Below are 64,677 nucleotides of genomic sequence, written 5' to 3'. Positions count from 1 at the left end.
AAAAAAAAAAAAAAAAAAAAATTCTGCATAGTATATTATGTTATCATTTTTGCTTTATAAAACATTAAGAGAAAAAATATAGTTTTTAATTTTATCCACATATTTGCCATTTCTGCCACTGTTCTTTAGATCTGAGTTTCCATTTGTATTATTTTTCTTTGGTTTGAAGAGAAAATTGTTTAGTTTGAAGTCTCCTTAATTTGGCTTTAGCATTTCCTGTAGTGTAGATGAATTGGGAACAAATTCTTTCAGGTTTTGTTTATCTGAAAATGTACTTATTAACCCTCTTTTTAGAAGGCTACTTTTCCAGGTTTAAGACTCTTACTTAACATTTTTTAATAATTTAAAGAAGTCATTCTGTTTTATTTTTCCCTCCATTGTATCTGATGAAAGGTAACTTATCATCGTTGTTCCTCCATACATAATGCGCTAGTGTTTGGAGTGCTTTGAAGATTTTCTTTTTATTTTTGGGTTCCAACAACTTGGCTATGATGTATCCAGGTAGGGTTTTTTTTTTTTTTCATATTTATTTTACTTGATTTTTTGCCAAACTTTTTGGATCTGTAGATTGATTTATATTACCAGATTTGTGACATTTTCAACCATAATTTGTTCAAATAACTTCTACATCATTTTTTTCTCCTCTCCTTCATAGATTCCAATTACCTGTATGTTAGACCACTTCATATTTTTCCAAATGTAACTGAAGCTCTTGCAATTAGAAAAAAGTATTTGTTTCCTGTTTGTTCTATTCTCTGAATAGAATCAATTTCTATTGATTTACTTTCGAATTTATTTACTCTTTATTCTCCATAGTCTAATATGCTTTAAGCTCATATGGTAAAATCTTCATTTCAAATATTAAAATTTTTGATTTGAGTATTTTTATTTGGTTATTTAAAAAATACTTTGTTTCTTTGTTTAGATTACCTGTTAGCTCATTATACCTATCTTTTTCTTTAAATACTTGTACACATTTCTAATAGCTGTTTTAAATAACTTCTCTGCTAATTCTAATATCTTGATTATCTTTGGTTCCTTTTTTTTGACCTCTAGTCTCTTAATTATGGATCATTTTACATGTCTAGTATTTTGATTATATGCTGTGCATTATGGATAATATATTGAAAGGAGTTTGAATTAAAGGATGTTAAATTTTGTTCTGGTGGGCACTTGCTGGAGGAACTTCTTGATTCTGTTAGGCTTGGCTTTAGGCTTTTTAAGGGTGAGTTTATTTTTGTTTTGTCCTTAGTCTTACAGCATAACCCTTATTCTAGGATGTGGTCTTTAATCCTAAGGAATGGTCCTTCTGGGCTCCCAAATGAATATTCTAGATACTCAGTGAGGTCTCTCTATTCTGGCTCAGCCAATGTATCTAAGCATTTTTCAACCTTTTGTATCTCCATTCAGAACTCACTTTCTCAAAAGCGGTTCTCTGCTGAACATTATGAAATTCATTCTGAACATGCACAGTCTAGCTTTTAGCCAAGAACCTGAGAGAAACCTCCACACAGTGTTTTGAGGCCCCTGTCTTACAGAGCTTTAAAATTCCAATATCTTGTCCCACAAAATCTGGTCACCTCAGCAGGAATGAACTCTGAGGTCGCTTCTGCGAATCAGTAAGACAGCTACTCTCCACTTGGTGTCTGTCTCACAATCTCACAATGTTTTTTTTTGTTCTGGCAAGTGCTTCCAGGCAGAAATTCAAGAACTCTGGGTTTAACCAGAGTTTCACTTCTCTCAAGGACTTGATACTGCGCTTCCCATTGTCTAATGAGTGAGGACAGTTGTCTTCTGTATTTTGTCCGGTTTTTCAGCTGTTTCCAGCAGGAGCATAAGTCTAATACTAGTCTTCCTTTCTTCCAGTTATTCTTTCTTTCCTTCCCTGAAGCAACTCTTACTACATTATGTAAAAAAGTAATAATTTCTCTGCCAGGTATGGTGGCTCACTCCTATAATCCTAGCACTTTGGGGGCCAAGGCAGGCGGATCATGAGTTCAGGAGTTTGAGACTAGCTTGGCCAATATGGTGAAACCCCGTCTCTACTAAAAATACAAAAAGACACCATGCGTGGTGGCACATTCCTGTAGTCCCAGCTACTTGGAAGACTGAGGCAGGAGAATTGCTTGAACTTGGGAGGAGGAGCTTGCAGTGAGCTGAGACTGCACCACTGCACTCCGGCCTGGGCGACAGAGTGAGACTCTGTCTAAAACAAAATATCAATAATAATTTCTCTGTTTTGAATGATTTGTCAACATTGTTATCTTGTCACTATACCCATATACTTTATTTTATTTTATTTTATTTTTTGTCCTTTAGGTTCTGGGGTACATGTGTAGATCATGCAGGATTGTTGCATAGGTACACACATGGCAATGTGGTTTGCTGCCTCCATTCCCCTGTCATCTACATCTGGCATTTCTCCCCATGTTATCCCTCCCTGATCTCCCCCACCCCCACACTGTCCCTCCGTTGGCCCCTGCAATAGGCCCCAGTGTGTTATGCCCCCCGCTGTGTCCATGTGTTCTCATTGTTCAATACCCTCCTGTGAGTAAGAACATGTGATGTTTGATTTTCTGTTCTTGTGTCAGTTTGCTGAGGATGATGTTTTCCAGATACATCCATGTCCCTAGAGAGGACAGGAACTCAGCATTTTTTATGGGTAATATTCCATGGTGTATATGTGCCACATTTTCCTTGTCTAGTCTATCTTCAATGGGCATTTGGGTTTGTTCCAGGTCTTTGCTATTGTAAACAGTGCCACAATGAACATGAACATGTGTCTTTATAATAGAATGAATTATAATCCTTTGGTTATGTACCCAGTAGTGGGATTGCTGGGTCAAATGGAATTTCTGTTTCTAGGTCCTTGAGGAATCACCACACTGTCTTCCACAATGGTTGAATTAATTTACGCTCCCACCAAGAGTGTAAAAGTGTTCCTATTTCTCCACATCCTCTCCAGCATCTGTTGTCTCCAGATTTTTTAATGATCACCATTCTAACTGGTGTGAGGTGGTATCTCAATGTGGTTTTGATATGCATTTCTCTAATGACCAGTGATGATGAACATTTTTTCATATGTTTGTTGGCCTTGTAAATGTCTTCTTTTGAAAAGTGCCTGTTCATATATTTTTCCCACTTTTGAATGGGTTTGTTTGTTTTTTTTCCTGTAAATCTGTTTTAGTTCTTTGTAGATTCTGGATATTAGCCCTTTGTCAGATGGGTAGATTGCAAAAATTGTTTCCCATTCTGTTGGTTGCCAGCTCACTCTAATGATTGTTTCTTTTGCCATGCAGAAGCTCTGGAGTTTAATTAAATTCCATTTGTCTATTTTGGCTTTTGTTGCCAATGCTTTTGGTGTTTTAGTCCTTGCCTATGCCTATGTCCTGAATGATTTTGTCTAGGTTTTCTTCTAGGGTTTTTATGGTGTTAGGTCTTATGTTTAAGTCTTTAATCCATCTGGAGTTAATTTTAGTGTAAGGTGTCAGAAAGGGTCCAGTTCCTGCTTTCTGCACATGGCTCACCAGTTTTCCCAACACCATTTATTAAACAGGGAATCCTTTCCCCATTGCTTGTTTTTGTCAGGCTTGTCATAGATCAGATGGTTGTAGATGTGTGGCATTGCCTCGGAGGCCTCTGTTCTGTTCCATTGGTCTATATCTCTGTTTTGGTACCAGTACCATGCTGTTTTGATTACTGTAGCCTTGTAGTATAGTTCGAAATCAGGTAGCGTGATGTCTCCAGCTTTGTTCTTTTCACTTAGAAATGACTTGGCTATGTGGGCTCCATATGAAGTTTAAGGTATTGTTTTTCCAGTTCTGTGAAAAGGGTCTTAGGTAGCTTGATGGGGATAGCATTGAATTTATAAGTTACTTTGGGCAGTATGGCCATTTTCACAATATTGATTCTTCCTACCCATGAGCATGGACTGTTTTTCCATCTGTTTGTGTCCTCTTTTATTTCCTTGAGCAGTGGTTTGTAGTTCTCTTTGAAGCGGTCCTTTACATCCTTTGTTAGTTGTATTCCTAAGTACAGCTAGTGCTCGACTTACGACCACGGTCGGGACCGCGGACCAGTTGTAACACGATTTGGTCGTAAGTTGAGTAGGCTATATGTACAGTTGAAATGGTACACGTGGAGATGGTAGTGCTTCCAGAAGCTGGTCCACACTGTTGTATGCCCAGCTGGGCAATGTTTGCGGTGCCAGATGTGGAGCAGTCGTGGCTAGTGACTGTGGTCTTAAAGTCGAATGGTCATAAGTTGCATAGGTGGTAAGTCGATAAATATCTGTATTTTATTCTTTTTGTAGCAATTGCGAATGGCAGTTTGTTATTGATTTGGTTCCCTGATTCTTAAGTAATTCCCTCTTTCCTTAAAAAATGTCTCGAAATGCTATTGATGTGCTTAAACAATACAGAATTATCTACCTTTCTCTATCTGTCCACATGACAGCTCTGGTCTAAGTCCTCCTCTTCTAAAATGTTTTGGGTTATAGAAGAGGGCGGATACCTTTCATTAACAATTCCTCTGTTGACTTTCTGCTTTGCCAGGACTTAAGCACATTTTCATAACGAGGATGCACAGGCAGATCAAAGATAGATTTCTGTCAGTTTTCTTGCTTTTCCTCTCTCCAGCTTCATTCATTTACTAGAGAGAACTTCTTAGAGCTTAGGAGCACCAAGAACAGACTAAGCGAACACTTAGCACTGAATCACTCATTTTGCCAGGATAAATTCTAAAAGTTATATTGTTTTGCTCTTATAAACAGGACAATTAATGTACTCACCAAAATACCAGGAATTCCATTTGGAGATTAGATTAGGGCAAATTTACAGATTATAATACTTAATTCATCTTTTATGCAATAGACATTAAACAGAGGTGCAAAATTTTATTTTCTTTCCATTGCAATAATCGTTTTCCCATCTCTTCCAAAAGTTCCCTGTCCTAGGGTGGGAAGGAGAGGTTTGAACAGTAAATGGTTGTTAAGAAACAGAAAGACTTCTTTCAAGCATTGCATTAGGCAGCAGAACTAAAAAGATGAATAAGATATTGTGTCTACCCCCAGAAAGCTCATAATACAATGAAAGAAGATAACAGTAAGAGTTACAGTATAATGTTGTAGTACTAGGATGGAAGTGTATATAAAGGGTTGGAAGCAGAGAGAAGGGAGTGACATCTCTGGGGATGGAAGATGGTTGATACAAAGTCCAGTGAGTTCACAGTAATTAATAACTCAGAGATTGAACTATGTGTAGCCTGGTGGAGTTAGAAGTTCTAGTAGGAGTATCTCCTGGTGTAAGTAGACTAGAATATAATTTTCTGGATGGGGAATAATTTTTAAATAAACAATTACAAAGGCTAAACAGATACAATGAAAGCAAGAAGGAATCATAAAGAAGATCAGAAAGTTCTAGGGCAATTAGGATGTTGTGGAGGTAAAGTAATTTTTTCATATTGGTTATTGATAGTAATAATTGTACATATATATAAGGTACAGTGTGATGTTTCTGGTTACCAGAGATTGAAGAAATGGGGAGAAGATTGAGTAATAGATAGAATGAGTTCTGTAATAAGAGGAATAAGTTTGAGTATTCTGTTTCATGGTAGAGTGAGTACAGCTAACAATAATGCATTTATAATTCCGATAACTGGAAGGAAGGACTTTGAATGCCTTCAAAACAAAGAATAATAAATGTTTATGGTGGTGGATATGGTAATTACCATGATTTGGTTACTCTAAAATGTATACATGTATGGAGATAAAGTCATTTTTGTACATTGAGAAGTCACGGGTAATGCATGAACTTAGCCAGTGCTGGCTTGATTGCCTTTATTACCTATTTCCTTTGAGACAATCTGTGTAATATATCTTTAAATGTGAAATTTCAGAGAATAGAGACACATCTTAACCTGAGCTTGCTTCAAAAGGGAGCTCATGAGTGTGTTTTAATGTTAAGATCAAGAAACAGTATGAAAAATAATCTGCTAAGTACAGCTGGTGGCAAATTATTGTTAATAAACTAGCTGCCTTTTTTGAGTGCTGGCTCACTGTCATATGTCTTTTCTACACTCACCATGATGCTCATGTAGGTTGTATTACATTAAATTAAATTCATCAAACATTTATTGGAGGCCTATTGTTCACAGGCACATAGTCTGTGGGATACAAAATTGATCTGGAAAACTGACTGCAAGAAGAAAGTATCTTGGTTTCATTCAGACTTTCAGTATTCACAAAGTCAATTCATGGTGTAACAATTCATATACCCAGAACAACAGAGAAAAATACAGATTTCTGACTATTATATGTAGCTACTTGAAATAAATTACTATCTTAACAGCTGGCACCAGACTCCCTCTTAAGGAGGAAATTGTCTGTTTAGGGAAATACCTTGGTAAGATGTTTGAACAAAAAGTGAGACTTTGAAGTGAAGATGGTTTAGTGAGGGATAAAACAACAAAGGACATGAAAAGCTTTTCATTAGATGTGAAGAGAATGTTATTGGAATGAGGAGGCCAAAAAGAGGCAGAATGTGAGGTTGTCCTGGGATGGTTCACAACAAAGATGTCTAATTTACTTTTTTTTTTTTTTTAATAGTACTTTAGGTTCTAGGGTACATGTGCAGATCATGCAGGATTGTTGTATAGGTACATACATGGTAAGATGGTTTGCTGCCTCCATCCCCCCATCACCTATATCTGGCATTAAACCCCATGTTATCCCTCCCCACCCCCTGCTGTTCATCTCTTAGCCCCCCACAATGGACCCCAATATGTTATGCTCCCCTCTCTGTGCACATGTGTTCTCATTGTTCAAAACTTACCTGCAAGTGAGAACATGGGGTATTTGGTTTTCTGTTCTTGTGTCAGTTTGCTGAGAATGATGGTTTCCAGATTGATCCATGTCCCTACAAAGAACATAAACTCATCATTTTTTATGGCTGCAGAGTATTCCATGGTGTATATGTGCCACATTTTCTTTGTTCAGTATATCACTGATGGGCATTTGGGTTGGTTCCAGGTCTTTGCTATTGTAAACAGTGCCGCAGTGAATATACTTGTGCATGTGTCTTTATAATAGAATGAATTATAATCCTTTGGGTATATAACCAGTAATGGGATTGCTGGGTCAAATGGAATTTCTATTTCTAGATCCTTGAGGAATCACCACACTGTCTTCTACAATGGTTGAACTAATTTACACTCCCACCAGTAGTGTAAAAGTGTTCCTTTTATTCCACATCCTCTCCAGCATCTGTTGTCTCTGGATTTTTTTAATGATAGCCATTCTAATTGGCATGAGATGGTATCTCAATGTGGTTTTGATTTGCATTTCTCTAATGACCAGTGATGATGAACATTTTTTCATATGTTTGTTGGCCTCGTAAATGTCTTCTTTTGAAAAGTGTCTGTTCATGTCTTTTGCCCACTTTCGAATGGGTTTGTTTGCTTTTTTTCCTTGTAAATCTGCTTTAGTTCTTTGTAGATTCTGCATATTAGGCCTTTGTTAGATGGGTAGATTGCAAAAATTGTTTCCCATTCTGTTGGTTGCCAGTTCACTCTAATGATTGTTTCTTTTTCTGTGCAGAAACTTTTTAGTTAGATCCCATTTGTCTATTTTGGCTTTTGTTGCCAATGCTTTTGGTATTTTAGTCATGAAGTCCTTGCCTATGCCTATGTCCTGAATGGTTTTGACTAGGTTTTCCTCTAGGATTTTTATGGTGTTAGGTCTTATGTTTAAATCTTATGTAAGGAAGGGGTCCAGTTTCAGCTTTCTACAGATGGCTTGCCAGTTTTCCCAACACCATTTATTAAACAGGGAATTCTTTCCCCATTGCTTGTTTTTGTCATGTTTGTCTAAGATCAGATAGTTATAGTTGTGTGATGTTTCTTCCGAGGAGACCTCTGTTCTGTTCCGTTGGTCTATATTTCTGTTTTGGTACCAATACCATGTTGCTTTGCTTACAGTAGCCTTGTAGTATAATTTGAAGTCAGGTAGCATGATGCCTCCAGCTTTGTTCTTTTTGCTTAGGATTGCCTTGGCTATGCAGGCTATCTTTTGGTTCCATATGAAGTTTAAAGAGATTTTTTTTTCCAGTTCTGTGAAGAACATCAATGGTAGCTTGATGGGGATAGTGTTGAATCTATAAATTACTTTAGGCACTATGGCCATTTTCACGATAGTGATTCTTCCTAACTATGAGCATGGAATGTTTTTCCATCTGTTTGTGTCCTCTCTTATTTCCTTGAGCAGTGGTTTGTAGTTCTCCTAGAAGAGGTTCTTTGTGTCCTTTATTAGTTGTATTCCTAGGTATTTAATTCTTCGTAGCAATTGCGAATGGGAGTTCACTCATGAATTTGCTCTCTTTGTCTGTTACTAGTGTATAGGAATGCTTGTGACTTCTGCACATTGATTTGTATCCAGAGACTTTGCTAAAGTTGCTTATCAGCCTAAGGAGATTTTGGGCTGAGACAATGGGGTCTTCTAAATATACAATCATGTTGTCTGCAAATAGAGACAGTTCGACTTCCTCCTTTCCTAATTGAGTACCCTTTATTTCTTTTTCTTGACTGATTGCTCCAGATAGAACTTCCAATACTATTTTGAATAGAAATGGCAAGGGAAGGCATGTTTTCTGGTGCCAGTTTTCAAAGGGAATGTTTCCACTTTTTGCCTGTTCAGTGTGATATTGGCTGTGGGTTTGTCATAAATAGCTTTTATTATTTTGAGATACATTCCATCAATACCTAGTTTGAGAGTTTTTAGCCTAAAGGGCTGTTGAATTTTGTTGAAGGCCTTCTCTGCATCTATTGAGATCATCATGTGACTTTTGTCTTTGGTTCTGTTTATGTGATAGATTACATTTATTGATTTGAGTATATTGAATCAGCCTTGCATCCCCAGGATGGTGCCTACTTGATTGTGGTGGATAAGCTTTTTGATGTCCTGTTGCATTCAGTTTGCCAGTATTTTATTGAGGATTTTTGCATCTATGTTTGTCATGGATATTGGCCTAAAGTTTTCTTTTTTAGTTGAGTTGCTGCCTGGTTTTGGTATCAAGATGATGTTGGTCTCATAAAATGAGTTAGGGAGGATTCCCTCTTTTTGTATTGTTTGCAATAGTTTCAGAAGGAATGGTACCAGCTCCTCTTTGTATGTCTGGTAGAATTTGGCTGTGAACCCATCTGAACCTGGACTTTCTTTGGTTGGTAGGCTATTAACTGCTGCCTCAACTTCAGACGTTGTTGGTCTATTCAGGGATTCAGTTTCTTCCTGGTTTAGTCTTGGGAGGGTGTAAGTGTTCAGGAATTTCTCCATTTCTTCCAGGTTTGATGGTATGTGCATAAAGTTGTTTGTAGTAATCTCTGATGATGGTTTGTATTTCTGGGGCTTTGGTGGTAATATCTCCTTTATCATTTTTTTATTGCATCTATTTGATTATTCTCTTTTTTCGTTTTTATTAGTCTGGCTAGTGGCCTATTTTGTTGATTTTTTTCCAAAAACCAGCTCTTGGTTTTATTGATTTTTTTTGAAGGGTTTTTTGTGTCTCTATCTCCTTCAGTTCTGCTCTGATCTTAGTCATTTATTGTCTTCTGCTAGCTTTTGAGTGTTTTTGATCTTGCTTCTCTATCTCTCTCAATTTTGATGATAGGGTGCCAATTTTAGTCTTTCCCTGCTTCTTGTGGTTATTTGTTCTTACACATTTTCCTCTAGACACTGCTTTAAATGTTTCTCAGAGATTCTGGTATGTTGTGTCTTTGTTCTCATTGGTTTTGAAGAACATTTTTATTTCTCCCTTCATTTCATCATCTATCCAGTTGACGTTTAGGAGCAGGTTGTTCAGTTTCCATGTCATTGTGCGGTTTTGAGTGAGTTTCTTAATCCTGAGTTCTAATTTGATTGCACTGTGGTCTGAGAGACTGTTTGTTATGATTTCCATTCTTTTGCATTTGCTGACTAGTGATTTACTTCCAACTATGTCATCAATTTTAGAGTAGTTGAGGTGTGGTGCTGAGAAGAATGTATATTACATATACATTTGGGGTGGAGAGTTCTGTAGATATCTATTAGGTCTGCTTGGTCCAGATCTGCATTCAAGTCCTGGATATCCTAGTTAATTTTTTGTCTCATTGATCTATCTAATATTGATGGTAGATTGTTAAAGTATCCCACTATTATTGTGTGGGAGTCTAAGTCTCTTTGTAGGTCATTGAGAACTTGCTTTATGTATCTGGGTGCTCCTGTATTGGGTGCATATATATTTATCATTATGTAAAGCCCTTCTTTGTCTCTTTTAATCTTTGTTGGTTTAAAGTCCATTTTATCATAGACTAAGATTGCAACCCCTGCTTTTTTTTGCTCTCCATTTGCTTGGTAAATCTCCTTTCATTCTTTGAGTCTATGTGTTTCTTTGCATGTGATATGGGTCTCCTGAATACAGCACACCAATGGATCTTGACATTTTAATGCAGTTTGCCAGTCTGTGTCTTTTGATTGGGGTATTTAGACCATGTATATTTAATGTTAATATTGTTATGTGTGAATTTGATCCTGCCATTTTGTTACTGGATATTTTTTTTGCCCATTAATTGACATAGTTTCTTCATTGTGTTATTGGTCTTTGCCATTTGGTACATTTTTGTTGTGGCTGGTACTGGTTGTTCCTTTTCATGTTTAGTGCTTCCTTTAGAAGCTCTTGTAAGGCAGGTCTGGTGGTGATGAAGTTTCTCATAGTTGCTTGTCCATAAAGGATTTTATTTCTCTTCCACTTATGAAGCTTAGTATGGCTGGATATGAAATTCTGGGTTGATAGTTCTTTTCTTTAAGGATGTTGAATGTTGGCCCCCACTCTCTTCTGACTCGTAGGGTTTCTGCTGAGAGATCCACTGTGAGCCTGATGGGCTTCCCTTTGTGGGTGACCCAGTCTTTCTCTCTGGCTGCCCTTAGCATTTTTTCCTTCATTTCAACTCTGGTGAATCTGATGATTATGTGCCTTGGGGTTGCTCTTCTTGAAGAATATCTTTGTGCTGGTCTCTGTATTTCCTGGATTTGAATGTTGGCCTGCCTTGCTTGGTTGTTCTCCTGTATAATGTCCTGGAGAGTGTTTCCCAGCTGCGATTCGTTCTCTCTGTCACATTCATGTACACAGATCAAGGGTAGATTAGGTATTTTCACATAATCCCATATTTCTTGAAGGCCTTGTTCATTTATTTTTAGTTTTTTTTCTCTAGTCTTGCCTTCTTGTTTTATTTCATTGAGTTGATTTTCAATCTCTGACATCCTTTCTACTGCTTGATCAATTTGACTATTGAAACTTGGGTATACTTCACGAAGTTCTAGTGCCGTGTTTTTCAGCTCCATCAGGTTGTTTATGTTCTTCTTGAAGCTGGTTATTCTGTTGGCATTTTGTCTAACCTTTTTTCATGGCTCTTAGTTTCTTTGCATTGGGTTAGAATATGCTCCTTTAGCTCAGAGAAATTTGTTATTGTACACCTTCTGAAGCCTGCTTCTGTCACTCTGTCAAACTCATTCTCAATCCTGTTTTGTTTCCTTTCTGGTGAGGAGTTGTAATCCCTTGGAGGAGGAGAGGTGTTCTGGTCTTTGATGGTTTCATTCTTTTTGCACTGGTTTATTCCCATCTTTGTGGATTTATCTAGTTTTGATCTCAGGGAGCCACTTGATGATGCAGTCTGTCCCTTGTCTGCTTGTAGAGGCACTGCTGTGCTGCCACGGACTCAGTCTGGCTGCTGTATAGGCTTCTTGTGTCTTGTTTACACAGGGAGATTAGGCCCACCTCTGTAATTGTGGATGCCCTTCTCCCTACCAAGGTCGATTCTTCCAGGTTGAGCTTGAACTGATGGCTGGCTGTGAAACCCTCAAGCAAGAGGGCTTTAGCCTGCTGGGGTTTGGGTGAGGAGGGACCTGTCTAGCCTACTGCCTGTTTCCCTGCTTTTAGAAAGCCCTCTCTCCGGGGGATTGGCAGCTTCCTTGTGCAGGCTTTCCTGGCCAGCCAGTGCATCTGCCTAGATCTGTGCCAACAATCCATGGCACCAGCTGGGGCTGCTAATAAACTCTGCACAGGTAACTCATGCACTTTTCAGCCTGGTGAAGATTTCCTAGTCTATGGGTTGCAGAGGCTTTGGGAGAAGTGCAGTATCTGGACCAGTGTGCTGGAGTAGGGAAGCCCCTGATCCTCTGGTCAGATGCACTTCCAGGGTGGAGCAGCGCCCCACCCATCTTGATTTGCCCTCTTTGGGCTATGCCTACTGTCCAACCAGTCCCATTGAAATGAACCTGGTACCTTGTTTGGAGATGGAGAGATCACTCACTTTCTGCATCTCTCTCACTGGGAGCTATGCACTGGAGCTGTTTCTATTTGGCCATCTTGGTGGAGGTTAAAATGCCTTATAATCATCAAGTTGACCCAGGTCAAGAATTTGCTTCTTAGTTTAAAAGAAAGAACTCCATGACTGTACCACGCTCCAACCTGAGCAACAAATTGGGACCCTTGGAATGATGTTGAAAGATTATGTACTCTTGGAGTGCACAGGGTGTGTGCCTGTGCCTTCAGCGTCTGCTGGGGTGGTGCAGTGGGAGGTGGCTGGGCCTCACTAGATGTCTAATTTCAATGTTAGGTGTTTGGGCTGTGGTGAAATGAACTCTTTATATCCCTCCCAGAAACCTTCAGTTAACTCTGCCATATACACAAAGGCTATGTTCGTGTGTGTGTGTGCGTGTGTGTGTGTGTGTGTGTGTGTGTGTGTAAGCTGGCAGGTGGGGGAGACAGGGTGGGTGGAATTGGGGTACAGGAGAGAGAACAAAAGAAATGGAAAGAGAGAGATGGTAAGGGACTGTATTCCACATCTGCATTGATACAACACTCAGGATGGGAAGAAAGGATCATTAAGTGAGTCATTCTCTAAGCTAAATAAATTCTGCAAAACTATGGTAGAGGTGACCAAGAGAATGTGGGATACCCACATCTTGAAATTTGGATGTAGAGCTGTTGCTGAAAAACTGCAATATTATGAATCAGTCTTATCTATATCTTAAGTGTCCTCATAACTCTGATAATGCCTTCAAAGTCCAGAGATACTGCCTTAAAAAAATCTTACCTTATGTATTCTTTTATTATTTTCTATATTTTCTGTCTTCCTCATCTCTTGAATCTAAGCCTCTCAAGAGTAGGATCTTGCCTATCTTGTTTACTGCTGTAACCCCAAAGGTTGGCACACTACCTAGTATAACGGTAGCACTTGGTATGGTTTGGCTCTGTGTCTTCACCCAAATCTTATGTTGGATTGTAAGTTCCAGTGTTAGAGGATGTATTAGTCTATTTTCATGTGGGTGATAAAGACATGCTGGTGCCTGGGAGGAAAAATAGGTTTAATTGGACTTACAGTTCAGCTGGGGAGGCCTCAGAATCATGGTGGGAGGTGGAAGACACTTCTTACATGGCAGCAGCAAGAGAAAATGAGGAAAAAGCAAAAGCAGAATCCCTGATAAACGCATTATATCTTGTGAGACTTACTATCACAAGAGTAGCATGGGAAAGACCAGCCCCCATGATTCAGTTACCTCCCCTTGGTTCCCTCCCACAACATGTGCGAACTCTGGGAGATACAATTCAAGTTGAGATTTGGGTGGGGACATAGCTAAAATATATCATTTTGCCCTTGCCCCTCCAAATCTCATGCCCTCACATTTCAAAACCAATCATGCCTTTCCAACAGTCCCCCAAAGTCTTCTTATTTTAGCATTAACCCAAGGGTTCACATTCCGAAGTCTCATCTGAGACAAGGCAAGTCCCTTTTGTCTATGAGCCTGTAAAATCAAAAGAAAGCTAATTACTTCATAGATACAATGGGGGTAGAGGTATTCGGTAAGTACAACAGTTCCAAATCCAAATGGGAGAAATTGGCCAAAACAAAGGGGTTACAGGGTCCATGCAAGTCCAAAATCCAACAAGAAAGTCAAATTTTAAAGCTCCAAATGATCTCCTTTGACTTCAGGTCTCACATCTAGGTCACACTGATGCAAGACATGGGTCTTGGGCAGCTTTGCCCCTGTGGTTTTGCAGGGTGCAGCATCCTTCCTGACTGCTTTCAAGGGCTAATGTTGACTGTCTGCAGCTTTTCCAGGCCCATGGTGCAAGCTGTTGGTGGATCTACGATTCTGGGGTCTGAAGGATGGTGGCCCTCTTCTCACAGCCCACTAGGCAGTGCCCCAGTAGGGACTCTTTGTGGGGGCTCTAACCCCACACTTCCCTTCTTTACTGCCCTAGCAGAGGTTCTCCATGATGGCCTACCCCTGCAGCAAACTTTTGTCTGGGCATCCAGGCATTTCTATACACCTTTCTGAAATCTAGGCAGAGGTTCCCACACATCATTTCTTGACTTCTGTGCACCTGCAGGCTCAACAACACAGTCCTTGGAAGCTGCCAAGGATTGTAGCTTCCACCCTCTGAAGCCACAGCCTGAGCTGTATGTGGGCCCCTTTTAGCCAAGGCTGGAGCAACAGGGACACAGGTGGGACACAAGGTTGGGACAGCTGCACACAGCACGGGGACCTGGGACCTGCCCATGAAACCACTTTTTCCTCCTGTACCTTCTGGCCTATGATGGAAGGGGCTGCTGTGAAGGTCTCTGACATGTCCTGGAGACCTTTTCTCCAAGTTCTTGAGGCTTAACATTAGGCTCCTTTCCACTTGTGCCAATTTCTGTAGCCAGGTGAATTTCTCCTCAGAAAATGTTTTTTTTTTTTCTTCTATTGCATAGCCAGACTGCAAATTTTCCATGCTTTTGTGCTCTTCTTCCCTTATAAAACTGAATGCCTTTAACAGCACCCAAATCACTTCTTGAATGCTTTGCTGCTTAGAAATTTCTTCTGTCAGATACCCTAAATCATCTCTTTGAAGTTGAAAGTTCCACAAATCTCTAGGGCAGGGGCAAAATGCTGTGAGTCTCTTTGCTAAACTTAACAAGAGTCACCTTTGCTCCAATTCCCAGTAAGTTCCTCTTCTCCATCTGAGACCACCTCAGCGTGGATTTTATTGTTCATATCACTATCAGCATTTTGTTGAAAGCCATTCAACAAGTTTCTAGAAAGTTCCAAACTTTCCCACATTTTCCTGTCATCTCCTGAGCCTTCCAAACTGTCCCAGACTCTGCCTATTACTCAGTCCCAAAGTCACTTCCACATTTTGGGGTATCTTTTTGGCAGCACCCCGCTCTACTGGTACCAATTTACTGTATTTATCAGCAGCTTAAAGATGGATTAAGACATATCCAAGACCAGGATGAAAAAGAGGTTTAATTGGACTTGGTTTCACATGGCTGAGGAGGACTCAGAATCATGACAGGAGGTGAAAGTTACTTCTTATACAGCAGCAGCAAGAGAAAACGAGGAAGAAGCAAAATCAAAAACCCTGATAAACCTATTAGATCTTATGAGACTTATTCACTATGAGAATAGCATGGGAAAACTAGCCCCCATGATTCAATTACATCCCCCTGGGTACCTCCCATAACATTTGGGAATTCTGAAAGAGTGAGTTTGAGTTACAATTTGGGTAGGGACACAGCCAAACCATATCAGGAGGAGCCTGGTGGGAGGTGATTGAATCATGAGGGTGAATTTCCCCTTTGCTGTTCTCATGATAGAGTTCTCAAGAGATCTGGTTGTTTCAAAGTTGGTAGCATGTTCCCCTTCTCAGTCATTCTTTCCTGCTAGCCATGTGAATATGTGCCTGCTTTCCCTTTACTTCCCACTATGGTTGTAAGTTTTCTGAGGCCTCCCCAGAAGCAGAAGCCTGTACAGCCCACAGAACCTTGAGCACAAATAAACCTCTTTTCTTATAGATTACCTGGCCTCAGATAGTTCTTTATAGTATTGTAAGAATTGACTAATGCAGCACTTGATGGATATTTGTTGAATGAAGGGATCTTCAAACTACCTGGATTACATAATCTCACATTAATGTTGTTCTTTGAAATTTTACTATACTTTTTGTCAGTACCATACACTTTTGTCCTTTATTGGACTATATTTCTTTTCAAGTGTATTAGTACCAGTAATTTTAAATGTAATTTTGTAGTAAAAATAAGGTAGACACTTTCTTCTTTATTAATTGGAAAATGCTTCATTTACCCTCTCTCTCTCTCAACCACTCCCTATGTCCGTCTTAACATCAGCCTGCCAAATTATGTTCCCACCAAAATAGAGGGCTGGTAAAAATTTATATAAATAAATAGGGATGTCATCCTAAAAAGAATCAGTAGGTGAGGTGGGATAGTTATGGGACTTGTATGTGGGATATGAGCTCCCATGTCAAGACAGTACAATTCACACATTTTTTCCCTTCCCTTTTTGTTGAATATGAGAAGTTTCTTGGTAGAAACATCCAAGGACCCTGTACATGGGTCAGATCCACATAGGAATGGTATAGTTCAACCTTAGCCATTTTGACTTGGAAGTGAAGGCTCATATTTGAGAATTTGCATGGGTATTTTTCTCCAAATTTGAACATTGTCCTGTTGATAATTAACATTTTTGTATGAAGTTTGATCCCCCAGTTTTTGGCATTGAGATACTGTTTATTAAACCTACACTTTTGTCTCTCCTCAGCATTATTTGCTCTTTCAGATCTTCCTTGGGGATAGGATTGTCAGATAAAATACAGGGCTCTTTGAACTTCAGACACACAACAAATAATTGTTTTTTAGTGGAAATATATCTTGTAGAATTTGGGACATACTTAAACTAAAATTATTTATTGTGTATCTAAAATTCAAATTTAACTAAGCCAATTAAAAACACCTTGTGATTTTGTTTGTTAAATTTGGCAATCCTATTTAGGGAGAAAAGTCATTTTGGACTGAAATGTTGAAATTCATGTTTTAGGACATCTGTAGGTTATATGACAATATAAACTATTTCATGCTGGGAAGAAAGCATGGGACCACAGCAGTGTATCACCCTGGGAAGACCTAAACTGCTTTCCCGGCATTTTTCTTTTCAAAACACATGCCAAAGTAATTTCCTAGATTGGGGTAATAAATTTCAGATCTTTTAATACCATGTACTGTAATTAGCTGGATAATAATCTGTAATTATTCAGGGAAAGTGAACCCATGTATAAATTATTAGAGTTATAAACTATGGTCTTTTAATGGAGGAAGCTTTGGCCTTTTCTAATCAGCTGTGGCATTCAGAGCTCTCTGATGAGTATTTAGCCCTCTCAGGCCTTGAGCTTCCTGTCCCTCCATTCTTCATGGCGCCTCTCACGTTTTTTGGAAAGGTCTGGCAGGTGATGCTAGATCTGCCAAGTTAGTAGATGGCACAGAGCCCAGACCAGGTATACAGAAAGCTGTGTGTGTTCTTTGAGGAAGGCCTGGTAGACACTTCTACAATATTTAGAGATATAGATGCCCATAGACAGTGTGGCCTGGACGCTGAGAACCTGTCAGGTGGAAAATAGAGGGAGTTGTATATGAAGGGTCATTTGGCACCAATCACCTCTCAAGGATATCTCCAATGGAATATATCTTCTACACACAGCACCTGCATCCATCCACAGCAATTGTCAGAACTATGAAGTTAGAAAAGTTTATCATTACATCTCCCGTTGTTCTTTGTCCCTGAGTCTTCTTATCCTATCATGACCCCTGTCTGCTTCATTGCCAATAGCTTGCTCACTTATCACTCTCCAGGTAAACTGTATTTTATTTAATTTTTAATTTTCATTTTAAATTCTAGGCTACATGTACAAAATATGCAGGTTTGTTACGTAGGTAAATGTGTGCCGTGGTGGTTTGCTGCACCTATCAACCCATCACCTAGATACTGAGCCCAGCATCCATTATCTATTTTTCCTAATGCTCCCTTTGTCCCAGCCCCACCTCCCAACAGGCCCCAGTGTGTGTTGTTTCCCTCCCAGTGTCCAAGTGTTCTTATTGTCCAGCTCTCACTTACAACTGAGGACATGTGGTGTTTGGTTTTCAAAGAAACTGTATTTTAAAAGTGGAAGTCTGGAAAGAATTTTTTGTGCCTTAATCTAAGAAGCAAATCTCCAACAGTGAAAGTTCAAACACTGCAAAGACTGTTGGGAAGATACTCTAGGAAGCTGGGACTTTCTGGTGTTCCTTGATTCATGGCACATGGAAAAACTGGTATAAGGCAAGTCATGTCTGGATCTTGATGTTAAATATCTAAAGAAAATTTGGGGAGGGCTTAATGTAGTGACAACGTTTCCCCACATTTTGCTCCTGAGCTGCCATCAGGGGAATTCTTGATCCTCTAACTGAGGGGTCAGAAACCCAGGAATCTGAAAGTCTTTCAAATCTTCTCTGAGTCTAATAGACTTTGCATGTTCATTGTTAAAGGATCCCAAGAGTCTGCCTTAGGCATTCAACACGAGAGGAAAAACTCATCACAACAATTCTTATGTTTACTGAGTGCCAAGTATGTGTAAGGTAACTTGGCTATCTTAAAAAATATTCATAATCTCCCTAAAACATATCAGTGGACTTATTTACATATTAGTGGACTGAGGCTTCTCGAGATTAATGATTTGCCCAAATTAGTGACTGATGGAGCCAGAATTTGAATCCAGATATGTCGACATCTATTATGTCGACTATTATGGACTCTCATCACTACATTCTTCTGTTAACAGTAGCCCCAGGAGTGATACCTGGTGAAGAACTGTAACATAGGAGGAAACAGATTATATCGTTGAAATTCTTATGTTTCAAAAGTTAAGAATATGAGGCCAGGGCTTCTAAATGACTTGTATAATGTCCCTTAAGTAGATAGGGGCAAAGTTGGAATCAGAGCCCATATTTCCTAACAGTACTTTTTCCACCAACCGTTCCTAACCCTGTCCTGTGTGTTTCAGTCACAGATAGGTTTTAGTTCAGATTTGGCTAATTGTCAGTCCCGATAAAGAACCTTTCCATCAGCATGGCCATCTATGCAGCTTCTCAAGGGCTCAGGAATCAGGGTTGCCTCATTTTCTTTTTGCTTCTCCCAGGTCCATACCAGGAACAATTAGTAATTTGGTACATTTATTGTTGTTGTTGATGATGATGATGATGATGATGATGATGCCACCTTTTGGAAGCTTTGGATGAAAGAGACAAAGACATAAATGCATCCTCTGGGTAATACATACATAAAATAAAGCATACACAGAAAAAAAAAACCCATAGTTCCTTAACCTGATGGATCATTTGATTGGATAGAAATCAAATCCATTTTGAGGACCACATTTTTGATATTTGTTCATTTTTCCTGTCTGTAACCTGATTTATCTTAGGCCCTGGGTTTATGATGTTACATACTGACTAGTGATATTTTTCACAAGTATCATTTTAACTACACCCCACAGCTTTTAGGATGAGCAAAATACCCTTTTTCTTTTAGGGCTTTATCAGATACTGCTGGTTACAACTGAAAGTCCCATTCAGCATTTAAAAACTAGTAGAAATATTGAAATAAGATGCATTTTCACTGACTGATGTCCATAAATAGTTACTGTCTTTCTGCTATAGTTTGTACATTGAGTAGGATATAGGGAGATATAAAATGCAGTCCATTCTTGCAAGATATTTATAATATAATTGGCAAACATGTCTGAAAATTTATACAATATAGTGAGGCCATATAAGTCACAACTGAGTGATCTAATGATAAGATGAGAGGAGGTCATCTTGATCTGGTGTGAGCAGCAGAGACTTCCCGAAATAGACAGAATAGTGGCTGGAGCTGAAGTTCCTTTAGGATATTAAAGTGATACCGAGTCTGCCAGTGTGTTTGCTGCACCTTGAGGGACAAGTGTGGGATCCAAAATGGCCTCGGTAAGCTGTGGCTGAGTGGTTAAGGCAACGAGCTAGAAATTCATTGGTGTCTTCCTGTACAGCTTCGAATCCTGCTAAATATGAGATGTTTTCCTTCTCAGTGAGTTTACTTGGCTCATTGACATATCAGTTTGACAACGTAAAATTACCCAGAAAGGAGCTCCCTAACAGTTTTCTACAACAATGGTGCAGACTTCTTGACTAAGCTTGTCCTGCTCCAGCAGTCACTCAAGTCTCTACTGCCAAAATGGCCTTGGTGAGTCTGAGAAAAGGTCCGGCACTGATGAAGCAAGTTCAAGAAGGCAGTACAGACAGAAAGGTGTGGTTCATTGATCCTTTCAAGAAATTTTTCTTGAGCACTTACTCTGAGTATAGGACACAGTGGTGAGTAGAAGCAGATATAACCTGATTGAGATGTTGGGTGGAGGACATGCCTTTTGGGTTCTGTGCTTATCTGAGTCTATTTAGATTTCAGATAATGAGGAACTTTCCTTTCATAGAGACAGAAAAATGTAGTTGATGTTTTTGGATGTGGAAAGGGCAAAGGATCAGAGTGAGTGGAGCATCTGACAATAAATCACAGTGTGGCACTGTGTTATTATTATTGTTATCTGATACTGGCTTTGCATAAAAGCCAGTCTCTTTGCATAAAAGGTGTCTCACAGGTTAAGGTAATGTGGTTACCTTCATAATATGAAGGTAAATAATTTTTGTCATTCTGAGTCCAGGATTTTTGTTCTTCTGTGGACTAAGACCATAGAAAAGAAAACAAAAGATCCAGGGTCTACTTTTTCCTGTCCTTGTCTTATGCCACTTTTCCTCCACTTTTAGCCTCCTCCTCATCCATGCCTTCTCGAAGAAATAAACGGGAAAAGAGAGACCTGTAGGATGCCCTCCATTAAAAGACCTGTACCCATTCAGATTCACCACACTTTGTATTCTGCTGCAATTTCAAGCTGTCACTTTTCTTCCCTGCATCTGTCCAGCACAGTATCCTCAACATTAGTGCCTTCCTGACATCTAGCCAGAGAGCCGGTCTATTGTAATAGTAACTGCCATATTTATGCATCAGGGTTGAAGCTGGAAGCCATTGTCTATGCAGACAGGGGAACTCACAGAAAAATTATTGCTGTGGGAAGTGATTGTCTGCAATTTGGTTAAAAAAAAAACAACTTTGCTGACTTGTGTGCACTACAAGATAATTTAGCTCTGAAGTACAAGCAATAACAACTGAGTCCTTTCTGAGGGCCCTCATAAGTGAAAACCACAGCCACAGTAGCTGAGCTGACTATATGAGTTCAGGAAATGCCACGGGGAGCAGTTTTTAACCTCTGAGAAGCTGTTACATAAGCCTTGTAAATGTGATGTTTTCATTTTTACTCTACAGGTGCACACAGCCCATCCATCCGTTCTCCTGTGCAGCTTAGGGTTTAGGAGGGATTCTGCCACTCAGCCCACTCCTCTCCTACTTTTATGGCTAATGCATTTCAGCTGTTGGGACGTGTATTTGAGCAAATTCATAATAAAGGATAAAAGTCGCTAGGAGGCTAAAAAAAGAATCTCTCTAGAAGTATTTTTTTCCTTTGATAAATACAGTATTTGTTATGGATTATACTTAAGTTTTTTAGTAAGACATTTTGATCTTTAAAGAGTATCTGTCACCTTTTTCAGAGTTTATGCCCTTTAGATAGAGAATTAAGGGACATAAGTTCTTTTTTTTTTTTTTTTTTTTTTTGAGACAGTTTCACTTTTGTTACCCAGGCTGGAGTGCAATGGTGCGATCTCGGCTCACCGCAACCTCTGCCTCCTGGGTTCAGGCAATTCTCCTGCTTCAGCCTTCTGAGTAGCTGGAATTACAGGCACGCGCCACCATGCCCAGCTAATTCTTTGTATTTTCAGTAGAGACGGGGTTTCACCATGTGGACCAGGATGGTCTTGATCTCTTGACCTCGTGATCCACCCACCTCGGCCTCCCAAAGTGCTGGGATTACAGGCTTGAGCCACCGCGCGGCGGGACATAAGTTCTAATGTCAGCTTTGTTGTTAATGACGTTTGTGATCTTGGGCAAGCCTCTTGGTGATGGGATGGGAGTCACTTTCCTCATCTTTGTGCATCATTGGCTGCCAGGCCCCCAGACTAACCTGTGTTAGGCTCAGCTAAGGGCCACTCAAACCTTGAGCCTAAGCACAGGTTGGCCTGGGGTCCTGGCTGCCAAGCCTGTCTTCCCTTGGGTCTACTTTCATGAAACGACATTCATGAGAACCTTTCCCTCCACTTTTCAGGTAAGAGAGAAAGGACATTTCTGTAAAGGCACAAGGTAAGGGACATAAGAAAATCTTAAGATAGTAAAATGGTAGATAATTTGGATCAATTTTGAACACTTATAGCAAGAGAGGTTAGAGTAAGATCAATTTTGAGCCCTGCTAGCAAGATAAGTTAGAGTCAGAAGCTGAAGAAATAGTTTCTGTGACAGTCTGAGTGAGTCTGTGTGCATGGGACAATATGCTTTAGGGCTCAGTTGGCACAGAATGGCACAGAAGTGGAAAGAGGGCTCTTGGCTTTCATCAGTTACATGAAGCAGCTCAGAAGTGAAAAGGATTCAAATTAAAGCCTTTTTCTAGGTTTAGTGGGGTCGAGCAGTCTTTAAAGAAGTTGCCAAGAAAGGAGATTCTGAGAGGTTGATTTTGAGTCCGGTGTTTTGGGCACTGAGAAGTCAAAACGACAACTCTATCACCCCTGGCTAGTCTCCGTGGCCACCAGGTATCATTCCTACAGTCCCAAGCCTTGGCACACCATCAGAGAAATACATTTTTATAGTGAAGAAAATGGTCAGGAAATTCGATGAGCCTCCTGTAGGTCAGAAAGCACAGCGTTTCTTGGAGTTCTCTTTTGTTGTCTTAAAAAAGGAAACCTTTAAACTTTGGCTGAAACATGCTCCCCTGAGAGGCATGCTTTGGAACGACATACAAGAGGGGTGCTGTGAGACAGTTTACATGGCTGTTTGCTGGGATCTGTCCATCTGCTCTGGCAGACAATGCTGGTAATGCTGTGATGGAGAGCGTGGGTACACTTAGCAGTTATTCAGCAACTTGACAAACTGTAGACTGCAAGTTCAGTGTCTCAGTCCTGACACAATGGTAGGGGAATGAACTGTGGCTACCTGTGTGTGCTGCTGTTCTTACAGAAAGCCGCAGTGCATTGCTTTTCAAATCCTGTTCCACAGAACCATAACTTTTTCTTAGTACCTATTTAGAGGACATTTCAGTGGACCTAGTGAGTGGGGAAGGATGGTGAGGGGTGGGAGGCAAGGAGATGGGACCCGTGCTTCAGGCAGAGCCGCTCTGCTTTGCATATTGGGCCACTTCCTATGACTTTGTTTAAACAAAGTGCTCCTTGCCTAAATCACAGCCACTGTGATAAAGGCTATGATTAGAAGGAGGTAGGTAGTTCATGAGAGCTTCTAAAACTCATTTCTAGGAAAGCTTTCATGTAGGCTCAGGCTGCAGTGACAACTGGAATAGCCTTCTGTTCCCTAGGCTTCATTGGCATAATGTGGAAAAAAAAAAAAAGTAGAAGAACTCCAAACCATTTGGAACTGTCACTAAACCCTTGCCAGGGGCGAGGAGACAGTACAATTGACTGACTTCACATTTCAGAGCATTGTCCAGGTAGACAGCAAACGCCGCCAAGCTTGGAGGGGGCATCATCCAACCCTAAAGCGTGAGTGTTTGTGAAACAAGGGCCAGAGACTTTGTGAAGCAGAAAATCCACCATTTCATTGTTGTTGGCAGAGGATGACCATTTCCTGGAAGACTGCAAGTTCAGAGAGCCTATAATCAGCGGTTAAGAAACAAATTCTGCTTGGAGCAGAGGAACTATACATCCCCCTCCTCCTTTCTATTCTGCCTTATCCTAATTCCCCAACAGAAAGGTTCAAGTAAGAGAGAATATTTCCTAGTTGCATCTTACGTTTGAGGACTGAAGAACCTCTTGAAAAAGAGGCATCAAAGGTAACTCCTTTCTCAAAGTTGCTCAAGTCCGGAGCCTTGGAAGCCTCCTAGACTTTCTCTTCTTACATTCATCCATCAGCTACTTTTATTGAGTCTTTCCTCAATATGAATTTAGAATCCCACTATCCTCACCACATCCCTAATACTCTGATCAATCTCCTTTTCTTGAATTTGGATTCCTGCAATGGTTTCCTCACTGGTATTTCCACTTCCACAGTCTCTTCTCAGTAGAGAAGCCAGAGTTATTTTATTATAGTGGAAGAAATTCAGTTGTCATGCTTTCCCGCTTGAAACTCGCGACACCCCATTTCACTCTCAGCAGAAGCCAATATCTCTATAATGGCTTGTGGGGCCCCTCTAAGTGACCTGGTTATTATTCCTCTGCACTTGTCTCCTACTCTCTACATTTCTCACTGGGCTCCAGCCATATTGACTTTCTCAATGTTCTATGAACATTCTGGATCACTCCTGTCTCAGGCTCTTTGCATCGTCTGCTCCTTCTGCCTGAAATGCTCTTCCAACAGGTTGTTCTCTGGATGCTGGAATGTTAATTTCTTCATCTTCTTTAAGCTTTCCTTTGCAGTGAGGTCTTTCTTAACTATTAGATTCAAAATTGTACCTACCCCCTGCTTACATGCTTGCCACTGCTTTTACTTGGTCCCACGTTTTCACCCCAAAGCCCTGGTTACTTTCTAGCATTCTGTACAGTTAATTTGTTTATTACATTTATTTTATGTCTTTCCCTGGCAGAATAAAAACTCTATTAGAGCAGGTATCCTTGTCTGTTTTCTTCACTACTATGTTCAAAGTGTCTAAATCATGCCTTACACATATTAGGTGCTCAGTAAATGTTTAGTAAATGAATCAATGAGAAAAGGACATGGCCTGCATATGGAATCTCTTCTACTTTAACTGTGTTTGATTCTGTGATAAAAATAAGCTTTTCTGAACAACCTTTGTTTTCTTTTCAGAAGAAAAAAAAACTACTAGATTAGGAAAGTTAGATAACTTGTTGTATCTCTTCCCGTTCAATAAGGCTCTTGCAATAAGTATTCAGTACTTATGTGCTTATAGAATACTGTTAATGCCCTCAGAGTTGTGTTTTAATAATAATCCTTGGCCGGTGCAGTGGCTAACGCCTGTACTCCCAGCACTTTGGGAGGCTGAGGTGGTTGGATCATGAGGTCAGGAGTTCAAGACCAGCTTGTCCAAGTTGGTGAAACCCTGTCTCTACTAAAAATATGAAAAACAAACAAAAAGCTGGGCGTGGTCGTGGGCACCTGTAATCTCACCTATTCTGGAAGCTGAGACAGAGAATTTCTTGAACATGGGAGGCGGAGGTTGCAGTGAGCTGAGATCATGCCACTACACTCCAGCCTGGTAACAGAGTGAGACTCCGTTTTAAAAAAATCGTCAAAGACAAGGGTAAAACAAAAATGAGTAACTTCATCATCATAAGGAAAAGAGCTATTTTTAGTATGTGGGGTATATGTAAGGTAGCTCCAAGCAGTTGCAGCTAACATGAATGTTCTGGTTGGTGTTGGCTAATATTTCTAATTGTAAATGAATAAACTGGATAAAATGCGTTCCAGCATTCAACTCAGTCTCATATGTCCTTTAGTGAATGAGGATTTCTCAGGCCTGAGTGGGACCTGGAACATAGTCACCCAATGTGGTCAGGAGCTTTTGAGGTTCTGCTCATCTCCTGCTGATAACCCCTGATATTGGTGTATCTTCTGTTTCCTAATGTACTGGTTTGAATAAGAACATAGGTGTCTGGAAGAGAAGGATGAGTTGTATCTATGTTAACTGGAACTGTTGTTAAGAAAGTTCTTTTTTTCATTTGTAATTTTTTTATGGTGCACATGTGATGTTTTGTTACATGGATAGAATGTATAATAATCAAGTCAGGGTATTTGGGGTATCCATTACCTCGAGTATCATTTCTATGTGTTGGGAACATTTCCAGTCCTGTCTTCTAGCTATTTTGAAATATACAATATATTGTTGTTAACTATAATTACCCTGCTCTACTATTGAACATTAGTATATCTTCCTTCTATCTAACTGTATGTTTGCATCCATTGACCAGTCTCTCTTGGTAAGAAAGTTCTAAATGCATAAAAAGAGGATTTTTAAAAAACCCACATGGTTGTGAAGTTTTGACAGGGTGCAGTGGGTCACACCTGTAATCCCAGTACTTTGGGAGGCCAAGGTGGGCAAATCATTTGAAGTCAGAAGTTAAAGATCAGCCTGGCCAACATGATAAAACCCCACCTCTACTAAAAATACAAAAATTAGCCATGTGTGGTGGCATGTGTGGGTAATCCTAGCTACTCGGGAGGCTGAAGTGGGAGAATGGCTTGAATCCAGGAGGCAGAGGTTGCAGTGAACCAAGATCATGCCGCTGCATTCCAGCCTGGGTGATGGAGCGAGACTCCATTTCAAACAAAACAAAACAAAAAGCAAACCACGTGGTTGTGAAGTTTCTATTTGAACTCCATTTTATAGTTCCTACCAACTTCCCACATCCCTACCTTATTGATCTCCAGAACACATTTCACCATCCTGCATCTACACGTACAGAACATCTTCAGAAAATTGAAATAGAAGTAAGCAAGGAGAGGAGAATATATGGACTGTTCTTTATGTTAATATTTGGAAAGGTGAATAAAATGAGCTTCATAATAACTGAGCTCTGCCTTGAAACTATACCTCAATAAATGTGCAGATAACCACTTTGTTGGCAGTCAGCAAAGCAGAGGCAGTGCCCACATGTTAGAAATGAAATGCAGAAGACAGGCACTGGAATCGCTTCTGGGCATAGTGCAAGGTGAGATCCCGTGGTTTATTTCTGTTGCCTCTCAGTTTTTAGACAGGAGAGGGAAGACCAAAATCCCCACGGCACAGGTTAACCATCCCACCAGGGCCTGGAAAGTTTCTTTTCTTTGCTCAACACACTCTGTGCTCATGGATTGAATCCTGGGAAATTGATTCCATCTCTTCCCCAGCGTCTTGATGATAATGGTCTTTTCATCTGAGCATTGGGTGAGTGATTGCAATGACCCAGTTTGTTGTAATATCATTGCATTACTGTATTGTGTGTTTTTATACTGCCTTAGGATATGGTAATGACTTTATTTGAACACAAGGGCTATTTTCTGAAATCTCTGCTGTGTGATTTGAGAATATTACCATGCTCTGTGTGGACTTGCCTCAAGTACTGCAGTTAAAAAAAAAAAAAAAAAGCTTCCACTAAAATGTAATAACTCCAAAGTGGAATGATACTTTCTGAATCTGCTTCCTTTTCACTTCTGATCTTGGTGCCTTTTACTTATTAATGTGTACCTGTAAAAATTGCTCAGAGGCACTGAAAATGTAAAATGTATGGAAAGCCAACTTTTACTGAATGCAATCTCCTTTGGTGGATATGGGTCAAATGAATCCTCTTAACCTCATTTGGTCAGATTTAAAAGTCTCTCCTGTCTCCTATTCTACATCTTAGTGGTTTGAATGGCTTATGTGGCTAAAATACACAGTCTGAGATTATCTTGACACAATTTCCCAAGTCCTCAGTATATTGGCAAAGACAGTAACGATGTAAAACCCCTCAACTGCTGCATGATTAGCAATGCTTATCCTGGGCCTCTTCGTCTAAGGTATCCTTTCTCTTTGTGGCCAGGCTCAGACTAGCAATTTGACATCTGGCTTATTAGGATTTGGGTTGAAGGTTTAAATTGTTTGTTGGTGACCTCTGGGTTGGAGTTACTGGCATCTTCACATCTTTTAACAGAGCAATTATGCTCCTCCAGGCTCTCAGTCAATGGTAGCAGTTACACATCTTTCTTCCTTCCTTCCCCCTGTATCTCCCTGGCAGTCTATGTAGTTGGAGTAAAAACATACCATAAGGACCTTTGGGAGAAACAAAAAATGATGAAGTTTTCTTAGTGCATTAGGCAAATAGCACACCAAAATATGCAAATAGTTGCAAATAAGATTGGGGGTTCAAGTTCTAAAGCCATGGAATAGTGCAGTTTATCCCAGAACATGTTTTTCACCGTTTGTGGCTTCAGTCCAGTGGTATATTCTGTTCTGGGGGCATGAGGATTGCTTCTGGACTTCTCATTATTTTAGGTATTTCTATTCCTCATTCCTTTTGCCTTATATTTCCTGGTTTCTGAAGTTGAAGATTTTTTTGGATAGTCTGATTCTTTGGGTCCTGCTAGGTAAAGCCTGGGAACTTGTGATGTCAGGTGAGATTTGCCCAGAGGGAAGTGTAACTTTTCAGAGCAACTTGCTATGGGTAGACCATGTGTCACAGGAATAGAGCCTGTGTCTAAGTGCATTTCAGGGAGGAAGAAGAAGAGGTAACACTGATGTGTTGGGAGTATGGTGGGCAGGTGTATTGGAATGTGGGGAAGAAAGGTGGGATTTATATTCTTATATAGTGAAAGTTAAAAGTGGAAATTATCATCTCGGGTGACTGTTCCTGCTGTAAATGGTCCCATCGGTATTTGGGCTGATGGAGACCAGAGCAGACTTCCAAACCTGTATCCCAAGGCTGTGTTACTTCTTTGCTCATTCACTTGTTCACTCATTTGTTGATCAATTCCATCCATTTAATTAATCCATTTATTCCAGGCTTTCACCTTGGCACTTCTGACACAGACAAAAATGCCACAATTTCTTCCCGGCCCCACCCTTGTATTTAGTAGGAGAGGCAGAAGGCACAGATGGGTTGGTGATCACAGCATGGTGTGGTGTTGTATTCAAGGAAAGCACAGTGCTGCATAAGGACACAGAAGGTTGGCGTCCCACATAGCCTTGGAAATGAGGCCTTTGCTGAGTCTTAGTGGATGAGGAAAGGTAGCCTGGGAAAGAAGGAAGAGAAGGGCCTTCTGGGCAATGGGGCTGTGACCTATGGTCAGGTCAAAGATGCTTTTTCAAAACACTTTTTCTCCATCTTCTGACTGACAGGAAGATGCCTGGTGTTGCCTGGGGTAATGTTTCTTGCATGTTCACTGAACTCATCTCACAACTTGGTGTCTTTTTTTTGCTCTGGGTGATGATTTAATTCCCTGGAAAATACATGAAGCCCACTGCTCAATTGATTTCAGAGAAGACTAGATGTGTGTTCTATATGGATAGCGACTTCTCTAGGAATTCTGCTTTTCTCTTTAAAGAACTCATAACAATGTTTATAATGAAATCATTGTGGTTACAAAGAATCCCTACTAGCTGACAAAAGCTTGAATAGTCTTTGGGATTTCCTTCTGAGATTTGTATTCAACCGAGAGAAATGAGGTCAGAAGATGACAGTTTACAATGGTGGTTGAAAGGGAATTGTTAAAGAAATGTCCTAGCAAAATGGAGTCATACTTGATAGCCAGGTGCTATCCTTTGAAGTGAAGGCCCAGCTTTGATCCTTTCAGACCGCAAGACTGCACCAAAGAGATTCACAACATCTGGTGTCCTATCATTTCTCTCTCTCCCAAAGTAGACCATTCTTCCTTCTGCTTAGCCACAGCTTGTATTTTCACTTCTGGCTTTCTCAACATGCCAGAGAGGGTTAGAGTTATTACTACACCACAAACAACAGATGCTCTTTCTGAACACTGGAAAAATTGCCAAAGGTAAAAGAAGCCTTTTGTAATTATCACACTAAGGTATCTGAGTGCATTTTTCTTCCTTTCTGTGAAACAGAAAAAAGAAAAATAGATGCCCGAGGGTTAGACACTGCCAACTCTCAGCAAGCCCAGGATCTCAGCTATTAGAGAGCTGTATTTCTTCTAAACCCGAAACGTGTTTTCACAAGGGTTAGTAATAAACACCAAGTGACAAGAGGGGGAAGTTGGGTGACAAGTGCCCCAATTGGGGCCTGCTCTGAAAGTTCAGAAGTTCTGATTTTCAGACAGAAATGATTGCTTCCTCAGCTATCCGATATATGTTTAGCCATGAGGAAATGATTCATATCAGAGAAAATTTTTTAATGAGGTGGGGTTGCTTTATTAAAAGAAACCTTTTTAATAGCTATGCCCTGGCTGTGGATTTAACAAGAGAATTAAATGAACAGACAAGGGAGCTTTAAGCACATATGGAGATTGGACCCGTGACCTTGATCCTATTTTTACCAAATTCATGCAACTTAAAGGGTTTGTGGTGGGAATGGTAAAGCAGGCTAACATTAGCAGGAAGTATACTCATTGGTATCAAACAGATCTGGATTTCAGATCTGTGTCTCCCACTTATGGCCTGTGTGGTCTGGACAAATTACTTAATCTCTCTGATTGTTCATTTTCTCTTATATAAAATGGAGATAATTAATTTCAGTATGAATATTAAAGACTAATATTAAGATAAAAAGAAGGAATGTATAAAAGTATCTAGTATGATGCCTGATATTCAACAGAGAACATGTGAAATAATAGAAAAGATGAGCCACAAGTTAAGACTTGTGGTTAAGACAAGACCTCAAGCACAGGCGAACATCTTCACTTATGCCTAGGATGATGGAAAACTTTGTAGTACCATACAATTGAGCTCCCTTCCTTCAAAGTCAATAACAATAAACTAAAAATAACAACAGTAATGAATTGGGGTCACAGTAGGATTCTAATGCTATTAAATGGTATGACCAGTGACCCAGCAACACAAATGCTGTTCTATATCCGTTCCTTTTTTTCCCGGTTTGGGTCCTGAGCTTGAAGTCTAATGAGTACCGCCTTCCTTCAGAATTTGGGGTATGAAATCTGATTAGAGGTATGTAGGAAGTAGAGAAGTAGGAGAACTAGCTAGTTTGTAGAAGGGGCTCTAGACTCAACTGCATCTACCCTGCAGAGAGCAGGCAGAGCCAGCTCTCTGGGCAGTGTATTCACCCACCAACATGCATACCAGGGAAGAGAGGTCACAGACCACAGAGTGATTCCCACCCATTAGGAAGCCATGACTCAGTATACCCCCTGCAGTAACTTCAACACTGGGAAACAGGGTGAGGGGAGGGCACTGAGAATTTCTCCTCCCTGCAATAAGAATGGTAGCTAACATTTACTGAATCCCACCCACAGCCAGGTCTGTCTGGCTCCTAATCTCATGCTCTTAACTTCCCTGCTAGGAGGCATGAAAAAGGAAAGGCAGTGCAACTTCTTAGATCTAAAAGACAATAACGTGAATCCTTCTTTTTGAAAATTATTTTAGATATAGCGTATACCAATGCCTTCTTTTCTCCTTATTGTTTAAGCTTATAGAGTATCCTTAATCATACCACACTTAACCTTGAGTGATCTTGTTCCTGCTCAAGCATTTTAAACTTTGTCCCGCTTGATAGATAAGTTACTTTATTTTCATCTTGGAAATCCATACTGTGAAATTTGCATCAGTTATCCTTTTCTTTATTAAAAATTGTCTTATATTGCAAGGTAAGCATTGTGTTCTCAATGTACAGAATCAATTTCATTTACATGTTAATAGAGTTAGGTCTGGGTGATGTGATAAAATCTTTTTAAGCAAACACAGGCACCCTGTTAGAATGCTCCAGGGTGTCTAGTAAAACAGAATAAATCTAGCTATTTCATTAGATGCTTCTAATTTTAAACCGCAATTCTAGAAAACTTTGCCATCCATATCCTGTCTGAGGAGACATAGGTTAAAGAAGCTAGCTCCATCACAGTGAATTCACCTCTTGAACTGGGACCTCTGATTCCTTTCTGCATACTTTTAGAAGAAGCCTGATGACCTGTTGGAAAGGTTTTATAAATAGGAAAGACTTACCCTAATATTACTATTATTTCATTGATAATTCAGTTCTATTTAGAGTATGGTTATTAATTGTTTTTATGTGCCTGACATATTCTGGATATTTTGGAGAGTTAAAAAAATTACAGGACTTGATTTTTTTCTCTCAAAGATGCCATAATTTACTGGTGATATCAGGGATTCATGAAAGAAATAAGCTAGAAAATTAAAGTGATTAATTAAATGTAGAAAATTTTAAAAAATGTATTTTGGAGAATAAACATATCAGGGATGCAGTTCTCAACCACAGTATTACACAGTTGTGTCATAATAAGTTGTGAGATTTGTTGCAAGTAATTTTTTAGTAATAATAATTGAAGATCTAAAATTTGTGAATTATTTGTTTTTCCTATGAATTAGAATGAAGTAAATGTAATTCCTAAAAGTATTACTTGTCTGCATGCTGAAATGCCTTCTTGAAGGAGAGAAAATCAGAGAGAGGTTGGATCTCACAAGCAGTAATTACAGAACGGTTTCTTGGTTAGGAGTTTGAGCCTCAGAGTCAGATATCCTGAGCTTAAATTTCAGTTCCCTCACTTTAACCTAATATTTTCTGAGACTCCCAGGTTTGTTATGAAGATTCAAGGACATAAACCTTTGCAGTCATGAATACATTGCTACATAGCAACCATCAGATAAATGTCAGCCAGTGTCATGACTAATTACATACAACACAATATACGTGGCTATTGTTTAAGAGACCAGAAAGGGGAGCAAGCAGTGTTATCCAGAGTTAAGAAGGAAGGCCTGAGAGCAGGATCCATGCAGAGAATGGTGCAAGTTTAGGAGTTCAGTCCCACTTTTGGCTAGGTATGCTCAGCTGCTTACTGTGCTAGCCCCCACACTGTGCCTGACTTCCTTTTTCTCCACTATTGACGAGCCTACTTAGATTTTCTATTAGTTGTCCTTAAGGTTTGCCTTGATCCATATGTGATCAGATTGTGAAAACCTTGACTCTCAATTCATGCTACTGATGCAGGACAGTTAAATCCTAAATTGGGTGCTTAACCTGAGAGGGCTCTTGGCTTTATCCAGGAAAGAATTCAAAGACAAGCTGTTGCTGTTAGACAATCTTCTGTTGAAAAATATTGCTGCTTGCAGAGCAGGACTAACTCATAGGCATATGTGCCCAGAGTAGGCGGCTCTTGGCAACTTTATTTATGCTCAGGAACCCACTTTTGATTACATGTAAATTAAGGGGTGGGTCAATGGAAATTGAGGGGTGGGCTATTTAGAACTTTATAGGAAAGGAACATAACTTCCAGGTTGTTGACTTGGAAAGGGGTGGCAACTTCTGGGTCATTGCCATGGCATTTGTGAAGTGTCATGGCACTGGTGGGAGTATATTATGCTAATGAGCAATGAGGGCAGCTAGGGATCACATTCATTGCCATCTGCTGGTTCTTGCTGGTTTCTTTGTTTCATCCTGTCTGGACCAGATCTTGTTTCAGTCAGCAGGGTTGTGACTGGGAAACAAGTCCTGCCAGTCTCCTTCCTCATTACTATCTATCATTCTATTTCTACATCGATGCAGGCTGGACCCACCAAGTCCAGACCCAAACCCAAATGGGTACCTTTGTGTCATCCTCCAAATCTTTTATTTGTTTTTGGTCAAACCAACTCCCATTTTCCCCAGCAACGCTTTGAACCCATCACTTCCCTTAAACCCATGACTTATTCTTCTATTGTTAAATAAAATAATTTTAAATATTTAAAAAACACATAAAACCAAAAAGTAATAATGAACCTCCATAAACTTACATATATATACTCAATAATTTTGAAGATTTTGTCATCCTTGATCTAATTTTGGATTTAATGAATTATTTTAAAGGAAATCCCAGATAGCTTATTTCACACCTGTATATTTAAAAAGCGTCTCTAAAAATTTCATTTTTTAAAAACATTTTACTTTAGGTGCATACCATATCTGGCATTTCTACCCATGTTACCCCTCCCCACCCTCCCCACTCCCTGGTGTCTCTCTCCTACCCCCAGCTGCTGTCTCTTCCCTATCCCCCCGACCTGTCCCCAGTGTGTGATGCTCCTCTCCCTGAGTCCACGTTTTCTCATTGTTCAGCACCCACCTGTGAGTGAGAACATGTGGTATTTGGTTTTCTGTTCTTGTGTCAGTTTGCTGAGAACGATGGTTTCCAGATTTATCCAAGTCACTACAAAGGACATGAACTCATTGTTTTTTTTATTGCTGCGTAGTATTCCATGGTGTATCTGTACCACATTTTCTTTGTCCAGTCTATCATTGATGGGCATTTGGGTTGGTTCCAGGTCTTTGCTATTGTACACAGGGTTGCAATAAACACATGTGTGCATGTGTCTTTATAGTAGAACAATTTATAGTTCTTTGGTTATATACCCAGTAAGGGGATTGCTGGGTCAAATGGAATTTCTATTTCTAAATCCTTCAGAAATCACCACACTGTCTTCCACAATGGTTGAACTAATTTACACTCCCACCAACTGTGTGAGAGTGTTCCTATTTCTCCACATCCCCTCCAGCATCTGTTGTCTCCAGGTTTTTTACTGATTTCCATTCTAACAGGCGTGAGATGGCATCTCAATGTGGTTTTGATTTGCATGTCTCTAATGACCAGTGATGATGAGCGTTTTTTCATAGGTTGTTGGCTTGATATATGTCTTCTTTTGAAAATTGTCTGTTCATATCTTTTGTCCACTTTTGAATGGGGTAGTTTGTTTTTTTCTTGTATATTTGTTTTAGTTTTTTGTAGATTGTGGATATTAGCTCTTTGTCAGATGGGTAGATTGCAAAATTTGTTTCCCATTCTGTTGGTTGCCAGTTCACTCTAATGATGGTTTCTTTTTCTGTACAGAAGCTCTGAATTTTAATTAGATCCCATTTGTCTATCTTGGCTTTTATTGCTATTGCTTTTGGTGTTTTAGTCACGAAGTGCTTGTCTATGCCTATGTCCTGGATGGTTTTGCCTACATTTTCTTCTAGTGTTTTTATGGTGTTAGATTTTATGTTTAAATCTTTAATCCTTCTGGAGTTAATTTTAGTGTAGGGTGACAGGAAGGGGTCCAGTTTCTGCTTTCTGCACATTGCTAGCCAGTTTTCTCAGCACCATTTATTAAACATGGATTCTTTTCACCATTGCTTGTTTTTGTCAGGTTTGTCAAAGATCAGATTATTGTAGATGTGTGGTGTTGCTTCTGGGGCTCTGTTGTGTACCATTGGTTTATATCTCTGTTTTGGTACCAATATCATGCTGTTTTGATTACTGTAGCCTTGTAGTATAGTTTGAAGTGTGGCAGTATGATGCCTCCAGCTTTGTTCTTTTTGCTTAGGATTGTCTTGGCTATGCGGGCTCTCTTGTGATTCCATATGAAGTTTAAAGTGGTTTATTCCAGTTCTGTGAAGAAGGTCATTGGTAGCTTGATGGGAATAGCAGTGAATTTGCAAATTACTTTGGGCAGTATGGCCATTTTCACGATATTGATTATTTCTAACCATGAGCATGGAATGTTTTTCCATCTGTTTGTGTCCTTTCTTATTTCATTGAGCAGTGGTTTGTAGTTGTCCTTGAGGAGGTCCTTTACATCCTTTGTTAGTTGTATTCCTAGATATTTTATTCTCTTTGTAGCAGCTGTGAATGGGAGTTCACTCTTGATTTGGCTCTCTTTTAGTCTGTTATTGGTGTATAGGAATGCTTGTGATTTCTGCACACTGATTTTATATACCAAGACTTTGCTTAAGTTGCTTATCAGTTTGAGAAGATTTTGGGCTGAGTCGATGGGGTCTTCTAGATATATAATCATGTCATCTGCAAATAGAGACTGTTTGACTTCCTCCTTTCCTAATTGAATACGCTTTATTTCTTTTTCTTGCCTGATTGCTCTGGCTAGAACTTCCAATACTGTATTGAATAGGAGTGGTGAGAGAGGGCATCCTTGTCTAGTGCCAGATTTCAAAGGGAATGCTTCAAGTTTTTGCCCATTCAGTATGATATTGGCTGTGGGTTTATCATAAATAGCTTGCATTATTTTGATATATGTTCCATCAATACCAAGTTTTGGAAAGTTTTTATCATAAAGAGCTGTTGAATTTTGTCAAAGGCATTCTCTGCATCTATTGAGATAATCGTGTTTTTTTTTTACTTTGGTTCTGTTTATGTGATGGATTATGTTTATGGATTTGCATATGTTGAAAATCCCAGCTTTGCATCCCTGGGATGAAGCCTACTTGATTATGGTGGATAAGTTTCTTGATGTGCTGCTGCAATCTGTTTGCCAGTATTTTATTGAAGATTTTTGTGTTGATGTTCATCATAGATATTGGCCTGAAGTTTGCCTTTTTCATTGAGTCTCTGCCTGGTTTTGGTATCAGGATGATGGTGGTCTCATAAAATGAGTTAGGGAGGATTCCTTCCTTTTGTATTGTTTTGTACAGTTTCAGAAGGAACAGAACCAGCTCCTCTTTGTACATCTGGTAGAATTTGGCTGTGAACCCGTCTGGACCTGGACTTTTTTTGGTTGGTAGGCTATTGATTTCTGCCTCTACTTCAGCCCTTGTTATTAGTCTACTCAGGGTTTCAACTTCTTCCTGGTTTAGTTTTGGTAGAGTACCAGTATCTAGGAATTTATCCATTTCTTCTAGGTTTACTGGATTATGTGCATAGAGCTATTTGCAGTAATCTCTGATGGTAGTTGGTGTATCTATGGGATCAGTGGTGATATCTCCTTTATCGTTTTTTATTGTATCTATTTGATTCTTCTCCCTTTTTATTAATCTGGCTAGTGGTCTATTTTGTTGATCTTTTCAAAAAACCAGCTCCTGGATTTATTGATTTTTTTTTTTGAAGAGTTTTTTGTGTGTCTATCTCCTTCTGTTCTGCTCTTATCTTAGTTATTTATTGTTTTCTGCTAGGTTTTGAGTTTTTTTGATCTTGCTCCTCTAGCTCTTTCAATTTTGATGATAGGGTGTCAATTTTAGATCTTTCCTTGTTTCTCATGCATTTATTGCTATAAATTTCTCTCTTGACACTGCTTTAAAGGTGTCCCAGAGATTCTGGTAAGTCGTGTCTTCATTCTGATTGGTTTGGAAGAATATGTTTATATCTGCCTTCATTTCATTCTTTATCCAGTTGACACTCAGAAGCAAGTTGTTCAGTTTCTAAGTGGTTGTGCAGGTTTGAGTGTGATTCTTAAATTGAGTTCTAGTCTGATCGTGCTGTTGTCTGATAGACTGTTTGTTATGATTTCCATTCTTTTGCATTTGCTCAGGGGTGATTTGCTTCCAATGATGTGGTCAATTTTCGAGTAAGTGCAATGTGGTGCTGAGAAAAATGTATATTCTGTGGATTTCGGGGGTGGAGCATTCTGTATATGTCTATTAGGTCCACTTGGTCCAGCTCTGCATTCATGTCCTGGATGTCCTTGTTAATTTTCTGTCTTGTTGATTTGTCTAATATTGAAACTGGAGTGTTGGTCTCCCACACTATTATAGTGTGGGAGTCTAAGTCTCCTTTTAGGTCATTAAGAACTTGCTTTATGTATCTGGGTGCTCCTGTGTTGGGTGCACATATATTTAGGATAGTTAGCTCTTCTTTTTAGATTGATCCTTTTACCATTATGTGGTATCCTTCTTTGTCTCTTTTGGTCTTTGTTGGTTCAAAGTCCATTTTATCAGAGATTAAGATTGCAACCCCTGCTTTTTTTTTTTCTCCATTTGCTTGGTAAATCTTCTTCCATCCCTTTATATTAAGTCTGTGTGTGTCTTTTTATGTGAGTTGGGTTTCCTGAATACAGCACACTGATGGGTCTTGACTTATTATCCAGTTTGCCAGTCTGTGTCTTTTGATTGGGGCGTTTAGCCATTTACATTCAATGTTAATATTGTTGGGTGTGAATTTGATCCTGCCATTTTGTTACTGGCTGGTTTTCTTTCCCATTAGTTGACTCATTTTCTTCATTGCATTTTTGGTCTTTGCCAATTGGTTAGCTTTTGCAGTGACTGTTGCTTATTCCTTTCTTTGCTTAGTGTTTCTTTCAGGAGCTCTTGTAGGGCAGGTCTGCTGGTGATGAAATCTCTCAGTAATTGCTTGTCCTTAAAGGATTGTATTTCTCCTTCACTTAAGAAGCTTAGTTTGGCTGAATATGAGATTCTGGGTTGAAAGTTCTTTTTTTTAAGGATGTTGAATGTTGGCCCCCCACTCTCTCCTGGCTTGTAGGGTTTCTGCCAGTAAAGCCACTGAGTCTGATTGGCTTCCCTCTGTGGGTGACCTGACCTTTCTCTCTGGCTGCCCTTAGCATTTTTTCCTTCATTCCAACCCTGGTGAATCTGATGATATGTGCCTTGGGGTTGCTCTTCTTGAGGAATATCTTTGTGGAGTTATCCATATTTCTTGAATTGGAATGTTGGACTGCCTTGCTAGGCTTGGGAAATTCTCCTGGGTAATATCCTGGAGCATGTTTTCCAGCTTGGATTCATTCTCCCCATCATATTCAGGTACGCCAATCAAGCCTAGATTAAGTCTTTTTACATAATCCCATATTTCTTGGAGGCTTTGTTCATTTATTTTTACTCCTTTTTCCCTAATCTTGCCTTCTGTTTTTATTTCATTGAGTTCATCTTCAATCTCTGATATCCTTTCTTCTGCTTTATTGATTCAGCTCTTAAAACTTGTGTTTGCTTCATGTAGTTCTTGTGCTGTGTTTTTCAACTCCATCAAGTCGTTTATGTTCTTCTCTAAGCTGGTTATTCTAGTTAGTATTTCATCTAATCTTTTTTCAAGGTTTTTGGTTTCTTTGTATTGAGTTAGAATCAGAAAAGTTTGTTATTACCCACCTTCTGAAGCCTGTTACTGTCAATTTGTCACACTCCTTCACAGTCACATTGTGTTCCCATGTTGTTGAGGAGTTGTGATCCCTTGAAGGAGAAGAGGTGTTCTGATCTTTGATGGTTTCATCTTTTTTGCACTGTTTTTTTTCCCATCTTTGTGGATTTACCTGGCTGTGGTATCAGGGATCTGCTTGATGAGGTCACTTGTCTGCCTGTTGAGGTGCTACTGGGTTTCTAGGGACTCCTTCAGATTACTAGGGAAGCTTCCTGTGTCTTTTTTGTTTACAGTGGGGGTTTAGGCCTGTGTCTTCTGCTGACCTGGCAGCACTCAATTGGAGCTAGGAGATCTCTGGATTTCTGCGTCTCTCTCGCTAGGTGTTGTGTGCCAGAGTTGTGTCTATTCAGCCATCTTGGAGAGTACCACCGACATTTTCTTATTTAACCACAATGCTGTTGTTGCACTAACAAAATAGAATGTACTCTTCTTTATTACCAACTACCCAATTATCAAAATTATTTATAATTTGTTTTAATTAGGACACACACAAGTCTTACAAATTATGTTGAGTTGTAAATTAAATTTTCCTTAAGCTAGATTAGTCACCCTCCCTCCTTTTTAATAGTTCCATTGACTTATTGAAGAGAAGACAATCATTCTTAGAAATGTTCCACATTATGAATTTATCTCTAAATCTATATGGATTTAACTCTGATGTTGAGTTTGCATATAAGAGAAGTAAATGGTTTTCTGTTTACTTAAGTATACTTTCTTTGTCTTTTATAGTGTTTTACAATTTCCTTATATAAATTTTGCCCATTTCTTGCGAAAAGTATGCTTAAGTAGTTTATATTTTTAGACTGGAGACTTCTCACCTTTGTACCATGATATTTTTCTATTTACTTATATGAAGGTTCTTGATTTCCATGCTAATTTTGTATCCTAATTTACCACCACATTTGCTGATTTTTTGGAATAGTTTGTATTGATTTTTACTAATATACAAACATATTACTTAAAATTAGATCAGATTTTACCTCCCAATTGATTTATCTTGTCTAATTCCACTGGCTAGTTTTTTCAATATCATGTTAAATAGTAGCAGTAATAGTAGGCAACTTCGTTGGGCAGTTCTAGAATTGCACACAACACCCCAAAGCCAGTATCAACCCACATTTCTGCCTCATCCCTCCTTTTCATCTTCTCTCCATTCCTTTTCTTTGCATTGTTTCTTACAACAGTGGAAATGCCTTAGTGTTTCCCCATTAAGTAAAATGCATAATTAATTGATTTTTATTTTAGTGATGAATGTGTATATATTTGTGTATGATCAAAAATAAATGTTGAATTTTTAAAAAAGCTTTTTTGCCATTTTTGGAGATGGTCACATGATCTTTCCCTTTTGATTAACTACTTTGAGGAAATATTTCAATGAATTTCCTCATATTGATTCATTTTACATTCTAAGATCAAACTTGATTTGATCTGGATGTAATTTCTTTCAGGATGACATGATTCTGTTTTTAATATTTTACTTATAACTTTTATATCTTTTTTTATGTGAGAATGATATATGGCTGTTTAAATATAATCCTTATGTGGATTTTATGTCTTTTATGTTTCATATAAAAATTCTAATGGTTTTTCTTTCTTTTCTATGATATAGAACAAGTTAAATATTAGTTAGGCCATCTGATTTTTAAGTGATTGATAGTATTCCACTATAAAACCATCTGGGCCTGGGGCTGTTGTGAAAAATAAATTTTTGAAAACTCTCTTGGCTTCTTGTGTGATAATTAACTTCTTCAAATTTCCTGTCTCAACTTTTCATTTTGATCAAAGTTATCTGTTTCACCATGGTTTTTAAATAGTCATGAAATGACATACATCCCCATATGAATTACATATGTATTTTAAGAAATATTTTGTTCAGTTATTTCATTATTGTGCAACATCATACAATGTAATTATACAAACCTATATGTATAGTCTTTTACACACTAGGTTATATGAGATAGCCTATTACTCCTAGGCTACAGACTTGTACAGCATGTTACTCTACTGAATGTTGTAGGCAACTATAACACATTAGTGAGTATTTGTATATGTAAACATTGAAAAGGTACAGTAAAATTGGATATTATATTGTTACAGGACCACTGTCATATTTGTGAAACATTATTAGGTAGCATATGACTGTATTAGCATAGAATTGTGCCAATTTGATTACATGGATTTAAAAAATATTAATTTTGATAGCTATTTTTTCTTCGTTATATTCAACTTTTGTATTTTTACTTTCTACCTGTTTACTAAAGAAATAAGTTAACTTTATTAACTTATTAAATAAGTTTGTCCATTTTACTACTATTTTTTAAAGAACAAGATGGCCTGCCTGCCTCCCTCTCTTCCTTCCTTCCTTTTTTCTCTTTCTTTTCTGTCTCCTGTCTTCCCATCCTTCTTAGTGATGTTTCTTTTTTTTTTTTTTCCTGTTTCTAGCTCATTTATTTTTGCTTTTATCTTTAGCAATTCTGCTTTTCTTCAATATTCTTTGTTATTTCACCACTTTTGGAGTGGGGTGTTTAAGCCATTTTTCATTCTTATTGATATAAAAATGAAATTTATAAATTTTTAATTGAGCATTTACTTAAGCCGTGTCTCCTAGATGCAATATATTGTATTTCATTTTTTTGTTTCAGAAATTTTGCAATTATTTTTTATATTTTCTCCTTGACACAAGATTTGAGTAAAGTTTTTAAGAAAAACATTTCCAGATTGAAAGACTTTTAAAAGGTTTTATTGCTACTTTCTAGTTTTATTGCACTGTGGCCAGAATATGCTGTTTTTAGTTTTTCTTTATTGCATTGTGGCCAGAATATGCCATTTGTATTTTTTATTTTTTGGAATTCAGTGTTTTTTTCACCTTCACTGTGGCCTAATATAATGTTAATTTTATAAATGTTCCATGTGTACTCTTAAAGAAAGTACACTCTCTGTTGTTGGAAAACAGGGTTTCCAAACATGTTAATAAGACCTACATTATTACAGATAAATCTTATTCTAAAATATAGATTATTGTTTAGATATTCTATGTTATTACTAATCACTTTATTTACTTGATGTTTCTGGTTTTGAAAGAAGCCAAGATGAGAATAATTTTCTTTTATTAGGTGAGTTAGGTTCACCTGCATTTATTGACATGATAGATGTATTTGATATTGTTTTATGTTGGATTTACTTTAAACTTATCTTTTATTTACCACTTTTGTTTTATTTGAAAGTTTGTTTTTTTTAAAAAACAGACACATTTTTACTTTTGCTTAATACTGTTACTGATCTCTTGTTCAGATATAACTTAATGATGTTCTGTTACGACCAACACTGAGATTAAGAACTATTGTTTCGCTGGGCGCGGTGGCTCAAGCCTGTAATCCCAGCACTTTGGGAGGCCGAGGCGGGTGGATCACGAGGTCAAGAGATCGAGACCATCCTGGTCAACACGGTGAAACCCCGTCTCTACTAAAAATACAAAAAATTAGCTGGGCATGGTGGTGCGTGCCTGTAATCCCAGCTACTCAGGAGGCTGAGGCAGGAGAATTGCCTGAACCCAGGAGGCGGAGGTTGCGGTGAGCCGAGATTGCGCCATTGCACTCCAGCCTGGGTAACATGAGTGAAACTCCGTCTCAAAAACAAAAAAAACAAACAAACAAACAAAAAAAAACACTATTGTTTCTTTTCTCTGCTCCTTCTCCAATTTTAGATGCTACTATTATCTTAATGTTACTTTTTATAGCCTTAAGTATACTTACCATTTACTGTTTGATTTGTTAGCTTTAAGACACACACACACACACACACACACCAATTAATACCTATATAATAATCAGAAGGCTTACTTTGTATTTACCCTAAATTTTCTCATTCAGTTTTGTCATTTTTATTTTTTCGCAATCTTAGAGTATACACCATTTCACACTATTGTAGTACATGTATCTGTATCCCTTAGTCTTATTTCTATAGATAATTATATTTAAGCTTGCTCCTCAAACGTTATGTAAATCTTTTCAATCATTTTGTGGATTTCTGAAGCTTATTCTTAGCAAATTCCTCAAGATAGGCTCATGAAAACAATATTTCCTAAGTTCTACCATGTATCTGAACTTTATATTGAAGAAATTTGGGATGGATTTTCAACCTTAGTTTGCATTTTCTTTCTTTGACTATTTTATATGTGCCACATTATTTCCTAGCATGAAATGTTACTGTTAAGATATCTAATCTAATTTGATGATCTTTCCCTGTAAATGACTTAGACTTTTACCCCCAAGATACTCAAAAGATTCTTTTTTTATATTTAAAGGCCAGTACTTTCACTAGCAAATGAGCTGGTGCTGACAATTCTGGGTCAATTTTCCATGGCAACAGTGTGATTGTTTGTTCATTATATAGATAAAAGTTTTCTTTTACTATAGGGGAAGATTTTTGAAGTATAATTTCAAACATTTATCTTTTACACATTTTTTGTTATTGTTCTGTTTTCTTTCTGGTGGGGAGGAATAATTGGTGTCTGTTGGGTCTTCCTTGCTCATATTCAATGTCACTTTTTCTTGAGCCGTTTAAAAAAATCTTTCAAATTTGGTGACTTGTTTATTATTGTTGTTATTAATGTATTTTCTTTTGTCCTTTGTTTCTTTTAATGTGCTTTCTTCAATGTTTATTCACTCTTGTATTTCTTTAATTTAATCTTAGGTTCTGAAATATGTTTTCTAATTCTTCTCTGAAATGTCACTTCTTGCATGATGTATTCCTCTTGTCTAGTCATGTAATATCTGAGCTTTTCCATTTTTTATTTGTGCTGTTGTTTCAAAGCTTTAGTACTTCTCAAAATTGTGGTTACCCCATTTTGAAACATTTGGATAAATTTGTCTGCTTCATGATCACATTTTAAGATGTTTTTCTTTATTTATCAAAGTATTATGAGGCTCCTTTTCAACTTTATTTTTCCATGCAATAATTCAGTATGGGGTTGTTATTTTGTTGTTGCTATACGTGTTTAAATTACTTTAGTGTTCTTAGAGTATTATATGAGGAGGAAATACATATGGAAGAAATGAGCTATGGTAATTTTTTTTCTGGGTTTACAGTTTAAGCATTCCCTCCTATGTGGTTACTATGAAAGACAGAAAATACGGCCTCCCTCTGAGCTGAGTTTGTTTGAGAAAAATGTTCTAGCTCCAGCCTTTGTGTTCTGTTCACCTTTCATTCTCTGGAGGTGTGCTCACCTTTCAAAGCTGCACTTGGCTGTTATAGTACTTTCTGGGTTTGGGGCCTCTGGGCCTCCTGTATAAACCTTCTCTTTCTCTTATCCTCAGTCTTTCTGCCGTCCTCAGTTGGGTTCCTGTTTGCAGTGCCTTTTCCTCAGGGTAGAATCAACCTGAATCATTCTGAGGTTAGAGAAGTACACATACCTTGTTTTTCCTGTGTCTGGGGGACAAATTATAGGCTTATTTGGACCATGGAGCCTATAGGCATATTCTTTTTGTCACATTCTTAGGTCTATGTGCTCAGGTTTCTCTCAGAGTAGGGTGCTCTCCTTTGTAGGTCAATTTTTGGGGCAATTTAAAAATTTCCACAATTAGGAGGGTCAGTTGGCAATCTCCTTTTGTTCCTTACCTTCCTGGCCACACAGCTGAAAATCCCAAGCAGGCTGTTGTTGTTGGTAGTTTGTTTTCGGTCATGAGGTTTTCTTGATAATACCCTCTCTATATTTTCTCCCTTTGGTATCAAGGTTGATCTATTCAGTTTGTTAGATGTGTTTTGGGGACACTGAAAAACTACACCATCACCATGATCATGTTCTCTTTTACCTTCTATTAAATGAACTTACTTCTACTTTAACAAGAAATTAAATCATTAAATATTTAATCCCTAAACTTCCTTTATACTTCCCCATATAAAAATGTACCTTTATCCAGATCTATCTTTATTATCTTTTCAGACGCAAGAAAATGTTCTAGGTAAAACATGTGGGCAGGCCTGACAATGCTCTCTGCAGCTTTGATTCTCTCTCTTCCTGCTATTCCTGGGAACTTACTCTGTTGGAAATCCTCTGCTCTCTTCTTTATATTCAGCCTCTCTTTTTCCTAAATCATACTCCTTAGGCCGTAAACATGATCATCTTAAAATATCTTTCTTTGACCCTGTATCCCTTCAAGATACCATCTAATATCTCTTCCTTACTTACCCAAACATTGATGAGTCAGTTTTTATTTCTCACTTCCCAAAGAAGTCACTTAATATACTATTAAAAAGGCCACTCACTTGGATTTTAGTACTATGGGTACAAGTAGGAATATGGTTGTTACTTTTTGTATTTTTGTATTTGTCATCCAAATGTTTTGAACAAAATTGGTGCCTAATAATTATTCTGTGATAGATAAAGTTGATGGATATCCCTGCTTTTGAGAAGTACAGTCTTTGGTGAAACAGGTTACAGGGAAAAGCTCCCAGGATTGTAATATGAAGAAATCTGGCTTAGAGAAAAAGGTCCATGAATGGTGTTACTTGGAGACCCGATAGTTCTCAGTAACTAGCTTATTACCTTGTAGGGTAATCTTCCCGAATCTCTGAGATGAGATGATCACCTATATAAGTGCTATGATTCCTCATAGCTAAAAAATTTGATCCCAAGTAATAGTCCAGCTTGTTATGTTCAAGAAGCTGTTCAAAGAAGATGGGATGGGTGGGGGTTATCCTGGTGCAGTGAACTGGCAGCTTAATGAAAACCCAAGACAGAATCAGTAGCACCTGGCTGGGCATGGTGGCTCATGCCTATAATCCCAGCACTTTGGGAGGCTGAGGCGGGTGGATCACATAAGGTTGGGAGTTCAAGACCAGCCTGACCAACATGATGAAACCCCATCTCTACCAAAATATAAAAATTAGCCAGGTGTGGTGGTGCATGCCTGTAATCCCAGTCCCTACTTGGGAGGCTGAGGCACAAGAATCACTTGAACCTGGGAGGCAGAGGTTGCAATGAGCCAAGATGGCACGACCACTGCACTGCAGCCTGGGTGACAGAGTGAGTCTCTGTCTTTAAAAAAAAAAATCATTAGCACCAAATACCTTTCCTGTAGACACAGATTTATGAATTCTCACCGGATGCTGTGACCTTCGTCTCATGCCAGCTGTCCTCCACTTTTTTTTTTTTTTTGAGTCGGAGTTTCGCTCTTGTTACCCAGGCTGGAGTGCAATGGCGCAATCTCGGCTCACCGCAACCTCTGCCTCCTGGGTTCAGGCAATTCTCCTGCCTCAGCCTCCTGAGTAGCTGGGATTACAGGCGTGCGCCACCATGCCCAGCTAATTTTTTGTATTTTTAGTAGAGACGGGGTTTTACCATTTTGACCAGGATGGTCTCGATCTCTTGACCTCGTGATCCACCCGCCTCGGCCTCCCAAAGTGCTGGGATTACAGGCATGAGCCACCGCGCCCGGCCTGTCCTCCACTTTTAAGCCCTCACTTATTCTGTTTCTCCCACCTACAATGTTCTTCCTTCCCCCTCTTCCTACCCATCTTACCCCTTCCCTCCAAGGCCCAGAGCACCTCCTACTTCCCTATCCGTATTTTTCCTTTTTTTGTACTTCTGTTCACTAGAATTGTCATCATTACTACACTTCTGTGTTTCATTGTTCTCATATTTAATGTAACTTTAATTTTATGAGGAGATATTTTAAGCCCCTAGAATGCCAAAGTATAAGATTTAAAAAATCTTCACATCCCAGTCAGGGACTAGCACTGTGTTGGACTCATGGTGAGCTTTTATTAAATACTTGCAGGTTGATTGATCTATGGTGCCAATGTTAGAAAGGGTGAACATTGATCTGCAGCAGTTGGGATTGTGGGGAAATTTCCAGCAGAGTTTCCTCTTGGAGAAACTTCAAGTTTTAGACCAAGCATAAGGCCTTTGCTGTGAATCTGAAATCTGCTACAGATGCTCTTTGCATAGTTTTATTATTTTCAGGTTGCTAGCACTGATTGATGATGATCTTGTGTTCAGGGATGTTGGAGAAGATCCATATCGGACCTGTGATCCTCACACAGGGCTTATCTTTGATTATTGGGTATAGCACCTCTTGAACAAAGCCTTCCACTGTCTGTAAAGCTGCCTCTGCCTCAGCCTGAATTGGATAGATTCCTTTGTTCAAAACTAGCTGCCCTAATCCTAATAGCTTCCAGCTGAGCTGGTCTGACTGCTGCTGCTCTTTCTCAGTAGTCCATGGCTTTACCACACCACTTGAAGCTTTGCCCCAGTTCTTCCTTAAAGCGTTTGCCTGCTCTCCCTTGCAGTCATGGGCAAGCTTGTCTGCATGACATACTCTACATCTACTGGCACCAAAAGCAACCTTCTGGATGCCTGCCAGGGAGTCAGGATAAAAAGTTCATTGGCTACAACTCAGCTGGGCTGGTGCTGAGGATGGCAGATGTGCTGGATCTGGGACCTCTCTGCTGTAGGAGAGGGCAGGCACTGTCATGTGGATTTTGACTGCGGGCTCATTCTACTGTCAGGGAAACCTTGACTTCTCCATGTGGAGATCTGAGTGTGTGTCTCTTCCAAACTTATTTAAGCAGTTACTCCTAGATGCAATGCTATGTTTTCCCAAAGACTCTTTGGCAGAAGATTCTTATCTGTGCCTTTCATGAACTCCTTATAGAATGTGGCTCTTAATCCTTTTAGGTCTGATACTCAGTTTGGTTCATTTGAATGAAACAAATGTTTGTTAAGAGGCAAATTGCTGAGATTACAACTGTGAAGGAGACAGACATGCATGTATTCTGAGATTTTAGTGAAAATTTTTCTCCTGTTTTCTGGAACTTTCAAGATTTAATTTTTATGTTAAAATCATTGATTTGTTGGAATTTATTTTGGTGTATGGAATGACATGGGAATATAATTTTAAATATTTTTAGATAGTAACCCATTTGTTCATTTATTGAATAAACCATTTCTGACTTTCTCCCATGCACAGTACTCTCTTTGTAATAGTAGAGTTTCTCCTTTTTTAAGAGTCAGTGTCTTCTAAGTAAAATACATTTTTACAATTATTTCATTGGTTAAAAAAAAAGAGAAAAATCATGCAGTTTCCTGTGTCTCAAAGACATTTTATGCTAATACAGTCCCAAATTTATATAGCAACTTTAATAATTAATATTTGTTAATCATAACATGACATAACAAAAATAGCTTTCATTAGTGAATTTCTCTAAAATATGGCTATATATCTCAGTCCTTTCATAACTATTACATATTCTCTTGAGAAAATACAGTCAAAGCATTCATATGACTCTCAATGTTGATGAAATTCTAAGGCAAAAAAAATCAATGAAATTAATGTGTATAGCTTATCGCTAGTATGGACTAGAGTATTTTCAGAGAAAAACTTAGCAAGCACCAAGTATACAACTCCCAAGAGATCTGTGCGTGTCAGCTATAACTTCATAGCACTCCACTCAGAGAGAATCCTAATTGACCTTCTTACATACAGGTAGTCTTATAAGCCAGAGCAGGGGTGTTGCATGATATTCTTCATAAGTTCAACTTTTGCCATTTGAATGGCTATATCACAAGATATGGCTTTACTAAATGCAGTATGTATTTGTCTCTACCTTTGGACCTACCATTTTATTTTATTATTTGCCTCTTTATGCATCAACACTATACTTGTCTAATTATTGTAACTTAATATGTTTTAATATCAGAGCTAATCCTCACCATTTATTTCTCATTTTCCAGAATTTTCAGTTTTTTTCTACGTGTTCATTTTTCCATTTATATTTTACAAATAATCTTGTCTAGTTATTAAACATACCTACTGAAATTTTCTTGGAATTCAATGAGTTGTATAATTTCTTCATGGTTACTTGATTTCATTTTGATAGTGAGTCTTCGAGGATAAGAGCAAATTATGCTTTTCAATCTATTCACATCTTCTTTTTTGTAACTTCAAAGAATTTAACAATTAGCATAATATAATCTTGAACATTTCTTGTTTATTTCTACATATATAGCTACTATTTAAACAGGGTCTTTTCCAACTGATTTTGTTTGTATACAGGATATTTATTTATTTATTTGTGATCTGTGGCCCAGTCTGGAGTGCAGTGGTGTGATCTCACTGAAACTTCTGCCTTCTGGGTTTAAGAGATTCGTCTGCCTCAGCCTCTGGAAGGCTGGGACTACAGGTGCCTGCCACTATTCCCGTCTAATTTTTGTATTTTTAGTAGAGTCAGGTTTTCACTATATTAGCCAGGCTAGTCTTAAACTTCTGATCTTGTCATCCACCTGCCTCAGCCTCCCAAAGTGCTGAGACTACAGGCATGACCCACTGTGTCCAGCCTGTTCTTTTTGTATATTAATTTTGCAGTAAGTGAGCTGAATTATGCTATTGTTTTAGAGTTTTTAAAGTTTTCCAGTTATATAATCATGTAGTTTTAAAATTTATCACATCTAGGGATTAATCCAGGAAAGAAGTATCTATGTGTTAAGAGGTTTTCCTTTTTATCAATAATAAATTTGAGATTGGATCAAATGCCTTTCCATCAGAGATGATAATAAGACTTTTCTTTTTCAGTTTATTACTGTGGTAAATTATATCAAGGGAACTCCATTTATAGATGTGGCTATACATTCTTTGAATGTGCTGTATATTCTATTTACTGATGCTTTATTTAGGATTATTGCATTAATATTTCATGAGTAACATTGGCTCAGATGTTTTTGTGTGCTATCTTTTGGGATCAATATTGTGTGTTATCTTTTGGGATCAATAATGTGAAATAGTTTAAAGAGTGTAAGATTGGGCTGGGCATGGTGGCTCATGCCTGTAAACCCAGCACTTTGGGAGGCCAAAGCGAGCAGATCACCTGAGGTCAGGAGTTCAAGACCAGCCTGGCCAACATGGTGAAACTCTATCTCTACTAAAAATACAAATATTAGCTGGGTGTGATGGTGGGCGTCTGTAATCCCTGCTGCTCGGGAGGCTAAGGGACGAAGATCATTTGAATCCAGGAGGAGGAGGTTGCAGTGAGCCGAGATTGTGCCACTGTACTACAGCCTGTGTAACAGAGTGAGACTCTGTCTCAAAAAAAAAAAAAAAAAAAAAAAAAAAAGTTGATACAATGACTTTGAAAACATCTAAATACTGGGTGGCTCTCTAATTAAACGCTCACTGTTCATTTTTGTGTGTGTGTGTGTGTTTATTTTCTAATTGACTTAAATTTAGCTTTGAGTAGGTTTTTATTTCAAGAAAAAACAGCATTTTTTAGTTGATTTTTGTACATTTGTATTTTTTTCTACTGGTACTTTATTTACATGAGAGTGTTGTGGCAGAAACTGCTGACTGCTCACCCAAGTCCATTTTCTCTTCTCTTTGGGTACACAATTCACTACATTTCCCAATCTGCTTTGAGGTTAGGTGTAGGTATATGGTGAAATTATAGATAAAGAAACACAAATGTAACTGTAGCCATTTTAGGCCTAACTTTGAAAACTTTCCATGCACTTGTTGTGAACCAGGCACTGTTGTAGGGAATTGGGACAAGGCAGTCAACAAAAACCAATTCCCTGCTCTCTTGAGGCCTACTTTGAGATTGAAGAAAGAGGATATGAAGAGAGGGATAATGTGGGCAGAAAAAATAGCATGATAGAAACACAGGGGTATAAACTGTAGGCTGTTTAGAAGACAGCATGTGAACCAACCCAAATGCCCATCGACGATAGACTGGATAGGGAAAATGTGGCACTTATACACCATGGAATATTATGCAGCCATCAAAAACAATGAGTTTGTGTCCTTTGTAGGGACATGGATGAACCTGGAAACGATCATTCTCAGCAAACTGACAGAAGAGCAGAAGATCAAACACCGCATGTTCTCACTCATAGGTGGGTGTTGAACAATGAGAACACATGGACACAGGAAGGGGAGCACTACACACTGGGGTCAGTTGGGGGGAAATAGGGGAGGGACGGTGAGGGGTGGGGAGCTGGGGAGAGATAGCAAGGAGAGAGATGCCAGATGTAGGTGATGGGGAGGAAGGCAGCAAATCACACTGACACATGTGTACCTATGCAGCAATCTTGCATGTTCTTCACATGTACCCCAAAACCTAAAATGCAATAAAATAAATGGGGGGGGGAAGACAGCATGTGGGTTGGTGTGACCAGAATGTAAATGGTGATGCGGTAGGCGTGGTGAGAAATGATGGTGGTAGGATGGGCAAGGAACAGATTGTGCAAAGCCATACTAAAGGGTTTCATGTAGGCAGTGTAGTGTCAATCAAGTCACTCTGAAACTAATCCAGAGAATTACTCCAGCACTAGATCCAGAGAATCTAGTCAAGTACTAGGCTGGTGTTGCACAGGAAACTGGATGGCCACTAAGATAACAATTTCAAGTGTCCAGGTAAGAGATGTTTAGAGTTGGGGTGGAGGTAGTTTGAGAGGGAAGAATAATGAGGTGGAAGAAAAGTGGGGCTGAGGGTGAGTCCAGGTACTTAGTGTGGGTGGACAGTGGCCATTCACTTGGACTGGTGTTTGGGACAGAGAGCAGGTACATTCCAATCTATAGGACTGAAAACATTTAAATTTTGTCGGTATCAGTTAGATGGCTGCTTATCTAAAATTTAGGGAAAGATGTTTAAAGACATCTCTAGCTTGTGCTTGTGTTTTTTCACCGTAAGTGGTCAATTTGGACATTTTTTTGTTGTTTTTCTATTGCTCTATATTATAGGTTCAAGTTATTTATGTATTTATTCAAGTTATTTTTTTACCTTATTTTAATGAGATTTCATGGTTCTGTTCACAAATGTTTCCAACATTTACCTGCAAGCAGAATTGAATAAGCATAATTTCCAAGTGGATAGTTTATTCACAGCTTTCTTTTGCATTTTGAAAAGGTGTCCGAGTTGTCAGTGTAAAGTGTTTCCTCATTTCTTTTAGTGTCTTTTCACACTTTTTAATATAGGCTGATATAATTCTCATAGGAAATAAATAGTTACGAATCATAAGTCTAATAATTCAGTAAAATTGTTATTGCCATTTCAAAAAGGTACTCATTGAAGGTAAATTAGAACACTTGACCAAATGACTGTTTAGTTTTTATACATCTTTGGTGAAACAAGTATTTAAGTTACAAGAAAAGTAGTGAAATTTCCTTGGAATTGACTCATAGATTAATAATTCGAGATTTTTTCTTTATTGTTACTACGTTTGAAAATAAACATACAAAAAAGTGAATAATTTGTCATACATTTTCTATTTTTGACCTTTTCTTCTCCTATCTTTAAAAATTCACATTTACTCAGAATTAATAAAAAATGTGGTGACTAATTATTATAAGCAGTTTACAAAGTTAGAACTATATCAATGTAAAAAACTTCAAATTCTGGATGCTTTAATTTATTGAGATTTATATTGTCTGTTTTTAATGTCATGTCTAATATTAGAAAATTTGTAAATTTGCCATTCATTTAAAAACATAATTATCTGTTCTATTTTGGAACTATATGAAGTTACAAAAGATTTTTAATTTCATTTATAATTTTACATTTTTTTGATTCTTCACAGGCATTGAGTTTAGAGATTCACTGAATTATGTACTAGGTCAGCACTTATTTATGCTTTTTTATTTGCCAAATATAGCTTTTAAAATTTTTTTTGAAGAAAAGCTTCTTTAAACTAAATGTTTACTTTTCATAGTATAGTTCCATAATTCCTAGGTAAGCCTTCAAGTGTGCTAGGCAAAATACATCTTCAATTTCACTAAAACATGATTCTGATTTTGGTTGGCAACATTCTTTCCCTGCCAGGTTTTTCCTAGTTAGGTCTATGAATTTTTTTCCATAACACCATCTGTCTAGTCTTTAGTCTTCTTTGAAACTGCCAGCATTCCTAGGCTAATGTGTGGGGAAGCAAGGCATATTCCAGAAAAAGAATGTGTGCTCTAAGATGTTGAAGCCTAACTTTGGCTAAGTGTGTCAAAAACTGATCCTATGCTAGAAGTAGCATTCAAGCAGATTCTTGTTTCTCCATTTTCAATGTCATTCTTCCAATTCTATTTTTTTTCTGGGTGTGTTACTTTAAAAAACTTTCTGATTTGATATAATAATACTTACATGCCATTGTAAGAAATAATACAGGCAGATTTTGAGTATATTTAATCCATTTTTCCCAACTCTAACATCTTGCATAATTATAGTACAATATCACAACCAGAATATTGACATTAATACAACCTACCAATTTTATTGATATCTTTTCAGTTGTATATGTACTCATCTGTATGTCTGTGTGTATGTGCGTATGTTTTTAGTTCCATACAATTTTATCACAAGTGTAAATTTCTATATTTGCCACCACAGTTAAGATACAAAACATTTCCATCACCACAAAGATCCTTTGTGTTATCCTCTTATAAAGACATCTATTTTCCGTCACGACAAAGATCCTTTGTGTTACTCTCTTGGAAAGACACCTGAGTATTAGTAATTAATACCCAGCAATACAAATACCTAGCAATTATAATACCTAGCAATTACAAATATGTTATTTCTAATACCTAGCTTACAAATATGTAATGCCTAGCAATTATAAATCTGTTATTTCTAAAATTTTGCCATTTCAAAAATGTCATAAGTGGAGTCATACAGTAAGTAATTTATTTTTTCTATTCAGCCTAATTTCTTAAATGTTCATCCAGGTAGTTGCATGTATCAATAGTTCATTCCTTTTTATTACTAAGTAGTATTTTAAGGTATGGATATACCACAGATTATTTAACAATTTACCCACTGAAAAACGCAAAGGTTGTTTCCAGTTTGGGGCTATTAAAATAAAGCTGCTATGAATTTTTGTACATGAGTTTTCATTTCAACATGAATTTCTGTCATAAATGCCCAAGAGTGCAATTGCTAGGTTGTATGGTAATATCGGTGTTTAAAAAAAACGGTCAAACTTTTTGCCTGAGTGGCTGAATTATTTTTCATTCCTTCCAGCATTGTATGCATAATCCAGTTTTTCTGTATTTTGTCAGCACTTGCATTGCTACTATTTTTAGTCACTTTGACAGATATGATTGGTGATTTGTGTTTACTTTGTTTTTCTCTTTGTCGATCTTAAAACAATCAGCTTTTTAATTTTTTTCAGTTTTATTAAGATAAGTAAATATGTATTTAATAGGTAGAATGTGATGTTTTGACATACACATACATGTGAAATGATTAAATTAATTAACATTCCTGTCACCTCACATAGTTACCTCTTGATTGTTATCATTAAGATAATACCTAAGATCTATTCTCTTAGCAAATTTCAAATAAATATATTATTATTATTAACTGTGGTCACCAGGCTTTATGTTAGGTCTCCAAAACTTATTTATCTTTTAATTTAAACTTATACTCTGTGACCTCCCCATTTCCTCCAACTCTGGGCCACTAGTAATCACCCCTTTACTCTGTTTCTATGAGTTTACCTTTGTTAGATCCCACAGGTAAGAGGGATCATGTAGAATTTGTCTTTCTATGTCAGGCTTATTTTATTTAGCATAATGCCCTGCAGATTCATCCATGTCATAAAAAATGACCCAATTTTCTTCTTTTTAAAGACTGAATAAATTATCATCTCTCTCTCTACCCCCCACCACGTGTGTATGTGTGTGTGTGAACATGTTTATGTATTCATCTCTCAGTGGACACTTAATTTGTTTTAGCATCTTGGCTATTGGGGATACTGTTACAGTGAACGTGGAATGCATATATTTCTTTGAAATAGTGATTTTTCTGTCCTTTGGATATATAACCAGGAGTGGGATTGCTGGATAATATAGTAATTCTGTTTTTATGGAACCTCCAAACTGTTTTTCATAATGGCTATACCAATTTATAGTTGCCACCAAAAGTGTATAAGGTTTACCTTTTCTTCATATCCTCACCAATACTTGTGTTTTTTTTCTTGATAGTAGCTACCCTAACAGATGTGAGGTGATATCTCATTGTGGTTTTCATTTTCATTTCTTTGGCATTAGTAATGAGCATTTTTTCATATCCCCATTGGTCATTTGTATTATCTTCTTTGGAAAAACGTCTATTCAAGACCTTTGTCCAGTTTTAGACCCGGTTATTTATTTTTGTGCTAAGGAGTCGTCTGAGTTTCTTACATATTTTTGATATAACCACTTATTTTGTAAATAGTTTGCAATCATTTTCACTTATTCTGTAGGTTGCCTTTTAATTTTGTTAATTGTGGCCACTGCCATGCAGAAAATTTTTGAGTTTAATCCCACTTGCCCATTTTTGGCTTTTGTTCCTTGTGCTTTTTGGGTCATATCCAAAAAAAATTATTTACCAAGACCAGTGTCATGGAGCTTTCCCTTCGTCATGTTTTCTTTCAGGAGTTTTCTGGCTTCAGATTTTGTGTTCAAGTCTTTAATCTATTTTGAGGTGATTTTTATGTATAGCGTAAGTTAAGGATTCAATTTTATTTGTTTTACATGTGGGTATTCAGTTCTTTCAACACCATTTATTGAAGACTGTTTTTCCCTATTGTATATTCTTCATGCCTTGGTTGAAGATTAGTTCATCATATATGTGTGGATTTATTTCTGTGTATTCTGTTCCAGTAGTCTGTGTGTCTGCTTTTCTGTCAATATCATACTATTTTGATTACTATGAGCTTTTTAATATAATTTGGAATCAGGAAGTGTGATGTCTCTAGCTTTATTCTTCTAGCTCAAGATTACTTTAGCTATCTGAGGTTCTGTGGCTCCATACAAGTTTTAGTGTTATTTTTTCTATTTCCACAAAAAGTGCCTTTGGAATTTTGATAGTGACTGCATTTAGTTTGTAGGTAGCTGTGGGGTGCTTTGGGCATTTTAATAGTATTCTTCCAATCTATGAACATCAGATGTCTTTCATTTACTTGTGTCTTCTTCATTTTTGTCATCAATGTTTTATAGTTTTTAGTGTATAGATCTTGTACTTTAGTTAAATTTATTTATAAATACTTTAAAAATGTGATTGTAAATGGAAGTGTTTTCTTGATTTCTCTTTTGGATAGTTCATTGTTATTACATAGAAACACTATTGATTTTCATATGTTCATTTTGCATTCTGAAAATTTACTTCATAGTTCTAATCACTTTTTTGTGGAGTCTTTAGATCATGTTATCTGTCAATGGAGACAGTTTTACTTCTTCATTTCAGATTTGAATGATTTTCATTTCTTTTTCTTGCCTAGTTACTTTGGCTAGGACTCTTAGTACTGTGTTGAACAGATGTGACAAAAGTGGGCATCCTTGTATTTTTCCTGATCTTAGAGGAAATGTTTTCAACTTTCACTGTTGAACATGATGTTAGCTGTGGGCATGTTATATGTAGACTTTAAAGGAATTAAGAAACATTATGAGACAAAAAAAACTGAGAACATATGATTTATGGGATGCAGCAAAAGCAGTTCTAAGAGGGAAATTTACAGCATAAGTAGCTGTATAAAGAAAAGAGAAAGATTTCAAGTAAGCAACCTAAATTTAAACCTTAATAAACTGGAAAACAAACCCAAGATAAATCCAAAATTAGTAGAGAAAAAAGTAGTAAAATCAAACAGAAGTAAATTAGAGACTAGACAAGCAATGGAAAAAATAAAAACTTAGAGCTTGTTTTTTGAAAAGATAAGTAAAATTGACAAACTTTTAGCTAGAATAACTAATAAAAAGAAACAAAATTATAAAGAGGACACATTATAACTGATATTAAAGAAATATAAAACATTAGAAGAGACTACCATGAACAATTAAATGCCAACAAGTTGGATAACCTAGAAGAAATGAGTAAATTCCTAGAAAGATACAACCTATCAAAACTGAATCATTAATAAATAGAACATGAACAGACTAATAATAAGTAAGGAGATTCAATCAGTAATAAAAAATCTCCCATCAAAGAAGAGAACAGGATCAGATGGCTTCATGGCAGAATTCTATCAAACATTAAAAATGAACTAATACCAATCCTTCTCAAACTCTTCCAAAAGATTGAAGAGATGATATTACTTTCAAACTCATTTTATGAGGCCAGACTTACCTGAATTCTAGTGCCATCTAGGCACATAACAACAATAAAAATATAGGCCAGTATCCCTGACAAACACAAATGTAAAAATCCTCAACAAAATACTTGTAAACTGAATTCAGCTACACATTAAAAGTATTATACACCATGATCAAATGAGATTTATTTCTGAAATGCAACGATGGTTCACCATCCACAGATCAATGAACCTGTTACACTGCATTAGTAGAATGAAGATAAAAATAACATGACTATCTCAATAGATAAAGGAAAAGCATTTGACAAAGTTCTATGTCTTTTCATAATAAAAACTCAACAAATAAGGCATAGAGGATATTTTTCTGATTACTGACGTTATCTATTTTTTTCGTGTGTTACATTTCATTTGTTTCTCCTCAATATTCTTATTATGTTCTTTAGTCTGTGCTTTCGTTGCTCTTCTTTTTCTAGTTTCTATTTTTTTTTATTGCATTTTAGGTTTGGGGTTACATGTGAAGAACATGCAAGATTGTTGCGTAGGTATACATGTGGCAGTGTGATTTGCTGCCTTCCTCCCCCTCACCTATATCTGGCATGTCTCCCCATGCCATTCCCCCTCAACTTGCCACCCCCCTGTCCCTCCCCTATTTCCCCCCAACTGACCCCAGTGTGTAGTGCTCCCCTCCCTGTGTCCATGTGTTCTCATTGTTTAACACCCGCCTATGAGTGAGAGCATGTGGTGTTTGATTTTCTGCTCCTGTGTCAGTTTGCTGAGAATGATGGCTTCCAGGTTCATCCATGTCTATACAAAGGACACGAACTCATCGTTTTTGATGGTTGTGTAATATTCCATGGTGTATATGTGCCACATTTTCCCTGTCCAGTCTATCATTGATGGGCATTTGGGTTATTTCCAGGTCTTTGCTATTGTAAACTGTGCTGCAATGAACATTTGTGTGCATGTGTCCTTATAGTAGAACGATTTATAATCCTTTGGATATATACCCAGTAATGGGATTGCTGGGTTAAATGGAATTTCTATTTCTTGGTCCTTGAGGAATTGCCACAGTGTCTTCCACAGTGGTTGAACTAATTTACACTCCCACCAACAGTGTAAAAGTGTTCGTATTTCTCCACATCCTCTGCAGCATCTGTTGTCTCTAGATTTTTTAATGATCGCCATTCTAACTGGTGTGAGATGGTATCTCAATGTAGTTTTAATTTGCATTTCTCTAATGACCAGTGATGATGAGCATTTTTTCATACGTTTATCGGCCTCATGTATATCTTCTTTTGTAAAGTGTCTGTTCATATCCTTTGCCCACTTTTGAAAGGGCTTGTTTGTTTTTTTCTTGTAAATCTGTTTTAGTTCTTTGTAAATTCTGGATATCAGCCTTTTGTCAGATGGGTAAACTGTAAAAATTTTTTCTCATCTGTTGGTTGCCGATTCACTTTAATGACTGTTTCTTTTGCTGTGCAGAAGCTGTGGAGTTTGATTAGGTCCCATTTGTCTATTTTGGCTTTTGTTGCCAATGCTTTTGGTGTTTTGGTCATGAAGTCCTTGCCTACACCTATGTCCTGAATGGTTTTGCCTAGATTTTCTTCTAGGGTTTTTATGGTGTTAGGTCTTATGTTTAAGTCTTTAATCCATCTGGAGTTAATTTTAGTGTAAGGTGTCAGGAAGGGGTCCAGTTTCTGCTTTCTCCACATGGCTAGTCAGTTTTCCCAAAACCATTTATTAAACAGGGAATCCTTTCCCCATTGCTTGTTTTTGTCAGGTTTGCCAAAGATCAGATGGTTGTAGATATGTTGTGTTTCCCCCGAGGCCCCTGTTCTGTTCCCTTGGTCTATATCTCTGTTTTGGTACCAGTACCATGCTGTTTTGATTACTGTAGCCTTGTAGTATAGTTTGAAGTCCAGTAGTGTGATGCTTCCTGCTTTGTTCTTTTTGCTTAGAATTGACGACATGATTGTATATCTAGAAGACCCCATCGTCTCAGCCCAAAGTCTCCTTAAACTGATAACCAACTTCAGCTAAGTCTCAGGATACAAAATCAATGTGCAAAAATCACATGCTTTCCTATACACCAATAGCAGACTTAAAGAGAGCCAAATCAAGAATGAACTGCCATTCACAATTGCTACAAAGAGAATAAAATATCTAGGAATACAACTAATAAGGAACGTAAAGGACCTCTTCAAGGAGAACTACAAACCACTGCTCAAGGAAATAAGAGAGGACACAAACAGATGGAGAAACATTCCATGTTCATGGTTAGGAAGAATCAATACCGTGAAAATGACCATACTGCCCAAAGTAATTTACAGATTCAACGCTATCCCCATCAAGCCACCATGACCTTCTTCACAGAACTGGAAAAAAACACCTTAAACTTCATATGGAACCAAAAGAGAGCCCACATAGCCAAGTCAATTCTTTTTCTAGTTTCTTAAGATAGAAACTTTGTTATTGATTTGAGACTTTTCCTCTCTTCTGATATAAACATGTATCACTATAAATTCTTGTCTTAGCACTGCTTTAACTGCATCCCACATATTTTGATACATGTATTTTATTTTTCATTTAGGTGCCTGTATTTAAAAAAAATTCCCCTTGCGATCTCTTTTTTTTTAAAATTGCATTTTAGGTTATGGGGTACATGTGAAGAACATGCAAGATTGTTGCATAGGTACACACATGGCAGTGTGATTTGCTGCCTTCCTCTCCCTCACCTATACCTGGCATTTCTCTCCATGCCATCCCTTTCAACTCCCCACCCCCTGCTGTCCCTCCCCTATTTCCCTATTTCCCTCCAACAGACCCCAGTGTGTAGTGCTCCCCTCCCTGTGTCCATGTGTTCTCATTATTTAGCCCATGGATTATTTAGAAGTATGTTGTTTAATTTCCAAATATTTGAAGGTTTTTCTAATGTATTTCAGCCATTGATTTCTAGTTTGATTCCATTATGGTCAAAAATCATACGTTATATAAATTCAAGATTTCTTAATTTGCTGATATTTGTTTTATGGTTGAGAACTTGAGCTATCCTGGTGAATGTTCTGGACAACTTGAAAACCAAAATATTCTGCTACTTTTGTCTGAAGTGTTCTCTACATGCCAATTAGACCTTATTGGTTAGTTGTGTTGTGCAGTTCTATATTCTTGCTGATTTTCTATCTGGTGGTTCTGTCATTTCCTTGAGAGTAAGATAGAAAATTCTCAGCTATAATTTTGGATTTGTCTATTTCTCTTTTCAGCTGTATTTGTTTTTGCTTCATGTATTTTAAGGCTCTGTTGTTTGGCACATGCACACTGGTATTATTATGTTTAGCTGGATTGATCCTTTTATTATTATGTAATCTTCCTCTTTGTGTCTTGTAATTTTCTTTTGTTTGAAATCTACCTCATTTGACATTAATATAGTGACTTCTGCTTTTTAGATTACTGTCTGCATGATATATCTGTTTTCAATTGTTCACTTAAAACCTATCTATGTCTTTGTGTTTGAAGTGAATTTCATAGACAGTATATTGTTGTATCATCTTTTTATCTACTCTGCCAATATATTTTCATCAGTGTATTTAGCACACTTAAATTTGATGTGATTATTTAGTTGTTAGTGCTTAAGTCTCCCATTTTATTATTGGTTTTTGTTTTCTGTTGGTCCTGCTTTTTCTTCCTCTTTGTTTTTTCTTACATTCCTGTGGGATACTTGGGCAATTTTTGGGATTCCATCCTGATTTATATATAGTATTTTTTGGTATTTGCTTTGTGTAGTTTTCTTAGTAGTTGCTATAGGTATATGTGTGTGTGTGTGTATATGTGTGTGTATACACACATATGTATGTATATACATCATATATACTCACATATGTGTATATATATATATATATATACACACACATACATGCTGTCTATTACTAGGTGTATATATATACACACCATATATATACACATATATGTATATACACCATATATACTCACATATGTATATATACACACACATATGGTATCTACACACATGAGTGTGTATATATAACAGTATGTATACACTATATATAATAGCATATATACTATATATATCAGTATATATATACTATATATATCACTGTGTATATACTACATATACACACACACACTGTATATCCTACATACATACACACACACACACACACACACACACACACACACTATATATCATATAGTGTAATATCTACAGCACCTACTAAGAAAACTATACAAAGAAAATGTCAAATGTGTGTGTGTGTATATATATATATAAAAAATATATATATAAATACTATATATGTATAATAAATGTATAAATACTATATAGATTTATAAATATGTTGAATATAGTATGTACATATATATACATAGTGTGTATATATGTGTATGTGTATAATATACATACATATATGTATATATATGCCCCATTTCTAGGCATTTCAATGTGCTGTTCCTTTGAAGTTTAAAATCTTCTGTTATCAGCTCCTTTGCTTGAGCCATTCTTTAAGGGAAGACTTGCTAGTAACACATTCTCTTAGTTTATTTTCATCTGAAAATGATTTATTAGCCTCTCATTCCTGAATAGTATTTTCATCAGGTAGAAAATTTCCTTCTTTTGACAGTTCTTACCTTTAGTACTTGGAAAATGTGTTACTTACTTCTGGCCTCCATGGTTTTATACAGGAAACCTGCAGCCATTTAAATTGGAATTCTCTTACTAGTAATGTGTCATTTCCCTCCAGTTGCTTTCAAGACTTTCTTTGACTTTATTTTTCGGAAGTTTAATTATGCTGTGTCCCAGCATGTATTTCGTTACATTTATTCTCTCTGGGGTTCACTCAGCATCTTGAATCTGTAGGTTTATGTTGTTTGTTATTTGTTTTGTTTGCCAAATTTGGGGAATGTTCAGCCGTTATTTCCTCGAATATTTTCTCAGTCTCTCTCTCTTCTTTTTTCCAATAATTCTGATGATATAAATATCAACTCCTATGTTATCATCTCATAGGTCCCTGAGGCTGTTTATTTATTTTTATGTATTTTATCTCTTTTGTTCAGATCAGATAAATTTGCTCTTTTTTTTTGCCTTGCCTTTTTTCTTTGAGACAGGGTCTCACTGTGTCACCCAGAGGAGTGCATGGGCATGATCTCAGCTCACTGCAGCCTCGACCTGCTGGACTCAGGTGACCTTTCCACCTCAGCCTCCCACGTACTAATTTTTTTTTTTACTGTTTGTAGAGACAGGGTTTTGCCATATTTCCCAGGCTGATCTCAAACAAGATTGAATAAATTCTACTTATGTTTTGAGGTTAATTGATTCTGTCCTCTTCACTCTACTATTGAGCCTATTTTGTGAATCCTTATTACTGTATTTTTAAATTCTACAATTTCCATTGGGTTCTTTCTTTAAAAATTTTTTTACTTAAAATTTGGGGATACATCTGCAGAATGTGTAGGTTTGTTACGTAGGTGCGCATGTGCCATGTTGATTTGCTGCACTTATCTACCTATCATCTAGGTTTTAAGCCCCGCATGTATGAACTATTTGTCTTGATACCCTCCCTCCCCTCACCCCCTAACCTCCGAAAGGTCCTGGTGTGTGTTATTCCCTTCCCTGTGTCCATGGGTTCTCATTGTTCAACTCCCACTTATGAGTGAGAACATGTGGTGTTTGCTTTTCTGTTCCTGTGTTAGTTTGCTGAAAATAACACCTTCCATGTCCCTGAAAAGGACATGATCTCATTTCTTTTTATGGCTGCATAGTGTTCCATCGTGTCTATATATCACATTTTCTTTATCAATTCTATCATTGATGGGCATTTGGGTTGATTTCATCTCTTTACTATTGTAAATCATGTGGCAATAAACATGTGTGCATGTGTCTTTATAGTAGAATGATTTATATTCCTTTGGGTATATGCCCAGTAATGGGATTGCCGAGTCAAATGGTATTTCTGATTCTAGATTCTTGAGGAATTACCACACTGTCTTCCACAATGGTTGAACTAATTTACATTCCTAACAACAGTGTAAAAGTATTTCTATTTCTCCACAGCCTTGACAGCATCTATTGTTTCTTGACTTTTTAATAATCGCTGTTCTGACCGGCATGAGATGGCATCTCATTGTGATTTTGATTTGCATTTCTCTAATCAGTAATGTTGAGCTTTTTTTCATATGTTTGTTGGCTGTATAAATGTCTTCTTTTGAGAAATGTCTTCATGTATTTTGTCTACTTTTTGGTGAGTTTTTTTTCTTGTAAATTTGTTTAAATTCCTTATAGATTCTGAATATTAGAACTTTGTCAGATGGGTAGATTGCAAAAATTGTCTCTCATTCTGTAGGTTGCCTGTTGACTCTGATAGGTTTTTTTTTTTTTTAATTCCTGTATAGAAGCTCTTTAATTAGATCCCATTTGAAATTTTAGCTTTTGCTGCAATTGCTTTTGGTGTTTTTGTCATGAAATCTTTGCCCATGCCTATGGACTGAATGGTATTTCCTAGGTTTTCTTCTAGGGTTTTTATGGTTTTGGGTTTTACATTTAAGTATTTAATTCTTCTTGAGTTAATTGTCATATAAGGTGTAAGGAAGGGGTACGGTTTCAGTTTTCTGCATATGGCTAGCCAGTTTCCCCAGCACCACTGATTAAACAGGGACTCTTTCCCTATTGCTTGTTTTTGTCAGGTTTGGGGAAGATCAGCTGGTTGTAGATGTATGGTGTTGTTTTTGAGGTCTCTGTTCTGTTCCGTTGGTCTATATGTTTATTTTGGCACCAATACCAAGCTGTTTTGGTTACTGTATCCCTGTAGTATAGTTGAATCTATATACTACTTCGGGCAGTATGGCCATTTTCACGATACTGATTCTTCCAACCCATGGGGATGGAATGTTTTTCCATTTGTGCTCTCTCTTAATTCCTTAAGCAGTGGTTTTAGTTCTCCCTGAAGATCTCCTTTACGTCCCTTGTTAGATGTATTCCTAGGTATTTTATTCTCTTTGTAGCAGTTGTAAATGAGAATTCATTCATGATTTGGCTCTCTGCTTGTCTATTGTTGGTGTGTAGGAATGCCTATAATGTTTGCACATTGATTCTTGTATCCCAAGACCTTGCTGAAGTTGCTTATCAGCTTAAGGAGTTTTGGGGCTGAGATGATAGGGTTTTCTGAATACACAATCATGTCATCTGCAAACAGAGACAATTTGGCTTCCTCTCTTCCTATTTGAATGCCCTTTATTTCTTTCTTCTACCCAATTGCCCTGGCCAGAAATTCCAATACTTTGTTGAATAGAAATGGTGAGAGAGGGCATCCTTGTCTTGTGCCAGTTTTCAAAGGGAACAGTTCCAGCTTTTGCTGATTAAGTATGATATTGGCTGTGAGTGTGTCATAAATAGGTCTTGTTATTTTGAGATATGTTCTCTAATCCTGTCTGTCTGCCTTATTTCAGCAAGATGGTCTTCCAACTCTGATATTCTTTTTTTATTTTTATTTTTTTGCTTGATCAATTTAGCTATTGATACCTGTGTATGCTTTATGAGGTTCTTATGCTGTGTTTTTCATCTCCATCAGGCCATTTATGTTTCTCTTTAAACTGGTTATTCTAGTTAGCAGCTCCCGTAACCTTTTATCAAGGTTTTTAGTTTCTTTGAATTGGATTAGAAATTGATTCTCTAGTGCAGTAGAGTTTGCTATTACCCACCTTCTGAAGCCTACTTCTGCTAATTCAAACATCTCATTCTCCATCCATTTCTGCACCCTTGCCAGAGAGGTGTTGTGATCATTTGGAGGAGAATATGCACTCTGGCCTTTGGGTTTTCAGTATTTTTTTGTTGATTCTTTCTCATCTTTATGAGTTTGTCTAGTTTCAATCTCCAAGGCTGTTTAGATGAGTTTTTTGTGAGGACTTTTTTGTCAATGCTGTTGTTGTTTCTTTCTGTTTTTCTTTCAGTGGTTAGGTCCCTCATCTGTAGGCCTGCTGAAGTTTGCTTGGGGTTCACTTCAGGCCCTATTCATCTGGTTTGCTTCTGTGCCTGGAGATGTCACTGGAGGAGGCTGGAGAACAGCAAAGATGGGTGCCTGCTTTTTCC

The 64,677-nt window shown here is 37.8% G+C and overlaps 1 long non-coding RNA gene across 1 annotated transcript; it reads left to right on the top strand.

The window, feature by feature from the left end:
• Positions 1-17,918: 17,918 nt before the first annotated feature.
• On the top strand, positions 17,919-33,816 carry LOC116556338. Its single transcript, XR_004270947.1, has 3 exons — positions 17,919-17,963; positions 23,798-23,803; positions 33,748-33,816. It is a non-coding gene; the product is annotated as an uncharacterized LOC116556338 (long non-coding RNA).
• Positions 33,817-64,677: the final 30,861 nt, after the last annotated feature.

This window comes from Sapajus apella, unplaced genomic scaffold (assembly GCF_009761245.1).
Source record: "Sapajus apella isolate SASKATOON/1434 unplaced genomic scaffold, GSC_monkey_1.0 scaffold16, whole genome shotgun sequence".
Classification (NCBI taxonomy): Eukaryota; Metazoa; Chordata; class Mammalia; order Primates; family Cebidae; genus Sapajus; species Sapajus apella.
This window is presented reverse-complemented; position numbering and strand designations above follow the sequence as displayed.